This window comes from Nyctibius grandis, chromosome 6 (assembly GCF_013368605.1).
Source record: "Nyctibius grandis isolate bNycGra1 chromosome 6, bNycGra1.pri, whole genome shotgun sequence".
Lineage (NCBI taxonomy): Eukaryota > Metazoa > Chordata > Aves > Nyctibiiformes > Nyctibiidae > Nyctibius > Nyctibius grandis.
The window spans coordinates 4,081,938-4,154,026 of NC_090663.1; the positions used below are offsets into that span (position 1 = coordinate 4,081,938).

Below are 72,089 nucleotides of genomic sequence, written 5' to 3' on the forward strand. Positions count from 1 at the left end.
ATGATGTCTCCATGTAGTGTTTGTGGAACACCTGCCACAAAAAAAGTCTGGACCTTAGTATGGACTTTTTATTTATAGTCCAAACCAAATTTCAGTAAGGGACGGAAATCACTTACCTTTCCTGTCCTTTCCAGAATTATACTTAGATCAGGTATCTCACAGCAAAGGTATTGAACAGAAATATTCACATTAATAAAATAATCGTATTTATATAGCCAAGTGGAAGCACTTAAGGCTTGTGTAATGTATAAGTACATAACTATTAACAAGAACATAAATTTTGCCAAGAATGTTGGCAAGAGATTACATATTCCTTAAAGGATTTATCTATACCCATTAGTTTAAACCTTTAGCAAGACAATATCAGAACATTTAGTTAAGGTGTCAGCTTCAAGGTATGAAAAATGCTAGAGAAGCTTTGGACAGGAAAATTCACCTTTTGGTACGCTTTAAATGGGTATCAAAAGCAAACTCTCTTCAGCACAAGTGCGCAGTTACTTGAGGACTATTGAGTTGATTGCCCATGGCTGATGTTGGGAGATGTGCACAGAAGAGAAAACAAGACAGCCAACCAAGGAGCAACCCACTATCTATCTAGGTATCCAGTGCAGCCAGATAAAAAATGGGTAGAATACATTTATTTATTTATTTATTTATTTATTTATTTAACATTTGGAAAAACAATCTTCCCATTGGGTCAAGATTTGCTCTCACAGGTCACATCTATCCAAAGCTATTCATGCTCTGCACCCACTCCTGGGCCGTATGAGGGAACAGGACACTGCAAAGTTGTTGTAGGCTTCTGGAATGGTTAGCTTCTTCATGCCATCACAGCCAAACTGACTATTTCAGAAGCAAAAGATAATGACACAACATTAGATTTGTCTCCTATGCTCCTCAGCTGAAGTGTACGATGTGTTCTGCAGACTCAGGACTTTCTAGCTCTATGGGAATGTGCCATTCAGTGCCAGAAATGCTGGTGGGGAGCAATGATCTCAAATTTCTGGCCTATTTTCATTTAGGATTTGCAGTGTCCTTTCCTGATACCACACAAAGGACACAGACATTCAGTATATCCTTAGGATATCATGTAAAATAACTGCACCAATTATTACTAGCTGAATTATAGAATGAAGTGATTCTGCTAATTTTTTTTTTCCCCCTCCCCCTCTGATCCTCCTCTGATCCTGCAGCACTTTGCAGGTTTGGGACTATAATCAGCAATTCTGTGTGAAAACTTATCATCTGATTAAGCACTGTTAGTTCAAGCTGATAGGAAGAATTGCCCAAAAATAAGGAATCAATTTTGAGCCAAGTGTTGTAATTTTAAAACCAGTACTTAAAAGGTATACGGTAATGTAGTCAGGGATGTGATTAGAAATATTTCGATGATGGCTTGAGTGAATGACATTTCTTGCTTAGCCATGCATTTTGGAAATGTTACAACCTGATTCAAGTTCCCTAACTTTTGTCTTGAACTTCGTACATTGCAGAAGAGGAAAAAATAATTGGCAGTTCCTTTGAGGTGATGCTCTTCTGATGTTCCCCTAAAATGCCTTTGCTACAACATTGCTCTCGTATCATAGCCTTTATTCAGATTAAAAAGCAATTTCAATCAACCCAGCTTCATGTCAGATTGAGCAAAGACTAATCAGACTTTCAATCTTGAAGATACTCTTTAGGGAAGCATGTTATACAGACACATTTAGTAGATGTTCTGCTGGTTAACTTTCAATTTCTTAGATATCTAGCAAAGCTTCATGGTGAAGTTACCAAGTTCGTAGCATGTAACCACGTATGACAGAATTGTGGTTTACTGTCCCTGTGTGTGCATCCATAACAAATGCACGTTAATTTGACATAAGCTGTCCTAGACTGAAAGAGAATCAAACTTATCTCTGTTGCCTCACTTCTTTCACAGAACAAGGGCACATACTTGAAGAAATATCATGCTGTAGTTGTAAGGCTCAGTACTTTCCTCTTGGATCAGAACACTACATTACAGCTTGGACCAAGGAAAAAAACGCTTGGGTTAGGACTAACTTTTGGCTAAGGTTCAAAGGTCTGCCTGTGGGATAACTTAAAATTCAAGATCATTGCTATTTTGTGAATGAGACTGAAAACTGACAAAATTAGGTGGTACTTTGTAGTTGCCTGTTCTAGTGAGGGTTCTGTTGCCAGATGTCATAATCTAAATGCTTTGGTGGAAAACTAGTAAAGAAAGATGATTTTGAAAAGGACTTACATAAAAAAGAGTTAATAAACATGAACAGAGAAATACGAAATGGACAAGGGTAGAAAAGACTTCACTGAGGGTCAGTGTTATGGATGGAAAAAGAGATAGTTTGAGATAGAAGTTTGGACTACAACTGTAAGAACAGGTTCAAGTTGTGGGGAGCACAAGTCTGATGAGGAGCGGCTGAGGGAACTGGGGGTGTTTAGTCTGGAGAAAAAGGAGGCTCAGGGGAGACCTTCTCGCTCTCTACAACTGCCTGAAAGGAGGGTGTAGTGAGGTGGGGGTCGGTCTCTTCTCCCAGGTAACAAATGATAGGACGAGAGGAAACGGACTCAAGTTGTGCCAGGATAGGTTTAGGTTGGAGATCAGGAACAATTTCTTCACTGAAAGGGTTGTCAAGCACTGGAACAGGCTGCCCAGGGCAGTGGTGGAGTCCCCATCCCTGGAGGGATTTAAAAGCCGTGTAGGTGTGGTGCTGAGGGACATGGGTTAGTGGTGGGTTTGGCAGTGCTGGGTTAACGGTTGGACTTGATGGTCTTAAAGGTCCTTTTCAACCAAAACGATTCTATGATTCTAAGTTTGGCAGCGTAGGTCTGAAGCCACTTGCACGTAGGGATCTGAATCTGCAGTTTTATCTTTAAATAGATACATTTTTAAATAAAACACATTTTCTTGGTATATTTGGAAACTGTTCATTCCAGGAGAAAACAACTGATATTTTTAATGACTAGCTGTTCAGAAACACCCTTGTATTCAAAAAAAGCCACACATCATTTTGCTTCTGTGTACACAAAAGAAAAATTGGAAATTTTCAAGGTTGTATAACCTGTTCTTTTTTTTTTCTCTGTAAAAGCTGGAGGGTTAGGCCTCTCTATAATTTGCCGAATCAAATGTTCTTTCACATAGTCAGTGATGGATGGAATGTACAGATATTTCATCATCATTTAATTCTGAGTAAACCTCTCTCCAGTTTCTCTGGATCTCCTTATCTGTTATGTACTACCCTGTTTAAGAGTATGACAGATTTTTGCTATACTAAATCCTTTCCACAGAGTGACTTTCTTTAACAGTATGTCATTGATTATTTTCCCTATGGCATTCTGTTTTCAATTTTTTATGTCTGGTCTTCTGTTTTGATTTTTTCATATTTGGAGAGGATGTTGAGTATGGCGAGTTATTTCAGGATGAACTTACCTTTCATTGGAAGGTACTATAAGCTAAAAAACCTTCTATCACCTAATCTACTCCAGATTTAGTACTTATCATGGCCCAGCTGAGCACAGGAAAGTGTTAAACAGCTGTATTATGGCAACTGTTTGGCACAATGCAGCAAGTCCACAACTCAGATGACACTGCAGTCATTGTGAGAGAGGGACAGGAACAGCAGGCTGATTTAACATCAGTGCCTTGGAGGAAAGCTTTGCCTTGCACCCTGTGACTTGTTTTTCTTGCTTGTGACATCTTGCAGATTTTTGTTTAAAATGTGCATAATAAGTCGATACGTTAGTTACAGACTTTAATCAGCAGTAAAGATAAAACAGTATCGCTTTTGTTCCCCTGCTAAAGCTCTTTTCATGTAGTGTCACTAGCTGCTCAACAGCCACGTTTATTCTGAATGTCTTGTACAGCCCATCCAGTCCACAGGAGCAAGAACGCTCCTCGCTCTTTTCCTACAAGCAACATTTTCAACACATTTTCTATCTCGGGTTTATGAACCACAATTAATCCTGCAGTAACATGTCTTTGCTCACCCTGCAGCTGCCTACGACCCCCCAAAATGTCAGAGCACAACTCCCCCACTATGCCATAATCCTCTCACTTTGCTGATAGCCCTAATTCGGCTAAAAACTCCAAAATGGGACTGGTGGAGGAGGAGGTCAAATTGATCCTTTGACTAAATCACATAGGAGGATTTCTTTCCTTTCAAACCTGGGGGCATATAAGCAGATCAGAACTAACAAGTGTCAGATATAAATCTGGTACAAATTGGTCTCTTTACAGCTTTCTCCCATCTGATGATCTGGCCCTTTGTTTTTCATTAGTAAGAAATCAATACATTTTTAAAGACAGAGGAAAAAAACCATTAGCTCTGAAGACTGTTCATCAGTTCTTGTGTAACATCACTTGGATTAAGTTGGGAAAACACAATTAAAACAAAAAACAAAAAATTTCTCACGAGAAATTAAGTGCAGTGTGCTTCCTTCTTTCTGTGTATGTTTCTGACCCTCTTATTGCTGATTACTTTCTGCAATATTGTAAACCATCTAACCAAAACCGAATCAGTGACTATAGTTATACTGTGCCATTTATAGAGAAATAGTTTTGTGCTGCCCTCATAGTAGAGGGACAGGCAAGAACTTGACATTTACCTCTGCTGTTTGCCAACAGCCAGCTGGTCTGACAGCATATGTGTCTTAGCAGGACAATTGGCATAGGCAAAGCTTTATGTAGCATGTGCCATTTCTTGTAATGAGGGAGTCAAAAACCTGGGCACAATAAAAGCTGAGGATACATTAAGATTTTGAGGAGCATGTATAGAAAATATAGCACAGAAATCCACAGAAAGATAAGTCTTTTAATACTATTCATGGAAGAGGTTATTGCACTTTATGCATAAACAACTGAATATTTTGATCCTTTTAACATGAGCTTTCCTAGAAAAGCTGCAATAATTTGCCTACCTTAGGGTCTTTCATAATTAAATAATTTTGAGTTGATTTTTACAAATACAGAAAAGTCTATGGCTCAAAACTTTTTCTTTCCTCTATTTAAATTTGCAGTGCAAAAAATGATGTCCCCCATTCACATTAGTACAGGTTTTTGTCTGGGAAAGGGTCTTTGCCCCTACAGAACCATGAAGAATTTGGCAAGGAAAGAGGTGATAAAGAATTTTGGTGCTTTAGGTGTTTGATTGTAAGACTCAGTTCCTAAAGAAGGATATTGCTATAGCCTTACTACTTTGGTTCCTAAGAGCTGTAAGTACATACATCCTCCCCCGAGAGAACTTACTAAACCACCTAAATTTCTCCCACACTGCACAAAACATGATCACCTTGATTGCATCAGTGGCTATTTGCAGCCCATGGCTACGTGCAAATGAGAAATGCACCTTCGGACCACCCGAGGAATCTGACCTGACGGGTGTGTCCCAGCACAGGATGGGTAGGACAAAAAGCAGCAGTCACAGCTCTTTTCCTTGGTAAGCCCAGGCAAGGGGCAGAGCCAAGCTAACCTGGTTTTTAAGAGCTTGGGAAGAAGATCTGGATTGGAGGCCAGTCTGTCTGAGGGATTTCAAACCCACAGTTCCCACTTCAAGGAGTGGGCACAAAGCTGGAAGTGCTGTTGGAACTGTTGGAACTGCCTGTCCTGCTGTAGCTGAACCTGTGCATATGCATACAGAAATGCATAATTTTGGGACTTATGCAGACCAAAATTAAAAAAAAAAAAAGCAGGAACCTAATTTTATAGCATTTGGTAGAGCCTCCTCGTTCACTGAGCTGACTGCAGGAGGTGAGGGGAAGGGGAGCAGTCCCCAGTCCTGCTGTTCGGCATGAGAAGTAAAGAACTTGGAATCCATTTATCGCCTGAAACTGTAGTCTACTGGTCTGCAGCCCACTTTTCCTTCAGCATTGGAAAGACGGTATTTCTAATTTCCATTTCACTGACACTAAAATGGTTCTGGGATGAAATGTAAAGACACAGGAGGCTCAGAAGGCACATACGAGCCAACACGCGGGAGGTCTGCATAACAGCCAGAAACAGCACCTCCTCTCCTGCGCTGCAGTCCCACGTCTGAGCACTCCATTACTATCGCACTGCTTCAGAATAAAGGCATCAGTTTTACTTCACCTTACACTTTGGTGCCAGATAGCTATCACCTTATTTTTAATTTCCTCTGTCCTATCGTGACATAATTTTCCAAGTGTACATCATTATGGTCATTTACTTCAGTAATTTGGATCGACTCATTAAATTGCTTCCTTTTCGTCTTTACAGATGAACCATATTTAATGGCTGTATTACACAACATACACCTACCAGGACTACTCTGAACCTTCTTGAAGGGCAGTTTAGTTCTGTTCCACCACATTTATCTAAGTCTCATTTTGAAGATGCCAAATGTTCTTTCAATTACTATTCTGGTCACTTTTTGAGTTTCATTATAATTTATAATGATACAGTTTTCAGGCAGAATCTGGAGATAAAACAGAGAGAGATCAGGCAATTTTTCCCGAGATACCCACTGCCACCTTATAAAGAAAAAGAAAGATTGTTATAAAATAAAAGTCCTCAGTGTATTAGAATGTATTGGAATACCTAAATGTTTGCTTACTAAGAAAACATTCTTCCTGAAACATACTGTTTGGAAATCACATTACAAAAAACTCTGGGAGGGAGAGGCGAGATGCATAATACGATAGTATTAAAGCTTATTTGCTCAATATCTTAATTTACAGTTTCAGCTTAAATCGGATGTCCACACAGCTATAACTCATCAAACTGTCTTGTAATTTACACCTTTATGATTCCCTGCATCTAACAAAAGGTACAACAATTAAGGTCTTAACTGAACGAATAGAAGATCTTGTGATAACAACCTTTGCTCACTCTTTCCCTTTTCACCACTGTTATTAGCATTAGGTCCTTCGTTATGTCAAATTCAAATCATGCTGCTCCTTCTCACACAATCTTGTGTTGTGGGCAGTAACCTGGCAGCCTCCCTCCTGTCACCAGAGGCTCCCTGTTGTTCTTGTCATGTGAAAGAGGGAATTTAATCTGGAGGCAGACCAAGGAGCCAGTATATGTCATCATGGTGCTTTTACAGCACTGAAGACAAAAAGAGCTCAGGATAATTTGTCATTAATATATACTAGACCACATCCTGTGGCTGTTGCTCCAGGTTTAGGCATATCAAGGTCAAAGGAGATACTTAAGACATACAGGATTTGGACCCTTTGTTGTCTTAGCTCCTTCTGTACGGTTAGGAATTTTTTTAAGAGGGACTTATGTTGTAAATGCAGGCTACATAAGCCTTGACTCACTTTTGGGAAAGAGGTGTTATTACACACTACCTAAAAGGCACTTAAGTTATCTTTGGCCACTCAGTAAATAATGAAAATATTTACTCAATACTTTAATGCAGTATGCTGCTTAATATTCTAAATGGGCCAAGGCACAACACCCGCATTTACTTTTAAATAATGCTCATCTTTTATGATTGTTTGCATATCTTTTTCTTAAATCATTAGTAAGATTTCAAAAACATTTCCAGAGTAAAAGAAATCACAGATTTGAGCTACTCTGACAGCTTTTTACTGTTAGGTAAGTTGAGAACGTATCGGTGATGTACAGCTTGAGCACCCTTCATGGGACGGCCTGGACTGGCCATTGACTTTCAGAAAATCAGATGCTGAACAGTAAGGTTGCTTTTTTTTCCCTTTCTGCATCGTCTTGAACATCTTTATTTTGTCGTTTGCTCTTATGATGAGTATATCTCTATGATTGCTCCCTCAAACACGTTCATAGCTAGTGTAGCAATTACAGATATTCTTAGTTCTCGTGTCCTTTTTACTGCTACGTAACTTTACACCTGTTGAGCCTTTAAACAAGTCGAGTTATACATGCTGGCTCCCAGTTTTACACGGTTTCTCTGTGCCTAGAACCTGCCTGAATGCATGACGGCTCTGAGTGACAGCAGAAGGCTTCTTTGGACATAAGCATTCACAGAATCAATTTGTCTGTATAATCCCAATACATGCTGACATGAATAGCAAAGACATAATAAAAGCATCTGATAGACACTGTTTTTTTGTGCACAGTACAAAGTAGTGTAATAACAGACACACCTAAATGTGTGTGCCAACAAGTATTCTGTCCTCGAGCAAAATGTCCTTTAACAGAGTCAGAGCCCTCACATAAAGCACTTGTTTTCTCATCAGCTTTATACAAATAACCAATTTCCCAGGAGCACTTTCCATTTTATTCCCTATTACTCCAAGCTCTCCCACATCATATGCATTTATAACCTGCTAACAGGACAAAAACATTGAAACATTAAAATAAGAGCATAAAATAAATGTGTCCTGCTCCTTGCAAGTCAACTGTAAAAGTCCTATTAATGTCAGCACTTGTGGAGGGGAGGAAAGAGTGAAGCTAGCTAGAGTTTGAATATTAAAAAAAAACAAATCAGGAGTTTCTCTAACATTTAATGATAAGAAACATTTTTCATAGGACTACATAACATGTCATATACAGTTACAGGGACCAACTTTCTCTTCCATCCCCAACTGCTTAACATCTCTGAGACTACTCTGCAGTTTGGGGGAGAAAAGAACAAGTGAAAAGTCTGTGTTCCACCCCTTCAAGCACAATACCTTTCAACATGCACTGAAAAATACAGGTGACACTGGCTCCTGCAGTTGCTCAGCTCATCATTCTTAAATCAACTCTTTTCTACCTGCTTTTTCAGAATATTATACCCTCTGCCTGTCTCCCCCTTCTTTTTCAATACACTTTCTGGTTATCTGGTTCCTTGCTTTGGGATATTCCCTTTTCCTTCTTTCTTAGCAACCTCAGAGTACAAGAAATAAGCTGCCATTAATCAAATTATTTCTAATTTCTTGACAGAACTCAAGCATATATTGCTGCCATGTTGTAGTTCTTGGATCACATTTTGAGAGACTGTGGCATAAACCAACATAGATGTCAGCCAGTCTTAGGAGATACAATCAATTGATAATACAAAAATATCCCATGGCATTAAAACCCATGATTAACCCACGTGTAGAGAACACATCTGGGTTAATTTTAGGGAGGCGTATCTATGAATTTTAATTAAACAAATATCTTTAACAGTAATTTATCAACTTTATTGCCCCACACAATTGAACTCTATCTTTGGCAACTCCTTCTCCAACCTACAGTTCTTATGTTCTGATGTCAAAAAGTCTAAAACCTGAAAATACTCAGTCCTTTCTATACATCTGAACATGAGGACTCAACTCCCAATGTGGTAAACACTATCGCTCATAAAAACTCAGACAACTTTATCCTGTTGTAAATGCACTGACACAGAAAGACACTTTTTTTTTTTTTTTTTTTTTTAATGTAACCTTACTTGCAATATCAGCTAACACTTACAGTGGTCCACCCGCACCAATATTAAAAGTGTTCCTCATGTTCCTTATTTACAAAGGACTAGATGCAATTCCCTGCATCCACTTAGATTTCACTCTGCATTGTACTACTGGAACAAAACCCAGAACTGTTAACCTTTTCTGGCAATGGGTTGTACCTATACCATTGACGTCCATTTCAGAAACCACTAGAAACTATTTAGCCAATGTTAAGTGTCATTTATTTTTCAGTCACTTGTTATACAGAGCAGTAAACAAAGTCAATTAAACTAACAACACTGTTAGTAATGACGTTACTCATTTATAAGACTAAAGCTATGTTCTCGTGGGTTTACGATTATGCAGATGTAAGTTGGAGCATTTGAAATTAGCCTTGATCTTGACTTTGACAAATACTGAAAATTAGGGCATTGAAAAAATGCCTGGAAAATTTTCCCAAGAGGAAAAACTTCTGTTTTGACAGAAATGGCTTCATCTTGACATATTTATAACACAAAACAAAGCTAAAATAGAAATATTTGTGGGAACTGTCATAGCAACCTGTTTTGATTTAATTTGCCAAAATTCTGTTATGGGAATTACTCAGTGTTTACAAAGTATTTTATGTAGTTCACATGAAGAAATCATGAAATGCAATGGATCTTAGTACCCTGTCAGAGAAATTTCCAAAATAGGATAGTGGTAGTATTTTCCCCCCACAACACATTATTGCAAGCCCTATGATCATTATAGGTTGCTAGATGTTTCTTCAATATTTCTGAGCAGCTTCATTAATTTAATGAAAAAGCATTCTCTGTTTTCTTTCTTTTTTTTTTTTTAAGGGATGGTTCATTCAACTGTCATTCAAATATGAAGAATGCTTTGAAAATATAAATCCTCTGGCAGAGTCATTCCCATTTGAGATGTGCTTTATGTAAGGCATGTAAGGCCTTACGTAACTCTTGACCTGATCGATCCAGAGGTGCAACCATTTCCAGAAGTAATAAGCTGCATAATTCAATTTGAATGTGCACAGAATTTTTCATAGTGAAATCAAGGTTTTTATCTAAATGTGGCATGCTCATTTTACATGGAGCCTTCTTCTCACATTTCTCATACCTCTCTCACAATTAACAGGTCCATGTGGATTTTTGGAATGTCATTTTCTTTCTGTTTGAAAATACATCCCTTTCCAAACTGGAAGTGGATGAGCCTGTGGCTAGATAACTGCCTGCCTTCATATTCACACTGGTCATGACAAACAGACAAACACAAAAAGGCATTCTTTATATCATCCTGTAACTATCAATGAAAACTGAGGACAGGGGTGTGAAATACTCCAGGCTTATTGTTCATGATTTATTAATTTGTTCATAATCAAAAAACCTTAATTTTATGTTGCTGTATTGCTACTCTAGATGATAAAAGATTTCGTAGTTGAAGTACGTGATTTTTAGAAGAAAAAAGGTTTGACCTTTCTAAAAAAGTTAATTAACAAGAAAGACTCCATAAATTAGGTCAAAAGGTCCATTACGACGCAAGAAAATTTCAGTTTGCAACAACTTGGTCACAACCAGTAGTAGCTCGTGTCATCGGCTTTCCTTTATTTTGTTTTTTTCATTATTTTTCTGCTCTGTTTTACTTACAGCTGCTGCTCCTTTAGAAAAACCAACTTTCTGTCATTTTCATGATTCATGAAGGCCTGAAGGAAAAGACCAGAATAATCCATACTCTTTTCATTTGTGACGCAGACTACTAACAACCTCATTAACTTTCCTCAGGCCGTGTTTTAGTTAAGTCTTTTGTGCATTTTTACAGATGTTAATGGAAAGATGCATCATCTTGGGCTTCTGTCAATAGAAAAGAAAGAGAAATTAGAAATTTTACATAGTTTATGATGTGGGAGGTAATTTCTGTAAACATTATTGTGTCTAAAACAAATCTTGATTCTATCTCACCGCTGCTTTGTGCCCATTGGATAGAAAATATATTTAAGTGATTGCATTTCTTCTGACAAAAAATGTTTAGCAAGTAAAATACATCACAAGTATCTGTTTTAAACCTTAACTAAGTACGGAGAATCTTTAATGTAGTGCAAACCAGAAATTATAAACAAAACCAAAGGTTAATAAAAACAGTTTTGTTTTTCTTGTAGACCAAACATTCTACAGCTAGTTACCTCTAGATTACCAAGATGCAATGTCAGATATGGATATTCCCGTCATGTTTTGTCTACTAAAAGTCTCATAAAGACAACAGGAGTTTGTATAATAAGGCCTGAGAAAAGATCAAAATTTAGCCTAATGCTCTTAAATGACATTGCAGAGAAGTACTATGATTCAGTGGAGGAATCCAGCAATTTTCACATGGATGATCAAGCACCAGACAGCTTTCCATCCCACCTCGTATGTATAGAAAGCACAACAGGGTGTAATAATCAAAAAAGCAGAAGGTTGAGGACAGTAATTTCCCTGAAGTGAAGCAAATCCATTGGCTGTTTTCTTCAGCAGAGGAACACTTAATGAACTGCATTTGGAGCCATGGCAGCACAGAAAACTCTTCTGTCCCTCAGACTGAAAAGTTTGAAGAGAGTCATTCTTACTCTGTGACAGTGTCCTGGTTTGGCCCAAACCAGGCCAATTAGTCTTAAAGAAACCAAAGTCACTGCTAAATTCCTCACTGCTTACGAGTGAAGAGCCGAAGGGGGGTCGCACCTGCAGGGAGAAGCAGGGAGAAGCAGACAGGGCAGGTGACACAAGATTAACCAATGAGGTATTCCATCCCATACACATCATTCTCACTTTCCTATTTATCACTAACCCACTGCCTCCTGGAGGTGGGACCCAGGAGGGAGGGGCCCTCCTGTCTTCCATTGATTGGTACCAGCTTTGCCAATTCTCCAGTTAAAAGCCTGCAGGTGTGATGGCAGGGGGAGCTACTGCATTTTCCCCTCTGCCTGAGGAGGATTTCCAAGCTCTCGATCTTGGTTTTGTATATATTTGATTATTTCTATTATTCTATTATTATTATTGTACTCTTTTTCATTATTATAGTTTATTAAAACTGTTTTAACTTTCTAACCCGTAAGTCTTTCTCCCTTTTCCCTTTCCCTTAGGGTGGGGGGGGAGAGGGTTAACAGAGAGCGTCTGCCACAGGTTTAATAGCTGGCCCAGCTTTAAACCGTGACAGACAGTTATTAGGATCTGGATATTAATCCTTCTCTGTAAGCCCTCCTTTGGTTAGGAAGAGAAAAGTATTCTAGGGACAGAGCAGTTCCAGAAGACAACTTCAACTAGTTTTGCAAAGGCATGAGCCAAAAATACACACTGCAGTTTGTAACCTGTGCACCTTCTGACTAGCTCCTCTACCCCCTCCTGTCCCCTCTCTCACACACTCAGCCCAGCTCCCTCCTTTGCTCTCTCTCTCATCTTCTTCTCCCCCATAGACAAGACTACCTGAACACACACTCTGTGTGCATATGAACTACACTGTCCTACACTTCGCAACATAATTGTTTACCGCTGATAAGTTTCACTAATTGAGATCTCTAGCAAGGAAAAACTATGTTCTGGCATTGCGTAGGATTCACAGTCATGGACAGATTTCCTGTTGTTTTGATGCAGTGTGCAAACATAAGAAAATAGAGCTTGTTTTCCAAGGAGCTAACAACAGCAGCAGCACAAGACATGAAGTGTTTACAAACACCAGATGGGAAACAGCTAGAAGGTGCGGTCAACATGAAAAGCAGCACTCTCTGCTTAAGAGCTGCTTGTCTGATCAAGGTTTCTGTAGGACAGAAGAGCTTTAAGGAAAGATAAAAGAAATAATTTTTCTGATATATGTATAATTAAGACAACTTAAGATGCAGAGAAACTGAGGTAGCTTTAATGAAGTCAACTCAATTATTCAAGGCTTGAGGAAGAGCTGAGAAGTTTCATTTTTCTGAGTCTCAATCTTTTCCCTAGCTGCTACCCCTGTCTAGATGGAACACAATTCATTTTATAAATGTGAGAGAGATTTTACGGCATTTGACTCAAATATTCCAAAGTTTATAGCGCATTCTCTGAATATATGCAAGATTTCTAAACCCTTCTTTGTCCACCCCCACTTCAAAATATGGATGTGCAATAAATCTTCTGCACATTGCCCTTCGTGCAACTAAAGGATGAAGGATGACCTCCACACACACCCCTGCCCTGCTAATAAGTGACATCAACTGAAGTTCAAAATAAAATTCTAACAAAATTTAAAATCTATTCCTGTGGTTTTGAGAAGTAGCCATTTAAGTAAAAGGCCTTATAACAGTCTGCTATGGTGGTTATTAATCTAGTCAACATTAGGTCCAACAGCAAAAAGCAGGTGTCTTTTCTGCCTTTCTTTTGAATTTTTGAAGTCAGCTTTCTGAAAGAAGTGAAGGTAGTTGCCCCATCTTCTCCAGCATAAAAAAGCAGATAGACATACCCCCTGTGTTTTTTCAAAACAAACTGCAGCTGCTACTTGCCTTCTAGTTACTTCAGAGGTACAAGTCAGGGTAAGTCCCTGGATGCTGTGACTGGCAGATTCTTTTGAGCCAGAGAAAACAGTCAAAAGGGGTGGCAGAGGGCATGGCAGGCAGGAGTCTCTTGGTGTCAGAACCCACCTTGCATATGACTCTTTATACAACATCCAATTTAAATGACCTGCAGGGTGTGAAGGCTTTACTGTTGCTTACTGCGCTGCTCAGGCTAATATCTAGCACAGAAGTGTCTCACTGCAGGGGAGAAGCAAGAAACATTTGCAACCCAGTGCTCAAGCAAACGTGCCAAAAATGACAGACTTAAACCAAAACACAGGTTTCCAAAATACCTACCAAAAATGTAGCCAAATGTCCTCAGGGACGGTGAATGATTTTAGTCAATCCCTGTATATTTATGTGCACTCAATCAAGTCCGAACGGTAATGTCTTATCAATACAAGGCACTGAAATACCTTTCAGAGCTGCTGACAACCTCCCTTCAGCATAGGCAGGCAACTATCTGCTTTAAAGAAACAACCTATTAGTTGGTTTGCTTTAAAGATAACTGAGCTTAAAAGAAGCTTAAAGCATTCTAAGTTCCACTTGCAGCTTTCAAAGTCTGCTCGAGTTGCCTGAGAGGTACAGATCCTCCTCACTTTCTCTCACTTAGATATTAGTTAACTGATTCTTTCCATTAAAACCCCCACTACTCTTAGCTTTCTCTTCTTAGAAATTCTCCTTTTCTATTGTCACAAAAGCACAAATGTTATCCATATAGGAACAGGGGTTCAGGATTAGGTGGTGGAAGAAACGAAATCCATCTAGACACAAAGAAGTATTGAGATAGTAACAGAGGAAATAAGAACTCCAAAAAGTTCATGTTCTTGAAGTAAACAATTGAGACTGTTTTTAGCAATAATCTCTCTTCGTGTAGAAGAAAGTTCTATAAGAGAAAAGATGAGCAAAAGGTGTGGAGGGTGGTTTTTTTCTGTATGCAGACACAACACTCAAGACTTTATACTGGGATAATTCCCACTGTGGTATTTTAACGAGAGCTAGATGTAAAGATAGATAAAAACATACTTTGTAACACTTCAAGAAGGGGATTAACCTATTTTGAGACTGAAAACATGTCAAATATTAGGTCTTACTGAAGAAGTTGATATTGTACGGTATTTGGATGCTAGGAAAATAGAAGAGAGAAAAAGAGCTAAATGACATGACAGATATACTATAGCAAAAACTAAATGCCCAATAGTTAAGATAAATAGGGGGAAAAAATAAGATAAATTGATTGCTACATTAAAAAAAAGTAAAAAAAGAAAGAAGCTGGAATTAGCATTAAGATATAATATTGTGATTATATTTATAAATATGCTCAGATTAATTTTAGATCTACCCTCAGTGTAAATTCTTTTTGTATGCTGGAGAATATAAATATTCTAGATTATTAACCTCACTATCCAAAAATAACTTTGTCAGAGAACACATGTAACATGTAATTTTATGGAGAAAACCTGTATTTGCTGGATATCATGTCACAGCTATCATCATAATAGGTAACAGACTATGGCTTGATTGCTACAGATTTAAATGGTATGCAGAAGAAAATTATTTCCAGTACATTACATCATGTCAAGGTACCTGCTATTTAAAGTTGTCATTAAAAAAAAAAAAAAAAAAAGATAGAAAAATAGTCCATAGGTGATTTAGAAAGTCAAGTTCAGATCTGTCTGGGCATCAGTAAACTATAGGTCAGTATTTGAACACCAGGACTGCTATGTGCTGAAATTTGCCATGTGATACGCTTGGAACCAACAGTCTCCCTATATAACCACAAATACTAACATAGATTTCCTTAAGCAGAGAAACTTAAAACCCCCTTGATTTCCTTCACTTTTTATCCCAGGGATTATGCAGCTTTGAGTGCTTCAAAAGCACCAAAGAGCACCGCGCTTACAGAACCTAAATGCTCTTTCTGCCACAATCTCCTCAACGTAAATACTGCAAATTGTCTACCGAGCTCGTAAGGCACCACAGTTTCTGCTGTACATGTGCCTTGTGGTTGATCCCACCACCGCTACACATCTGGGTCCTGCATCAATGTCTTTCCACAATGATCTCACTCATTTCCTGATGGCCTTTTATACAGATAAGGACTCCTACATCTATGTGAGGTAAGTGACCGGGCACAATCAGAGGGTCCATCTAGCAGATGGTGGGCTGAGGCCGAGTGATGCTGCTTCAAGAACCCCAACGCTCCCAGGAACTTTTGCCCATGTGGATCTATGTGTCTCCGAGTGCGTGTTCTCCCCTGAATTCTGTGCATCTCCTTTCTATTTCAACCAGCTGCTCCCAGCAAAACCTACCCTGAATGCAACTTGTATCTGACTACTTACTCCTTTGAGTAACCATGTATTGCAGAACTCAACATGAAAATCCCAAGTAAAGGAAAGGTAAAGAGTAAATGGCCAACAGGGACCAGGCTCACTGACAAATGTGAAGTGTACCCTGTTTGTATTTTTCTGTAGTTCTTATTCTCATCATTCTTATTTTCCATGTACATGCTTAATATTTTGGTTCTGTGTTGTGACAGACAGTTCCACAGTTGGCACAGAACTAAAAAAAACCAACAACACGTATTTACAAAAAGCATCCATGCGTGTTTCACTTAAGCCGCATAGTCTTTTTGTCTGTCTTGCTAATCAAAGCGCCCAATATTTCTGATGCTGTGGTGAGGTCTCTTTTCTATACGTACCTGAATGTTGGCAGTGGGAGATCCCATGGCAGTTGCAAGCATTTGTTAGGTGCTGTCAGTTGGCCTCCCTTGGCTGGTGAGAGCTACGTTCATTTACAGAGCAGCTTATCTCAGTTTCTAGTAAGCAGCGGTAACAAATTCCGTTTTCTTCCTTTGAGACAGTTAAGAGTGATTAAAAATAACGGTAGTTTCAAAAATCGGTTAATAACCTAAAGGAAAGAAAGAAATGACTAAACAGTGGACAGAGCCCTCTTTCAGGACCATGAAAAGAATAAGTTCATAGAGCTCTTCCAGATTTTCATATTTCTTTACCGCATTCTGGCAGACCTCTTAGCAACAGTCCAGCAATCCGTGTCTTCTGTCTTAGATAAAAGTAATCTGGACCAGGTAAGTAATCTGATTTGTTTCTTAAATTGACACACTTTAAACAGAAACATGCATGGATAGTTGAATGAGTCCTTTGGCTTGAATTTACAAGACATGTATTTGCAGCTTAATGGTGAAGGGAAGAAATTATATCATTTTTCATAATCATGCTTATTTACTATTTGTGGTTCTTATATGTATGCTATAGCTCATGCTTATTTTAGTCAAATGCCTGGAGAAACATTTAGCTGACATTCAATTAGTGATGTAATGCACTGTGATAATGGACTAGGTAATTTACTATGTTCTGTTTGGGAACCTTGCTTGTTTCTGTTAATATTCACAATAGACTAGTCAGTAAGGCTCTGCCCCTACCCAGAAGAATTAGCAATCCAAAAGATATGGAGTACAGAAATGAAAGCAAGAAACAGAAGGTCTGTAAGTAAAGGTTTCCTAACATCGCATGGCTCCATTCAGTAGGATGAGAAAGAGAATACCAGTACCTAGAAAAGTAATTTGATGCAACCTGAAAGCCTATTAAAGACACAAACTAAATGCCTACTTTGTCTTACAGCAATAATTTACACATCATCATAATGGGAAGAGCAGCCTGGCATGATCTCTGTTTACACATGCAGAACAGGTTATGTTTCAGTCCTAAATGATACTGTGAGGGTAAAATGATTCAAAGTATTTCTGTATACTACTGACTGTGACTACTTACATCAGTTACACGGCTGTACCAAGTATGTGCCGTGATGAATCTGATCACATTTAAATTCATATTTAAATGAATTCTTGCCTAAGAAATTGTTTTCCCTGCTTCAAACTCTGTTGTTGTGCCTTGATAAAGGGAATTGAGGTTCCAATTCAGCTCCCTTCCTTATTTATTCATTGTAGATCCTGACAATATTTATTCATTGTAGATCTTGATAATATTTTTCTCAGGCTGAGGAAGAGAGAAGACTGGCAATTACTGTCTCTACGTGGGGCCTGGTAGATACCTGTACTACTAACATCATTCCCTGACAGTCTGAGGCAAGGAAAGTGTTTCGGCAAGTCCCCTCCAAGCCTAAAACAGGCAAGAAAAGGTAAAAGCGTGGTAGGACTCATCCCCCTCCCCTCCTTGTTGCCTGTGAGTTTACATAGAAGCTGGGTAAGCAGATGGATGCCACAAGAAGCGCAAAGGATGTGTGGAACAGCAGCAGGTCAGTGGGATTCACACTGCCTCAAAACGGCAAAGTCCCTTCAACGACACCCACTCCACAGGGATCCTCCGCCACTGGGGCTTACGGGGCTTTTGGAGCAGGATGGTGGCAGCGTGCTCCATCCGAAAGAAACAGCAGAAGAAGGTGCTGCAGCGTAGCAAAATAAACTTAAGCTTGGTAACATGAGCAAGTGAAGTAACAGAAAAAAGAAAAGTGCAAGGCTTGGCAGAGAGGGACAAAACCTGACATTTGGTGCAGAGAACGTAGGGCTGTACAACCCCCAAGTAACAAGAAAGCCGTAAGCAAAGTTTTTGCAGCTTAAGAGAACAGGAGAACCGAAGTTCTTGCAATCGCTGCTGATGGTACAGTCATAACGCAATTATCTTCGCCCTGCGCAGTATCTGAAGCAGCTCAAGAGATCATTATGCGAATAAACCCCCAGAAACTCCCCGCCAGCTCTTTGTTCGCCGCCTCCCCCTGTCACAGCTTCCAGCGCTGTCCCTCGGCGACCGGGCTGCGCTTGCGAAGCCCCCATTGCCAGGGTCAGCCCTTCGCAGCTGCCCCCGGCCCGCTCCGCGTTACCCCCCGCACAAGATGGACACGCCACGGCCACTGAACCGCACCTCGCCCCGCCATCCCCTCCCGGCGCCGCTTTCCAGCCCGCCGGACCGCGGCCAGCGCAGCCCCGTTCCCCCCGCGCCGCCGCCGGGCCCTCAGCGCCCGGCCAGCCGGGGAGCCCCCACCTCAGCTGCCCACCGGCCGCGTCTGCCCCCCGCCACCCCGGGCCTCCCTCCGAGCCCTCTCCCGGCTCACGCAGCGGCCACCGCCCTCTCCCTCCCGGCCCCTCCCCTCACGCCCCCAGCCCCAAGCCTCCTCCGCCGCACCGCCCCCTCCCTCCTTCCCCCGCCCGGCCGCTCGGTAACGCCGTTTCCATACTCACAGCAACTGCGCACCGAGGCGGCCCATCGCCGGCCTGGGGACTCGCTTAGCCGGGCCCGGCAGCAGCGGCGAGGCCTCCCCCTTGCCCCGTCACCCCCTCGGCGGGCAGCTCCCCGCGCCCGGCGGCGGCGGCGGCGCAGGCGCGCTGCCTCCTCCCCTAGTGGCTGCCGCGGGGAGGCTGGCGGCCGCGGCGGCAGCTCGCGGGTCCCCTCAGAGCCGAGCGAGCGCTGCTCGGGCCGGCAGCGGGAGGCGGACGGCGAGGGCGGGAGGCGGGGGCCGGGGCCGGGCGCTGGGCGAGGAGCCGCGCCGCACACCCAGCCCGTCAGTTACCGTCGCTGCTGGGGAGGAGGAGGCGGAGGAGGCGGCGGCAGCGACGAGAGATTCTCCCACCCCCACCCACCGAGCTGAGGTGAGGCCAGGGCAAAGCATCCTCCTTTCTTCCCCTCATCCCTTCCTCCCTTTCATCCTCCCCTCCCTTCCCGACCTCCTTCCTTTCATCCTTCTTTCCTTATCCTCCTTCCCCCTTATCTCGCCTTCCCCTCATCCTTCCTGCGCTTCCTGGTCCTCCTTTCCTTTCTTCTCTCCTTAGCCACCTTTCTCCACTCCTCCCCATCCCCCAGACTCCTTCTCCCTGTACCCACATTTCGCACCCACCAGAAATAATAATCATGCCTTCTTATTTTTTTTTCCTTTTCCTTTTTAAAATGCAATTTTAATTCTCGCCCAGTTGAAAAAGGGAGGGAGAAAGAAACAGAGTCGGTCACAGACAGAGATAATCCCCCCTCCTTTAAAGGATGGATTTGAATTAATGGTCATTTTGTGGTGTGTGTATTATGGGAAGAGCGGGATTATATTTAGGGAAGAAAAGAAAGGGTCAAAGGTGTGTTGTTTCATGTATTCATCTATTTACCTAGCATCACTTTGAGGTGAAACCTAGCTCTTTTTTTAATTTTTTTTAAATTATTCTCCTTTCTTCAGGCATCAGAGGTTCCTTCCTCCCTTTTATCCATCCACTGTGCGTCTCTGTAATTCACGGTCGCTGCTGCTGCTGCTCTGATTGTCTCAGCCGGAGCCGGCGGGGAAGGGGCGCGGGGAGCGGTGCTGTGCCGTGGGGAGGGGACAACAGCAGAAAGCAGCTCCCTCCATCCCTTCCCTCTAGGCCTCTTCCAGGGTCTGAGACCTTTCGAACCATTTGCTTCATATCCCATCTGAAATCCAGCCCGAAAGGTGCCAGTTCCCGTCAAAGGGTTTGCTCCGGTGACAAAGAGTGAAAGTTTAAAACGCAGCTCCACGTAAAGACGTGGAGCGCGCTGGGGATGGCGAAAAGCTGCGTGGATGTTGGCTGAAAGGCGACAGCCAAAGCGTCTCGTTGCGTGGCTTCTGGAGTGGAAGAAGTTTTGCTTAGCCGTGGTGGTGGGGAGCCCGTGTGGGAGTTGGCGTTGTGGATGCGTGTGCTCTGGGGAGCGTCCATACGCCAAGGGTTTGGGAAAGTAACTTTTACATGTTTACGGGGGATGTAGCGTGAGGAGTAGGTATCACGCACCTGCTTCTCTGTAGATTGGAGGGGTGAACGCACTCCCTCGTGTCTCGCCGGTTGTCTGCGATGCTGCTTTTCTTTTTGAGGTGACGCTCCGTCAGTTGAAATGATCAGTTGGTGGTTGTATTTCTCTCTTCATCGGTTGTGTACTGTCAGAACATTGATTGTTAGCACGCTTCAGATGATTTCAGCCTTTTTAAGCTTCTGTTTGCTGAATTAGAAGTTTGTTTATACTTCATCAGGAGAGAAACGTTTCAAAACCCCTGTTGTTTTAGAAATCTATGGATACCAGAGCAGCCGATGCTATAGCAAAACTCTGTCAGCCTGAATAATATAAACGCAAGCATGTTATACACTATCTTGGCGTGTATTCCCTAGGAAATGTTGGTTCTGTTAACTTGTCGAGATTGTGGCGAATGCTGTGTGTTTTGGAGTGCAAGGTAGATAAGCAGCATAAATAGGAGTAGTCTTAAATGATGTTGCTGATGGGAGCAACAGATCTTACTGGCTTTGTGTCTGTTACAATGCTGCTGGTTTTCCTTTTCACCTATAGTCTCTATGATTGATATTATGTATTGTATCAGGCTTTTTATACTCCAGGTCAAACAGAATTCTTTCTAGAGGAGAAAAAGTACTGACCTGAAGGATGAACTTATGCACTCAATTGTGTAAATCATTGTTTACAGAAATACCACCTCAGCTGGGTACAAGATAGCTGTAATTCCATTAACGGGCTCTGTTGATGACAAAAGCCTCAACAGGAAAGCTCCAGTGTCACTTGAGCCGTTTATGTGGAAATGCAACCCTAATTTATGCAGATTTCTGAAAGCTCATTTTTTAATATTAATGTTGAGCATGTATGGTGCTACTGAAAGCCTTTGAACCGCTGAAAACCAAGAGTATTAGTAGACTGAGACTTTAAAGCCAAAGGAAGCAATTAGATCTTCTGCTCTGACCCCTTGTCTATTATAATCAGTTGGATTTTATCCAGTTACTTTTGAGCGCAATAACTTGCATTTGGCTGAAACATATTTTCCAGAAAAATTGGCATTTTGTTCGGAAGACAGTAAGAGGTGGAGAATCTGCTGTTTGTTAAGTTATTTGGCTTTGGCTTTCGATCACTGGTTACTGATGTGCCTTTCTCCACTATGCTAAAGAACTCAAAGTATTTTTCTTTCCATGGAGGTATTTATCTGCTGTAACCTAGTAATCCCTCTCTTTTCTGTTTGAAAAAAACAAGTGGACTAAAATACTTTAAATTTGTCACTGCGTGCATTTTCCTCACAACTCAGTTTCTGTGGCTTTATTTTTCCAAATCCACTTCTTCAGCATTTTTGTGAAAACGTGAGCTGGATACAGCATGCCAATGCCTTGTCTCAGGAGTGTTTTGTGAGTTTAAATATTACCTCTCTAGTGTAACTCTTCTGTTTATACGTGGCATTTACATATTAACCCCTCATCTGCAGCACTGCATTTTGATCTCCTTTTCACTGGGTACGCACACTGTGGCAAACCCTTTGCAGGACTGTTTCTTTCCACAAGAGTTCATCATTCTGTAGACTAGTATGTGGTTCTTGATCGTACCTTTGTAACTTTGTACAGGGCTTTTTTAAAGAATGTTTTGTTTCAAGTGTGGGTTGAATATACCAAACAGTCCTGATTGCTTTTTGTAACTGATTTATCTCAGTTATGCAGCATTCCATCAACTTGTGCAAATTTTGTCACGATTGATTGTGTAGACTTACAAATAATTGAAAAAGTGTTTCATGGTAGTGGCTACACCCTTGGGGAGCTCCATGTTAATCTGCGTTATGTTGTGATGCGTTCTTCTCGAAAGCTGTTTTTTTCTTTTTGAGACGTCACTTAACCAGTCCTTGACTTGTTTAATTGGTGCTATTTTGTCATCAGGCTGTCATAGAATACTACACCAAGTGCCATAGAAGTTTATACATGTATACGTATATTTTTACCCCTTGGAAGTATCAATTGTATCAAAAAATAAAACCAGATTCATTTAAGAAGATCTATTTTCATTAGTTTTGCTTCCTATTATTTGTAATATAGCTCTGATATATCAGTTGAATCTCATATTATTTTTTTAATTATTGTTTTTCTCAGGACTGCCATCGTTCTGACCTTCATGTAGCTATAAACACTGTCTCACTAGCTCTTTTACAGAACAATTGTAACATTAGCATTCATTCAGATTTCTGGAATTTTCCCAGTATTTTCAGAATTGCTAAAAATTCACGTTGGTGGGGTAGACATCTCCTTGGATGCTTCTGTGAGAACCCTCTTCTATGGTGATCTTTGGTCCTACTGACCTAAAATGTTTATTGCAGTGTAGTAGTGTTTTACCATTGTACTTGTAAGGGACTGACGAAGTAATTCATCATTCTCATGAGGTACCAGCAGATCATCTCACTTCCTTACAAATGCAGAATTACTTATTGAATGTATCTGCCCTTTAGCACTATTAGTGTAGATCAGAGTCCCTGTTTAGTACCACACCTGTGTGAGGGCTGAGATCTCTTTTGTTCTTACAAATCCCCCCCCCATTTTTTTTTCCTGTTGGCAAGAAATGTCTTCATCCTCACCTATCAATTTTTTACACTTACTGATTCAAAAAGTGTGTAATTTATTATCCCTTAATGCTTTTTTTTTCTCATTATGTGTGGCTTCTTACTTCTAATAGCAGTATTTATTGAAATCTGTTTTCTTGCCAAATTGTAGTAGTTATGACAATGCCTTCTAGGTATTACACGCTGTCTGAACATGCGAGTATGAGGTGTTATTTTTCTCCGTGTACAATGACACAGCCATACAATTTGTTACATTTCAGAGCAGAGTAGGCTTTTGCTTTCAATATAGCATGTTTCAAGGCTTGGCTAAAGAAAGCTAAGCTCTTGATTTATTTTCTACATACTTTATTCATAGGCAGTACAAAGCATAGGACATACTTTGGTTTTAGATATAATACCGAATAGTAGTGGAAATATGAAGGGCAAGTATACAGAAATGAATAATACAATATGTAGTTGGAAATAGGAAGGGCAGGCATACAGAAATAAAGAATAACAGCATTAACCTCATAGTGATTACAGTAGCATACTTAGGTCATAACTTGGAGGTTTTTTGGCTCAGGTCTGTAGAAATTGTTCCCCTAAAGCTAATTTGAGGTAAGCTGCACGAAGATATAAAAAGAATAGAATTGGAGAGGAAGATGAAAGTGACAGAAAGAAAGTTGTATTTTAGAGGCTAGCTGAGAGCTGCTTCTTGATCAAAATAAACTTGTTTATTTTGTTTACACATAACATTTGTTAGGATAAACTTTCTTGAGGTATTATATAAACAATGAAGTGTATCAGTTGACCAGCGAGAACTTTCCCAAGGCACGGCTTCCAACACAGCAGGCTTCTGCAGGAAGCAGAAGTGGCTGAGACTAGCTCCTCTGTGGAGCTCCATCATCGATGGGTAAGGTCCTCCAACTGTATCAACAGCACCGTGAACCTGACTGTGATCAAGCTGCTTCTAAGTCTAGCATGCCTTGAGCATTGTTGGAAACTAAAGAGACAAAACTATTCAAGTCTGCTGTAACAAAGAAGTGGAAGATATGACAAAGAACAGAAAGCAGGTTTTGGCCTATTAAAAGGTGTGGTTAATAACTAAGTTGTACTTGTAGTCCAGCTTCTTACTGTCTTATGGGTGTTCATAATACATCTAAATATATCTCAAAGAGTGATAGCACTGTTGTATTGAGTCTTCAGTTGGGCAGGCTCAGCACTCTACAGATGTAAATGAATTTTGTCTCAGGTTTCTGGATAAAAGCTCTACATCTCAGTTTTCTAAATGATTTCCTCAACATCATACGTGAGCCATTGAGACAGTACTGAGATATCTGGTTCCAAACAATGGTTGTATACAAGAAGGCTTTCTTGAAAGTTTTCAAACAGTAAGATGGGTTGGAGTCGTATTTACATAACAAAACAGCAGCTGCTCTATGAAATGAACTTCTTGTGAGCATTGCTTACCTGTACAGTTGGCTGAAAATCAGGAATTTTGTGTTATGGAAAATCCTCATCTTTGGGAATAGTGTTTTATTGTGGGTTGTAACAAGGTGGTGAAATTTAAAATTTCCAGCAAAATGAAAATTATTTCTCTGAGTAACAATATCACCACCCCTCACCAACCCCCAATATATTTTGTTTCAAATTTCATATCCTATCATCAGACAAAGCATTTTGTCTTTATGGGGAGCAGGAGGAAAGCTTTTCAATAAACATGAGCCAGCAGTGTGCCCAGGTGGCCAAGAAGGCCAATGGCATCCTGGCCTCTATTAGGAACAGTGTAGCCAGCCGCTCTAGGGAAGTGATCGTCCCTCTGTACTCGGCACTGGTGAGGCCGCACCTTGAGTACTGTGTCCAGTTCTGGGCCCCGCACTGCAAGAAAGATGTTGAGGTGTTGGAGCGAGTCCAGAGGAGGGCGACCAAGATGGTGAAGGGTCTGGAGGGTCTGACCTACGAGGAACGGCTGAGAGAGCTGGGGGTGTTTAGCCTGGAGAAGAGGAGGCTCCGAGGTGACCTTATTGCAGTCTACAACTACCTGAAGGGAGGTTGTAGTGAAGTGGGAGTCGGCCTCTTCTCCCAGGCAACTAGTGATAGGACAAGAGGACACAGCCTCAAGCTTCTCCAGGGGAGGTTCAGGTTGGACATTAGGAAGAATTTCTTCTCAGAAAGGGTCATTAGCCATTGGAAGGGGCTGCCCAGGGAGGTGGTGGAGTCACCATCCCTGGATGTGTTTAAGAAAAGACTGGCCATGGCACTTAGTGCCATGGTCTAGTTGACAGGGTGGTGTCAGGGCAACGGTTGGATTCGATGATCCCTGAGGTCTCTTCCAACCTGATTGATTCTGTGATTCTTTGAAGTACTTTTACTCTGCTGAATCAGCATTTCTGACAGCAAGTTGTGGGTTTTTTTCCTTTGGAATTTTTTTTTTTTTTTTGGCTAGCTACCCTTTTCAGTCACATCACCCCTGCATTAGTATTCTAGTATTGAGAACAGTAGAGAAACGTTTTCAACAGTGCTGCAGAGACTGCCCAAGTTTTCAGGCTTCTTAAGTAATGAGAATTATTCAGTTAAGTAAAGCTGAATCCTGTAAAAGTAAGAACATCTCACAGGGTTTTAATTTGAGAGGTAAGAAAAGTGGTAGATTTTGCAGTTATATAAAAGAAGCTCTGTATTTAGAGTATTTTAAAGCTATTTTTATAGATATTCCAATCTGTTGTTATCACTGGTGTTATAATAATTATTATGTGACATTTCTCTATCCTGTGTACTTGTTCTTTTCTTTGAAGCTATGTATTTTAAAAACAAGTATATCACAGAATCACAGAATCAATCAGGTTGGAAGAGGCCTCTGGGATCATCGAGTCCAACCATTGCCCTGACACCACCATGTCAACTAGACCATGGCACTAAATGCCATGTCCAGTCTTTTCTTAAACACCTCCAGAGGTGGTGACTCCACCACCTCCCTGGGCAGCCCATTCCAATGTTAGACAAGAATGTTAGAACAGAAGACAATTTGAATCTAAAAGTGGAACTTAAATTCTGGATACAGTTTTATAAGGAGAAAGTAGAAGTGGTTTCAGTCAGGCTGGGCTTCCAGTTGCCCAGGTGACTTCTGCAGATGGGACTTAAGCTTTTAAGTTACTTAAGGCTTCTTGTAAATGGATTAATCAGTTTGCCCTTTTCTACAACTAATCAACTGTAATTTTTAATACTGTATTATTTACTAACAAAAGCCACCCCTCTACATTCCATTGAGTCTGTCTTTATGGAAATTCTTCATTAAAGCCCATTCGGCACAGCAGGGGCAGCTAAATCTCTCAGTTCTCTAAGTTTTACTTATAAGAAATGGATCAATTGGAAGTGTTTTATTCCTTATATTTTAAATGCAGAAACTGTGCCCATCATGTGCAGAGCTGAGAAAACTCAGTTCTCTAAATCTTTTCAAGCATCAGAAGAAACTCCAAAAGACCTCTTCCTAAAGATTTATCTTTCAAGTTTGATTATGGGGTAGAAATACTACTACAAAATTTTAGTAAGCACTGGTTTTATTTCTGTTGTAGTTTCATAATCTTAGTAGCAATAGTTCTGTCCTTTCCAAAGGAACCATGTTAACAAACATGAATAAAACCTCTTGAAAAGTGATGTAAAAATATTTGCCCAAATGATCTGAGGCAGGCATATTTATCTGATAAGATATTTTTTGCTCGTTCGCTGCCTCTGGAAAAACATTTTGGTTTTTGCTGCTTTGTCTAGTAAGATGTCCTCTTTACAGTTGTTCTGTAACTTTTGAGTCAATTTAGAGATTTCTGTAAATGAATAATAGTATTAAGTAAATGAATGAATAGAAATAAATAGAGAATAGGTGTGATGTTCTCTGTCATTAAATATTATCTTCCTTAATTGTTTATTAAATGGTCTCTCTGATATAAAATATGATCAGCTGTGATAAGTTACCCATGGTTAATTCTTCATGTGAGTTCATATCTGAACCGTTACATATCCCCCACTGGATGCAATGTTGCATCTGCAAGCAAGATGGGGCTAATGCACGGAGGTGAAATTTGTTTATGGCCAGTGTTGTATAATACAACATCTGCTTATTTTGTTAGATAAAAGAACCATGATATGTATTTCCTATTAAGATGACTAGATCTCATGCTTAAGCTCCTGGAAGCAAAAGCTGCTGTTGCTTTAATATATGCCACTATATTTATTGAGAAACTTTGAATATAGAACCCAATTACTATTTTTTTTTCCCTGCATCTCTGTAAAAACATCATATGATGAAAATAGTTATTTCAGTTTTTACCAAAATAGAAAAGGATTGATTTATAACTTTTTTTTTAATTGTGCCAGAATATTTAAGTAAAATATATTGTCATCTGTGCTTGATTTTGATAGATAATTTTATCAAAATGATTCATAAATGGTTATCCAATGGTTACAGATGCTGACTGTTTAGATAACAAAAGACTGTTCAGCATTTCATGGAAAGGTATAAAATAGATAACAACTAAAATTTGAAGTGAGAAAAATCCAGAGTAAGTAGGAGAATAGTTCTTCCATTTGTAAAATATAGGAAAGCTGAATAATTTAATTCTTGCAATTAAAATCCACAGGTGACCCTTTAAAATGAAGTTACAGAATTGCAAAGCAACTAACATTTGTTACCACTGAGAAAGAAACAACTGCCACTTGTTACCTTGTGTTGTTTTTTTTTTATTGGGGTCAAAGTGAGAGAGATTCATGTATTTTTGTTGCAGCATATGAGCTCATTTCTAGTTCTTATACAAATAGTCTTGAGTGCTTACTATAATCAAGTCAGAAATGGAAATTCAGAATTACAGCTGCTTAGTCTAATTTTAAACATATCTATTATCTCTCTAATCTACATTCACAGTGCTTAGATGCTACGCAGAAATACTTCTAAGAAAAATAAATTGTCAGGAAGTCCATGAATGAAGGAGGATGAGGCTGTGTAGGGGTAGAATAGGAATAAATAGATTCAAACACATACTCTAGTCTACTGGGAGCACCAGTGAGAGGCTTCAGCAGTAAGGAAAACTGTCATTGGTGCTTGGGTGGGCTGCCCATGCTTTCCGTACAATTCAAGCCTATTTCACTCAGCTGACAAAATGTTTTGGACTTTTGGACTTGCTCAATATTGTTTCTGGGTCACATCTGATATCTAGCAAGAATAGTAACATTAAAAAAAAGAGAGAAAAACTTGCTATTTTATGATTGAATTTCACTTTCATGGCTTAGGGAGAATTCAGTGCATGGCTAAGACAGCCAGCCTTCTGAATCCCAGGATGCTTTAATCTTCTCTTGCACACTAAAAAGTTTTTCGGTGACTTGCATCCTTGAATAAGTTTTTTTTTCTTTTATCCTCGAATTCCAACCCTTGCATTCAGGCCTGAGCCCAGGGAATATTGGGTCAGCGCAGGTCAGAGTAACGGAACTGTAGAGATGCTTTCTAGGCGCTACAGAGCAGTCGGGACACGAGTCCTGAGCAGGATTGCCTTCTACTCATGCTCTGTTTGTGTGAAAACACAGCATCAAACCGTATATAAATTTTATCATTCCCTTGTTCACTTTCCTTATCTTCTGAATATCCTAAGTGCATTTCCAGAGCATTTTCTACAGCCTTACAAATACTTTTTGGCTTGCCTTGTTCTAACTGGACTACTGCGTCCAGTTCTGGGCCCCCCAGTTCAAGAAAGACAAGGAACTACTGGAGAGAGTCCAGCGGAGGGGTACAGAGATGCTCAGAGGACTGGAGCATCTCTCTTATGAGGAGAGGCTGAGGGAGCTGGGTCTGTTCAGCCTGGAGAAGAGAAGACTGAGGGGGATCTTATCAATACTTACAAATACCTTAGGGGTGGGTGTCAAGAGGATGGGGCCAGACTCTTCTCAGTGGTGCCCAGTGACAAGACAAGGGGCAATGGGCACAAGCTGAAACATGGGAAGTTCCATCTGAATATGAGGAAAAACTTCTTTACTTTGCAGGTGCCAGAGCCCTGGCACAGGCTGCCCAGGGAGGGTGGGGAGTCTCCTTCTCTGGAGATATTCAAAACCCACCTGGATGCGACCCCGTGCAACGTGCTCTAGGTGACCCTGCTTTGGCAGGGGGTTGGACTAGATGATCTCCAGAGGTCCCTTCCAACCCCAACCATTCTGTGATTCTGTGATTCTGTATTTACTACCAACAGTATTTTTGTTTACAAATTCAGCCTAAGAACCGGAAAATATATGGAGTATTTATGTTCAATATTTACCTTCAATGGGCAGGGTAAGATATAGCATTTTATTAATAACTTTTATTATGTTTAATTGTAATTTCTTTAATGTGATCAGAGAAACTATCACATTGCTTCTTGTGGAGTCTTCTTGGAATGCCAGCCAGAGGTGTTGTATGGTCCCAGGTGATCTCAAACGCTGTAGCATAACCTAATTTACGTGACAGAGTAATATGGTAGCATACATTTTGGGCAAACATAGCCAAAAAGCCTTCAGAATTAATGTCTTGAAGTAGTTGAGAAAGCCGAGTGACTGTAGTAGCCACGGTAACTTTTTTTTTGCTTTTAAGTAGAAACATCACTGATTACTAGCCTTCACGTGAGCCTTAAGCTGGGTAACCGTTCAGAAGCTACAAATTTGGTGGCAGCAGAAGAAATATCATAGATGGGTGGACAGATTCAACATATGAAAAGCAAAGTGGTTTGGATACAAAAATAGCAGGCTTGCAAACAAAATTAGGTTGAGAGCTGTGATGATGACACAAATGCTTTTCTGAGGCTCCACGCTCCATGTTCTCCTTGTTTGCTACTAGTTTTAGAACTGTTTTGGCTTGACAGATGATGAAGTTGTACCCTTTAGCTCAGATGCTGCAAGAGATTGACTTCGGACTGGCAGATCCTTCCAAACTTGATTACATCCTAAGGGTGGAGTCAGCTTAACTTTATTTTAATTGTTTTATGGCTTTGGGGTTCACGAGAATGATGCTGAGATACACTGACAACATGAGTGTGTTCAGGTCTCCTGTCAGCTTAATAAGTTTATTTTTGCTGGGTGGTTGACAGTCAGCCAAAAGAAACAACAAAAAAAAATTACATAGCCCAAGAACAGTTTCTTGGCCGGTTTTCCATAAAAAGATTAGTCAGGAGGAAGGGGAAACACTAGAGATAATTATTTGTGTTTTTTTTTTTTTTATCAGTTTTCCATAATGTTGTAAAAATTGGGATCTCTTACTTTTGCTCTCTTTGCACCATAAAAGTGTTGGAGATGGTGTGAGATCCATTCTGTTGCCATGATATCCAGAAGAAAGATTTGTTGTGCCCTAAGGGTGTTGCAGGACTTGTGATGGTGAAAGCCTTTCCTGGTCAACCCTTGGGAGATAATCCACAATAATTATGTCTTGAAACAGAGCGTGAGCGAGACGCACTCTGGAATGATTAGGACATGGGTGGATCAGAACAATTAATATTTGGTTACACGAAAGGAACAGCTTCTAAGGAAGGACTGAAAGCCACAATCCCCAAAGAGATAAGATGTTGGTAGTTTAAAACCTTCTTCAGGTGTGTTTGAAATTAGTGGCTCAAATTGGGCAGTTTCAACCTTAGTCTCTCAGATTTTGAGTGACCTTGTCCACTCAGCTCTTGGCTACGCTGGTTTGGATGTTTCTCTTTTATTACTGTTCTTCATTAAAAGTTTTTTTCGTTGGGATGAAACCAAGATCATGTAAGTGAGGAAATAATTTCAAAATCACTCTTTTAAAAAATTCTTTTTAATCATTTCCACCTGGCTTTAATTAGAAAAAACTAAAAAATGCTTAGAATTGAAGTAATTTCTTGGCCATTACAGCTAGGGCATAGGAAATACAGGCTAAGCATAGCTGCCATGGGAAAGGTTTGTTGCAGGAAGACTTTCAAAAACTTCAAGTACTTAGAGCACCCATATTGAATCTTGGCTCTGGTGTTCACATAATACTCCTTTTGCAGTAAATTAAGTGCCTCGAATCTGAAATGTGTTTCTCCAATCTCAAGAAATGTGCAAAACATGAGAAAGACTTCACAATGACCAGGTAGAAAGATCTATTTTACCAGGAGCCTCTTCCAGCGTTGCAGATGGGTTTCTGGGTATTTTAGCTAAGGGACTAGTTTGGGTATTCAGGTTATGCAAGATTAAATCCTTGATCCTTTAAAAGTAATTACAGAATTTCCATTAATGTTGCAAAGCTCTTACCCAACACTTCTGGAGCTGACTCTGCCTTTGGCTGTGGACTGTGTCTATATCTTCTAAGTGTAGCAGGAGCCAGTCCTGTAGTATTACAACGATACATAATAAGTTGCATAAATCTCTGGAAAATTTAAATGCTTATCTGTGTTACCTTATAGAGCTGTTGTGAGTACTAATTGTATCTGTTACGTGCTCTAGAAGGTAAATGATTTATGCAAGCACCATTTTTTTTAACATTTCAACAGTTCATTAAAGAAAAAAAAAGTGACAATAACTGTCCAGTACATCAGCTCTTCTTTGCATCTGATTTCTCATCTGCTGCAAATACACAATGCACACTGCTCAAAATTTTATTTTAATGAGCTATTTTTTGGTCCTGTTTTGATCTAAAGATAGCTTTTCCTCTGAAGCGAGAAACTTGTGTTGGGCCAGCTGAACAAAACATGACAGATGGACTCAGTTACCTAAACATGAGCTCGTAGCACACCGTTGTAGATGCCTTACAGCATTCAGCTTGCTCTTCAGTTAGGTCATGGGCCTTATGCAGGTCCTCTGTTTTATCTGTCACTGCTGTCTTGCTTCTGTACAGTGTTCTGGGTTATAGCTCGTCTCAGTGATGGAAAAAACCCCAAACGTATCAGAGCATTGAGTTACTTGATGAGTTTCATCATATTTCTCTCAAACAGTGCTAATGTTGGGGGAAGAGTGTCATGGGAGGAACCACAATTCTTGGTTAGTCTTTAGTGTGGCAAGGTACATTAACTACAAAATTTGGTGAGGGTACTGATGTTTCAAAGATCCCTCGGATAAGCGGAAATAGGGAGAATTATAAATGTTGTCTTAAAATTATGTGTATTATAGGTGTATGTATCTGCTATGCAGAATATCCTGTATGAAGAATATAAATTAATTGCGATTTAGCTAAATTCATTTAGCCTGTGTTCCTAAATACAGAGAGTACAATGGAAAATATTACAAGGTGAGATGCAAGGTATGTCAAGCATGGTAATCATAGTCAGTATGTTAGAAAGGTTTCATTATTTGTTTCTCCAAGGAGATTTTGGTGTCCAAAGAACAACTGTTGCGTTTTCATTTTTGGATCCCACTAAGGATGATGAATTTGGTGAAGATTTGTAATCAATTAGATTTCTTCTGTCACAATAATGATACTACCATGTGCAGTCTTTGCACATGTTTAATGACCATTACATAAAGTGTTGGGTTTTTAGTCATATTTATCAAGGTCCTCTCATTTGAAAGTGCAAAACAAAACAAAAAACCCCATAACGTTTTACTTTGTTGCAGAAAGTATTTGTCTATTGTCATTCCTAAACTTCAGTCCAAACTTCAGTCCGAAAAGTGTGTGTTTATGCAGTTCTAAATAATTTAATGAAAAGTATGTGTTGGTGGTATTTTTAAAGTTAAAGACATTCGAATGTGTTAAAATTGAGTTTTGCAGAATACTGTGAAAAAGACGAAAAATAGACAACCTTATTTTTTCTTACAATAAATTATGTATGCTTTGCGTGATTTCTGAGTAACTTATGTGTTAGCATAATGAACAGTTCCACTGCTGAACTATTTTATGCTAAGTTATGTTCTTAAGCCAAAGGAAAAAAATAGTTTTTAAGAGCTCTATTTCTGTGAAACCTGTTAGCAAATGCTTATCATTGTACTGAGGTCTCAGTAAAATGTAATCTATTATTTCTTGTGCTTTATTTCAAGGCAACTGAATGTAAGGAGATGCCTTTTTGCTACACACTTGCTCAGAGGTGCTACAGTATTTGCTGTCCTATTGCTATTTTTGTTACTGCTTTTTGTGGTGAAGGCTTGTGATTTCATTAACAGTTATTTTAAAACCTGAAAAACTTGGCAGAGGGCTAAATAGAAAATAATTCTGTTTTCCATGTAGATAAGCACAGAAATACATGAATAAAAATCAGGTTGGCCTCTCCTCCATGCTTCAGAAGTCTCCCGTGTGGCTTTATGAACCTTTGGGAAATGGGCCATGTTATCTTCAATTCTGTAAATAATTAGCATTCTCTATGTGATTATTTTTATCAAAAGTATATTTCTAGATTAATTTGCAGTTAATAATAGTTGTAGTTCTTAAGACGCTTTCTTTTTTTTGTTGTTTTTGTCTGTATTTCTGGCATAGGAGAGTAGGATCTTACCCATTAGCCACCTTCCTTCAGTGGGAAGCCATGCATTGAGTAAGGGAGTTAAACAATTTTCACAGGCTTTGAACTTGTGTTAGGTTGTGATAACCCTTGAAACCCAAACACGTATCTTCTATGTTAACTCCACGTATGGTTTCCACAAGTCATCAGAAGAGAACTGCTTTGTCACTGACAGCATCAGAACACAGGGTCGTGTTTGTCCTTTGAATTAAGCAACAGTGATTAAATTACACATGCTTTCGTGAGCCTTATTTTTCCTGCCTAAAGAATGGTATGGTGACCTTATGTTGACACCATAGAGAATGTGTGCTTTGTTAACTGTGTTCGAGATGTGCCCCTGAAGTTTAAACCAGAGGCACTTGTTCTAAAACACCAACTTTGTTTTTTAGGGTTATCACTATCACATCTGGTCCTTCGCTACCTTATGTGCCATGTGGTGCAACTTACTCTCTTTGTACTAATTTGATGTGGTTTGCTTAATATCAGAAAACAAGCCCGTACTACATTTATTTTTAAGTGAAGAGAAAAAATGACTTTCTCTGGAGTGATGACAATGAGCTGTTTATTACCACAAGCTGTGCATTTTATTTTCCTTTAGTTAGAAAGCGGTGATTTGTCTGAATTTTTGGAGTGGTTTTTAAGTGAATAATGATATAAGAGCCTTCTAACTTGAGGCTTCTTATAAATGTAGTTATTTATATGAGGAAAAAACTGTTCAAGCATGGATTATTTATGCAGGGGAGAAAAGCGGCTCTGGATGGATATAATTTTTCTTTCCCATCTTCTCTGAACTAATTTGTTTTCTCTGTGCGGTGAGTGAGTGCTCGATATGCTTGCAACTTTGCTTTAGACACTTAGGAGCTCCTTATACCATTTCCTTGATAGAATGATCTGATTCAAACCTCACCTTCTGTTCTTCAAGGCAAACTTTGTTCCCTCATGGCTTCAAAGAAGAGTCTTGTGGCCTTTCCCCTTTCATTTTTAGCAGACTTGGTTTCATTGTCCATTTAAAAAGTAGAACTGAGATTTTTCCTGGTGCAGTGGTACTGGCATGTTCTTCTCTTAATTTCTGTGGGTTTTTTCCCTCACAACAGTTGAGAGATGGATGAGAAGATTAACTGCACTTTTATCCCCCCTCCCCTTTGATTTCTCTTTTGATGCCAGTCCTCTCCTAAGACAGTCCCTAAGCCTGGAGCCTGGGTTCAGCCCCCCAAGTGAACTGTGATGTGAATCCACTCTGTGTATCCACCAGATTGTTTCAAAATTGGTAATTCTGCCATTGGGAATGTGCAGTCACTGGTAAAGAGAGCATCGAAGGAGCGGTCCTAGAGCTTTGTTAATTATTGACAGTGAAAATAAAGAGAAGACGTAGAGGATTTTATATCAATAAAGATCTCTTCTACCTAAAGCCAAGAATGTCCTAATTTTTTTTAGATAAACCAGCAGGATTTGTCTGTAAACAGTTTCTAAGCAACAGCTGCCTGTCCTTTAGAAAGAATGTCACTTTTTCTCTGTGACTCCTGGGTTTTATAGCCAAATCGGCGCCCTAGATTAGGGGGAGGTTGGAGCAGTCTTGTCAGCAATGACGGTTCTCCTTTTTTCTAGTAGCAACCACCTACGGTTCGCTGAGGTGTGTTTGAAATTAAATCACTGTCTCCTTTATTGTTGGTTTCCCAGCAGCTTTGCTGTTGCAGTCCAACACTGTGAATTATTTCTGTGCAGTTTCACAAACATTCTGTAGTGATCAAAAACCCTGTATTTCTATTTCCATTTAAATCCAAGAGCTGACAAACCAGAAACGGCTAAATATTTTTTTTATTATTATTATTGATTACATGGTTCGAACTGGTTTTAAGGCAAAAATGTAGTTTTCCCCACAGCACAGCAAGGCTCTTTCTTCGTCAAGAGTTGTGTGGCATCTGTCTCAAAGACTGGGGTAATTCAGAGGCAAAGAAAACGAGCGCCTTTTGTAATGAGATTCTTATTACCTGGGAGCCTGCAGCTCAAGTGACCAGTTTTCTGAGACTTACCTGCATTAAATACTGTTGGATAATTTGCATCTAGAGGTCAAGCAGTAACAACTACCCAAGAAAGAGTGCTAACCTTTTCCATGGTAATATAGTGGTAAATGGAAAAAAAAAGAGGAGAGAGAGTAATCTCACTGGACTTTGTAAGCTCGTGTGATGAATTTTAAACAGATGTTATTTGAAAATAGCAATAGTTTTCTTTTAGCCGAAGATCCGTATAAGATGAAGTATAGAAAAACAATTTTTAGAGGAATTTTTGTTTGTTTTGGTTTACTACCAGAATCTTTTAAAAGAATGTTAATCTGGGGGCTGTGGAGATCAAGTAATTGGTTCAGGCTATTAGAACTTAAAATAGTCATAAATGCCAAGTTCTCTATCTCGCAGCTGAGCTACCATGTCTTGCCTTATCTGAGACTGCTTTTGAGGTGGGAAAACACAGATCTTGTAGGAAACAGATTTTGCACCAAAGGACATTGGAATGGAAAATGTTCATAAATCCATTTCAGAAGATGTGGGGAAGAGTCAGCTGGAATCTGTCTCCCATTGTATTCCAAGTAGCTCTAGAAAACCAGCCTTCAAGAAAATATGGTGGAGGTTACTTACAGAAAAAACTTGAATTTTAACATACTAATTTCCTGCTCCCATTTATGAGTTGTTTTACCAACTCTGTGAACCAGCAGATCAAAAGGACACTTAAACTAAGATGTTGAGAAGTCATTCTTTGCAGAGCGTGGAAGCAGAAGTAAACTTTTAGTTCGCTGAAGATTTGGGAGGAACAAGAGTAGCCTCATCAGTTACCACAGGATGGTAGAACCTACACAAGTGTATTGTTCATTTTAATTATTTTTAATTTGCTCCCTGTTATCTGCTGCTGTTAGAGTTAAGTAGTAGTTCAGTTTGAAAAAATGGTCTTACTACTTTTACTTACAGTGCCTGAAGAGAAGGCCTATGGATGTTGGAATCAGTTAGATTTGAGTAATAGTTATGGTGGATAATATAGGCTGTAGCCTAGGGCCTGATTTAAGGGAATTGTAGAGTTTATTTCTTCCCCAGAAGAGGTAAAATCATAGGTCTTTGTCTGAGTGCTTCTGAGAAAATCAGAGATCTCTGTATATGTTTCCTCTGTTAATGCAAGAAGCTGTCTCGTTTCTTACAACTGTCTTTATTTCCTCTGTTTGGTTTGAAATTCAGAGACTTCTGCTATGTACAGAATGGGGAGTTAAAAAGTAATTGAGGTATTTTTCTGGCTCGCATTAAGGAATAAAAACGAGTAGAAGGAATTCTGACTTCTGAAAGAGAGGTTGGATGCTATTAATGTGCAACTGGGAAACACAACAAGAAAGGCAGTTTAAAATACTTGTATGTTTAAAAAGCTAACACTAAAGTTAAGGAGATGTTCAGTAAGCAGACATATGAAACACGAGCTTTTGAAGAACTGTCTATGAAAATGACAATAAAACAAGATTTGTGATGTTCTTTTTAGGGGCTGCTAGGGTGGCTTCCTGTCAAATAACATAAAAATAGACTGTGATGAAAGACTGAGAGTAAATTCTGGGTTTTACTGTTTTCAGCATTCTTGCCTTCTCCGTTACATTTTGGCCAAGAGTAGTGTATTGTTATAAAATTCAGACTAAAAGTAAGTTTTTGTGGCTTTGTTTATTTCTGTTCATTTCTTACGTAAATGAAATGGTAATCTCCGTCAATCACTATCAACAGTTGGTTGGTATTTCCCTCTAGATTTGGGCCAAATTTACTCGGTAATTTCTCTTTCATGTAGTAATAATTCCTCATTAATATTATTTCTCTGTTATTCTACGAGACATGGATAAATCCCAATGAAAGTATGCCTTTGTTACTAAATATACTACTGTATACTAAATATTCTTTTCTGTACAAGTAGAATTCTTCCATCTTTGCAAGCTCTTAGTTTATAAAAACCCTCCCTTTTCATAAGCAAACTATTGTAGCTGTTTCCTGCACATGTTAACAAAATGTTTGAAGACTGGAGGGAATGAACATGCAGTGAGTCATCTTCTGTTGGGAATAAAACCTGATACATTTGTGAATGAAATCCGGCTTTGTGAAGTAGAGCATGTAATTTGTTATTATTGTGTTTTGGGGGATTTTTTTTTTTGGTATATTTTTGCTTTTAACAGATGAGCAAGTTAGGAAAGTTTTAATTAGATTTGGGAAGTGCTGTCTTATACATTTGTAAATCCGCAAATATTGGGATGAATTGAATTTAGTAGAACTTTGCTGTGACCAGGAATATCTGCTGAGATATTTTGAATAACTTTTGGAGGTGCCTCCATTGATACTATTTAAGGAACTTCGATTCCTAAACCTAAACACAAACACTGGGATGCCTAAAAAGTTTGAAAGTGAACTGAAAACCAAAAGCTTGATGAAGCTCTTTGACTATTAAGTAGCTTGCATTAGAACAAGTATAGGATTGTAGCAGAAATGTGAGTTGATCTGATGACATATGTGAAATGCCAAAGTCTGCAGAAATCCAAGTGTATGTTGTACAAAGATTTCTACAACTCAGAAAATATTAAATATGGTGATTATAGGTAAAGTTAATAACAAAATCTGGTATTCTTTCTGTAACGGTCGTTGAAAACAAAGAGGACATGTACGGGTTGATTCATCCCTGGTTATTCCATCCTAGCACGTTAGAGTGAGGTGTTGATAGAGTTACTGAGTCTCAGGGCAGCAACTGGACAATAGTTTTTAATTGAGGACAGATGTGTTATTGTTTCAGAACTTGTCTCGTTAATATTCCCTTCATCTCTGAAACATCCTGCTATAACTGGTTCCACAAATCTGAGGGCAGAAGTGCTGCCTATTTGATACTTTGAAACCTGATGGCTGAAGAATTTGAGGTGCATTTAAGTTCTTGCATCACAGGAAGTATTGTGAGTTCTGTTCATCTCCGTTCTGTCTGTCTTCACGTGATTTGTATTCGTATTTCTTCTCTGGGATTTATATTGAAAACTGAAGACTGAAGTAGTTTAGACTCTCTTCGTATGGAAAGCATTCAATGCCTCTAATCATGGAGAATTTATAACTACATCTTCTAGTTCTACCAGACCTTTTTGGAGGTGGAAGTGCACATGGCATGAAAGATATAGACGTGTAATAGATTTATACAGTGACATACAAATGCTGCCCCACACTCCCTCTTTTCTTTTCCTGAACAAAGCTGTGCAGAACTGCTGTTTTTTAGAGGGCTGCCAACTGTGACTCCAGGATCAGTTGCTAACTTCAAGCCAATCATTTTACCTGTAAAGTGAGGTTGCCTTTCCCCATGTTTTCCCCATGTTGTTCCCCATATTTTGCAGTGGTGGAAAATGCGTTTTCATTTGCCATCTTTACCCCTGGTCACTGAGTTTGATAAGACCTGCAATTCTGTGTAGTGAGGTTTATACTGGAGTAGTCTGCCTTATTTATTTATTTATTTACTTTTATCATTAGCAAATAGTCACTTCACTCTTCACCTTCCTTTTTTCCAAGTAGTGGCAGGAATTCAGTCTGGGGACTAGTGATAGTATACAAGTTATATAGGGAAGATGTGAGGTTGTGCTTTGCCTTCCAGAAAGCTTAGAATCCAGTTAGAGAAACAAGTTAACTTTTTTAATAGGCAATATATTTATATTGCTATGGAGTAGAAGTTCTGTGATGAAGTAGGAAAAGCTCTCCGACGATGACGCAGAAGTTGTCAGTCTGAAGACAGCTTTACTGAGCTGTAGTCAGGCACACAGAATCACAGAATCAATCAGGTTGGAAGAGGCCTCTGGGATCATCGAGTCCAACCATTGCCCTGACACCACCATGGCAACTAGACCATGGCACTAAGTGCCATGTCCAGGCTTTTCTTAAACACGTCCAGAGATGGTGACTCCACCACCTCCCTGGGCAGCCCCTTCCAATGTCTACTGACCCTTTCTGAGAAGAAATTCTTCCTAATGTCCAACCTGAACCTCCCCTGGCGAAGCTTGAGGCTGTGTCCTCTTGTCCTATTGCTAGTTGCCTGGGAGAAGAGGCCGACTCCCACTTCACTACAACCTCCCTTCAGGTAGTTGTAGACGGCAATAAGGTCACCTCTGAGCCTCCTCTTCTCCAGGCTAAACACCCCCAGCTCCCTCAGCCGTTCCTCGTAGGTCAGACCCTCCAGACCCTTCACCATCTTGGTCGCCCTCCTCTGGACTCGCTCCAACACCTCAACATCTTTCTTGAAGTGCGGGGCCCAGAACTGGACACAGGATTCAAGGTGCGGCCTCACCAGTGCCGAGTACAGAGGGACAATCCCTTCCCCAGACCGGCTGGCTACACTATTCCTAATAGAGGCCAGGATGCCATTGGCCTTCTTGGCCACCTGGGCACACTGCTGGCTCATGTTTAGCCGGCTGTCGATCAGCACCCCCAGGCATCACAGAAGAGGAAGGCTGTTGGTTTTCAATTAACATAGGACTCAAACCATTACTATTGAAAACGTCTGAAACAATGATCATACCCATTTTGGTTCAAAGCCTTGTAGGAGGTGGCAAAAAAAGCCAAATTCACTGTAGTAGTGTTTAATCTCTCAAAGAAACTACCCACACAGGGACACATGCTTAAAAGGCAATTAAAAACGCTAAACCATATTAATTTCTTTTGGGTTTTTGTTCTTAAGAAATTTCAAGGCAGTTAGGAAAATAAAAAATATTCATTAAAATAGAAAATAAAGAAAAGACAATGAGGAATCAGGACAGTGGAGAAAGCTATTTTTAGGTAAGTAAATGTGTTTTAAAAGCTATCATAATGTGCAAGTATTGAATGCCCAAAATATTGTAAGGGAGGCCAAAAATAATTCTGCAAAAATGTTCAAGAGATGAAAACCAATCCTTTGGAAGCAAGAAGTGGTCCAGCGAGTTGGCAGCCAGTAGACGAGTGAGGTAGAAAAAGTAGAGTCAAAGAGCACAAGGCCCAGCAGAAAAGCCAGGGAGATTCCGTGCGTCCTTGTTAACTGTGAAACATCTTATGAAGGATTTTCACAGAGGAGCTTACAGGAAAGGTGTCTGAGACTGAAGTGTTAATTAAAGCTGTTTTAGAGGAAATAGATACAATAAATAGTATTAGGTCACTAAAATTGAAATTTTTTTTTAGATCACCATGTATTCATTTTTTTAAATGATGGGTCTCACACTTGCTGCTCTCTGTGTCTTAGATACAACGACTAGTTTAAGTGCTAGGTTTCATACGACAGTGAGCATTGATTAGTTTCATCTTTGATAATTCCCAGATTGACATTGATTTTTGCAAATTTTTGTTAATGCTTAATGTATTATTTTGTTTGAAAAGGTATATAAGGTGACAGTTTCACCTTGTGGTTTTGGTTTTTTTACAACATGTCCCTTTCCTTTATAATCCTGTATGAAAACTATTTGTATTCCATTGAGGTGCCTGTAGTAGTTCATTTACCTGATGACCTGAAAAGTTTCATTGCCATTTTCGACTTTATCTGGGTTCCTTTGTTCTTTTAATCTTCACAGAGATTATTTTTTGAGACACACTGATCAAAGATTCACTATCGAGATGGAAACTGTGTATAAAAGAAAAGTTCTTCTGTGGAAAAACTAATCTGATGTTATATAAATTTCTTTTTTGGAAGCACTAGCACTTCATTGTCACATGTTTACTTCTTGTATTTCCTTTAGCCTGCAAATACTAGTTATTTGTTAATTAATCCCATCATAATTGCAGGTTTTTATGTATTTATGCAAGAAGTTACTTTATGTTTTAATGTTGGTGAAGAAGAAAATGCATTTCTTTCTTTCTCCTCAACTTAGGGGATTTTCAGCTACAGTAAGAGTCATCTTGTAGTCAGACTGGAAAGGTCTTTTGAAGACTGAAAAAGAAACAGGTTAGATATATTTGTTTCCTCTGTGGACAGGGCACACAGTGATGGTAATCGCTTGGGCAGGTTGCAAACAATTAAAAATACAACCCTGCAATTACTATACCTTTTTGTACTGTATTTGAAGGCACGGAAAATATTTATTGCTGTTAAATATCTACATATCTATATATATATATATATATTTTTTTTTTTTTTTTTTCTGAGCTGATATTATTCTTTTCTGTATTACTTCTCCAGATTCTTCTCAGATCCATTAGTGGTAAAATCAGTTTCTGAGAATAGCACCATAACATCAGTGAAAAAATGCTTTTAATTCTTTAACATGTCCTTGCCCTGAACCTCATGTGATAAATTTAAATTTTTTATGTTTGAAATTCCTTTTTTTTTGAGATTTTTTTTTTTTTTAATTTTCATATTAATTTTGAAATGGCTACTTACAGAACTTGGTAGTGCAGCACCAAAAACATCTCAGATTTAAGTAATCTAACCATATGGATATGGCTTTTACTTTTCCAGATGAATGAATTTTGAGGATTGTCAGTTAAATATCTGACAATGTATATATCTCTCGGGAACTGTACAGTCTGTATCCATGTGTGTTTATATATGTCTGCTGGTTCAAAAAGTACAGTTGTAGAGTGATGGATATTTTAAGGATGAAATACTGTTCTTCAGACCTCTTTATGTAAGAGATATAGAAAGATCCCATATTTAAATGCTACTTGTCTTCTGGCATATGGATTTTTCTGTATTTTCAAGAAGGTCAGCCAGTTGTTTTTTCCTCTCTGGAGTTAAGAAGTTAAGACAAAACCAAGTAAGCTGAGTAACTTTTGTATATTTGCCTGATACCCCTTTGCTCCATCCTTCTCAAGAGCAGAGATTTGTGTCTGGAGAGCCAAGTATTTTCTCTCTACCATTTCATAGTGTGCTTTCACAAGACAAGTGCTGTCCTGCTTCTGGTACAAATGGATGCAATCAAGGCAGTTTCTAATCCGTGATGATTGCAGATTTCTTTGAAGTCCATGGGTGTTCTGAGCATCCTCTTATAGGCTCAGCAGAGGGGATGTTTGAACAGCTTTCTAAGTGTAGCAGGCTTCCCACCAACTCCTACGAAATTGCTGTACTTTTCTCATCTGTTTAAAATTCGGGTGCTCCTGGGTTCTTAAGACTGCTTTTTCTCTTCTGTGTTTGTGATTCTTTCACCTGCAGTCAATAATAGGAAATCCTGTGTGAATTGAAAAGCCTGTAGTACCCAGACATCAGTTGGCAGTCACTATGCTACAGTGTTCTTTGAATTCAGTTGTTTTCAAAGGAGAATAAAATTGTTCATTATAAATATATTTAATAAAATCACACCATTTTTGCTGGTTTGCCTGGGGGGGTGAATAAAAACATGATCAGCTTAAACATGGCATTACTTTTTTCAGCATTACTATAAAAAGCATATTAAGTTTTTCATTACAGTCTTTCCATTTTCAGACTTTTATGTCACCTACTAATTTACTCATTATAAGAACATTACATGGAAGGTCCATGTTTGAACCAATCAAATTTTATTTGCAGAAAAATGCTCTCCAAACAGCCTGCCCACCTGTTCAGGAAGACACACAGTTTGCAAAAATGGTACTAAAAAAATCCAGACTTTTGTTCAGAGAGAAGAAAATGCCAGATTAGGGTTCACTGGATGAAGAGAAAAAAATAGTTTAGCTTATGGACTCAAAAATATTTTTTCAGTAATTATTTTTCTTTTAATTCCATCCGTATGCTTAAAGAGGGCAACAATTGTAGAAGCAGTCTTGTCAAAGTTCAGTATATGGTGATATACATATATTTCTTGATTATTTTTTTTAAGTTCAATCTAATAGTATCTATTTAGTAATTCCTGAAAAGATTATTTTTCTCTATTTTTTGTTTTTGTCCATTTAATTATTTTGTTGCTTATATCTTCGTCCCCATAGCAAGAACTTGATCCATAATGCATAACATTGTGCCAGTGCATCCAGAATTAATTCCTGTTTTAAAAAATTGTGTGGGGGGGAAGCCAGAGAACTTCACCTTGTAGTTGTTGTACACGTGCGTGTAGAGATGTTTTTTCTGATTCTTTGAGAGGGGAGGGGAGGCTGGTTTTCATCTATTTTAGTGCCTTTGATTTTTGAGTCTTGGACAAAGCTCCCGTTCTGTTTGTGCTGAGCGCTATGTAACTACCAGCAAAACCAGACTCAGTCTCTCTGTTCAAAATGAAAGACAACAGCTGGGTTTAGACAGATGGAGCGCAAACACAGACTGAGTTAGAATTGATCAGCAAGGTAAGGCTTGGTGAAAACAACCCATCCCAACCCAACCACCATTGAGCTTTTTACATAGTGCGGCCAAGAAAAGTACTAGGAGGCTGAAAGCAAGCAATGAGGAGACAGATCTTTGGAAGAGTTTCCTTGCAGGTGTCAAGCTCAGCTTTTGAGAAGGTGCAAAGTTACCTGTTTAACAATTTGATCAGCTGCTTTATGGGATGTTTATAGCTGAAGTCAACTACCTGTTGCAGAAGGCTTATTTTCAGTAATTCTTTAGCTCCAGGGCTAACTTAAGCAGCTGCTGTTGATTATTCTTGTGCTGCACCACCTCCTGAGATATGCTGTAATATTTGTGCAGAGCTAATCCATGCTAAATTAACTTTCTACTTAAAAACCACTTATTTTAAACCTGTATTTTTTTCTTGGTTTCATGTAGTTCATTATGCACCTGAACAAGTACTTGTATGAGCAGAACTCAGGGCAGAGTATGGGGATAGGAAGTGGTGAGGAATCAGTGAATGCTGCTGAAACCATCACTGCTGCAGAAGGAAAGGCTCATTAAACCACAGCCCAGCAGGTGTCTGTAGTAAAGTTTTGAAAAGCTTTAAAAGTGAAGGTGAGCAATATGATGTAGAAAGGTGATTTAGTTAGTGGAAGAAGTTTGAGAAAGCAGTGACTTTACAAAAAAAAAAAGTATCTTTGTAATAGTTTTCTGAGTGCGTATGATGGACTGAGATTGCTAACAGAAAGTACAGAAAGTGAGATGCAGGTCCATAATATCAAGAAGAGGAGGGGAGGAAGCTCAGCTTCAGGTATATGGATGAATCAGAATGTCATGACAGTATATCTGAAAGACTTAGGTGTAGCTTGGATTGGATGACATAAAAGGAAATCCCAAAATAGTACCTGTATAGCAGGACAGAGTAATTTCATTTTTGACTGTCGATATGATTATCCAGACACAAGGTATAGAAGCCGCATGACTTCCTTCTATACCTCTCTAGTTCTTTGGTAACTGCTCTAAAATGTGAATATCAGGACTGAATGCAGTATGGCAGTTCTGTTGCTTTCCATATGACCTTAAAAACCTTTCAGTCGTTACTTTTCATACTATTCCCACTCTCTTCAGAAGTAGCCAGTTTTTTTCTTTCTTGCTTTATACTTTTGCATTTTTGTTATATTGCAACAGTTTTCTTGAATGATCCCAGTTTACCAAATAACTCAGATTTTGTGGCTGAACTATTTTCATTGTAGCCTGTTTCTCTTTGCAGTGTTTGGAGGTTTTGTCACTTTACCTGGTTTTTTTTTTTTCCCTTTTTTTTTAAATTATTTTTTTCTGTAGAAAATATAAGACGCTTGGGAAAATATTTTATTCCAAGTAATGGATGGCCAGCTTGAAGAGGCTGAAAAATTTTCTTCTACCTGAGAAATCATAGAATTTTAGAATGGTTTGGGTTGGAAGGTACCTTAAAGACCATCTAGTTCCACCCCCCTGCCACGGGCAGGGACACCTTCCACCAGACCAGGTTGCTCCAAGCCCCATCCAGCCTGGCCTTGAACACTGCCAGGGAGGGGGCAGCCACAGCTTCTCTGGGCAACCTGGGCCAGGGTCTCACCACGCTGACGGTAAAGAATTTCTTCCTGATATCTAATCTAAATCTGCCCTCTTTCGGTTTAAAACCTTTACCACTCGTCCTATCACTCCATGCCCTTGTAAAAAGTCCCTCTTATGCTTTCCTGTAGCCCCTTCAGGTACTAGAAGGCTGCTTGAAGGTCTCCCCAGAGCCTTCTCTTCTTCAGGCTGAACAACCCCAAGATGTTGTCATACCAACATCTAAACTGATTCTCTTGGGGCAGGTAGATATTATGGCAGGAAGATGTTTGTGCTGAAAAAGACCGTAGCAGGTAGTTAAAGCCTTTGTTTTGATCAATACACCTTAGGAAGGTAAAGCAGTAAAGCATCCTTTCGAGGGGTTACTTGTATTGGTCACCTGAATGTTGATGTAAGCCTTTGCCAGTTACTTCACATTCAGCTTTGAGGTGCAGATCTTCTTAACTGACTCTTCTGTTTTTTGTAACAGTGAGGATGTTTTTATTGATTTTTTTCTGGGGGGCGGACGGGGCAAATGTTGAATTAGGGTAGAGGATACATTGGAACAAGTGAAAATTTCATTACATTATTTAATAGTTTTCTTGAAGTTACCTGCAAGGCTAAGCATGCTTTCTACATAGATTAAGGCTAAAGTCAGAATTAAGTCAGAATTTGAATGGAGATATATGTACAAGTAACCAATACTTTCATTAATTCACGTCAGTTGTTTATTGTTGCATTCATAGTATTAGTAGAAAGCTGAGGAAAAGTATTAATACATATAAAAAAACCTCCAGTGACTTGGGTCTCATAAAGATCAAAATGGAAAGTAAAAGAACAGCTCGTGTGAATTGGTTTGGGTCTTTGTGCAGGTGAGGCAGCACCAGCAATGTTAAGATCATTTGTACAGTTATACCTTTTGAGGTCAGAGAAAAGCAGGGAAGAGCAGTGTTTAGGTTGTTATCCTCTTGCTGCACCATCCTCTCTGGGCATATCGGGCAGATTTTTCCATGGTTTACGTTACTGTTTGGTACGTGGTTGTTGCATGCTGGGTTTAGATGCTCTGGAGTGCAACCTGGCACTGCGGAAGAACGTGCTCCAGAAATACGTACTCTTTTCAGACATAGATGTGGATTTGTCATGATTTGATTTACATGGATTTGTCATTTCTGCTGTGTATAAACATAACTTTGAGACCTGTTTTATTAAATAGGGAGCTATGGAAAATGAGGGTGAGGATTTGGAGAAATCGTATCTCCCTTTTTGCTTAGTAGTAGATGCCAAGTTTGCCATCCTTATTCCAGTAAGTGAAAGAGCTTAAACAGATTCTCCTACCAACTCTCAGATTTTCTTTTAAGCAAAGTTAGAGGTTACATTTGTACCTCATGAGGAGCTCAGTTTTCAGATCCGAAAATATGACTTATACCCTAGCTGAATCTACTGGCTTGGGAAAAATCTGCCCAAAGGACACTTTCCCCACCCTTAGCATTTTTGGACATATGGATTTTTCTGCCTCAGCCTTTGGAGTTATTGAATCTCATATTAGTAGAAGTTAGATTGATAGGTCTCTTTCTCCTTCCACCAGGATCTGCTTTAGGAACTCACTGAATCATTCCTGTTAAAAATCTGTCTCCTCCTTATTCTCTGAAACAACGATACAAACCAACCACAACCAACACGAGGCAAAGAGCTAATGTCATTCCAAGTGGCCAGACTCAAACTTATAAGGACCTGAAATGAAAGGCCAGTAGTGAGATATTTTATTCCACCTCTACTTTGGAGGTACTATGAGAAAGATGTTTAACCGCTTAGTTTGAATTTATTGCTCATCTTTGTCTCAACTATGTTTTCCAAGAAGTGCTGTTATGTTTAAATTTATTTAAATCCAGAATGGCTTCAAATGACTGCTTGAAAACTACATTTACAATGTCGTAAAACATTATTTTTTCTTTTTATTTTTGGAAGATAAAGGTTGAAAATAGCCTAAAACACTAGTCTGGACTGTAGAATGATGTTTGGAAATAACATCATGAACACAATTCTTTTATTTGAAAATCTTAAAATTTCATTTAGTAGAGATATTCTTAGGTAGGAAGTAAGAAAACTAATAAAGAAGTTTTACCCTATCTGAAAATGGTTATAGCATCATTATTATTTCACTGTCTATATTTCTCTCTCTACATATATTTCTATATAGAGTGTATACAGTGGATAAAGCTTTTTAATATAACTTTGTTTTGATTAGTAGTATTCTTACAACTATGGAAGAGTTGTTCTATGTTTGATATGGAACGTGATGGCACATTTGTGTGAAAAGGTAAGTATGTAATAGATAAATATCTATATGCTTTTTTTTTTAATTACTAGATAGTTTAAAAGGGCCCAAGACTGCTACAAGTGAATCTGTATAACATAAGCACACACTGCTGGCAGACACAATTTAAATTTGAAAGGAGATAATATCTTTTCTTGTATTTTTTAGGCAGTAGAGCTATGTCTTAAACACTTCTTACTCTGTTTTGCTCTGGGGTAATGTATGATCTGCAAGTCCTGAAACCCCAGCCATTAGAGTGGGAAAAGATCTGTCAAGTTTGTACAGATTATTTTCTTGACAATGCAGGATTTCTTTCCCTTAAACAACATTTTGAAATACATGTGCCTGTTCTAATCACAAATGCTCTTTCCAAAAGTCTTTTTCACAGTTTCTAAATACAGATCACCGTTGGAAAGACATCATATATCTCCAGTTCTGTGGTTTCCTTGTCTTACTTCTCATTCATGTCAAAGAATTGTGATTTGAAAAAATAAAATAATTTGATGTTTGTTTCATTTTTCTCCTCATCAGTTACTTTTCTGAGAGGCAAATCATTCTTCTTGATCAATGACCTTTAAAGCTAGTTGATTTACAGTTAAATACAATCCGTCATTTACATTCTTAATAAAAAGAAAGTCAGGAAGCTCCCAAATGTTCAGATTTAAACGTTAGTTTTTTTCTGCCACTGTAAAAACAATTTATTCTAAACATTATAGCTGTGGAAAATACCACCATTAAAATTGAAATCAGAAGTCAAAGCTTGACAAACTGACCCAATGTATTTATCTTCTAAATTTCCTATGTGGTCTTTCACTTTGGATGTCTGCTTATGAGATTTTTAAATTTCTTTGCTTAATTGTTTAATAATTTGCATTTAAATAGTGCTGGATAATATTATTTGATAGATGATATTTTTGTTGAACTTCTGAATGGAAATTTTAATTAAAGTGCAGAAAATTGGCATTTAAATGATTCTTATTTTAATATATATGCAGGATGAATGCATTATTTTCCTTATAATTTAAATCAGTATAACAAATGTTATCTGTACTTATGAATGATTTTTTTTTTGTGTGTGTGTGTATGTTCATCATATCCTTTCAATTTTAGAAATGGTAGATTTCTGGTAGATTTCAGGTTATTATACTGATTTTTTTTTTTTTTTCTATAAATACTCAAATGAATAGAAGTAACAAAGCTTTCCAGCATTTTCAAATACCTGTTAGCTTCTGAACTTCGAATGAAAAAGATGTGGAATTAGACTAAAGAGAGAGACTGAAACAAAAACAGTTTTCTCATGCACCTCCTGAAAAGGTTGGCCTCACAAGCAGAATTTTCTTCCAGCTACTCATGCAGTTAATTCCTCCACTTGAACAGTTTGGCTTTCATTAGGGTGCTGGTAGTGAATGTGTCATATTTAGATATTAATTTATTTACATTCCATCATTCTTTTATGACTTTTTTTTCCTTGATAGTTTTCTTTAAATACTTTACCAATTTTATAATGCTGGTTTGTGTAGTGTGTGTATATTATATATGAGACGTCTTCTAAAGTAGGAACATAAAACCAGCTGTGATTTAGAGTACACGCATTGCACTAAAAATTGCAGCTGGAACTTCTGTTCTGACCCTGGTAACTCCTGCAGAGAGTGTAGGGCAGTTTTACACTCTGCCTATCTCTCTGTTTATTTTGCATGGGGGTAATAAGTATACTGAGAATTGGCTTAACATTTAATATTGTATTTATGGCAAAAAAACACAATAAAATATGATTTTGAAAAGTATTCCTGGATAAAATAAGGAAATATAGAAAAGTCTTTTTCAGTAAATTCTTCTGAATCTGCCTTTTTTCCTCCCACTCTTTCATTTCACTAATCTGACAGGTTTCTGTTCCTTTACCAAACTATTGATTGAATTTTTGAATGAAATATTCTCTTACTTCCTCTAGCTAAGGTGTACAAGATAGTCATTATAAATTGTCTGAAAGCAAAATTTTAGTTTTGAAAGACATGTGATTAAAAAAAAGTTTCTATCTTCAGTTTCATTATAAATTGATGAACTTCCAAATGTAAATTAGTTTTGCTCATTAGTTTTCATCTTAGTGAGCTAGAAGTGCATTGTATTGATCAGAACTTCTAAAACCTGTGTGATTAAAAACCATAAGTACTATGTGACAACAGAAACTGGTGTTGATCTCTGATGTGATTTCTGTTTCAAAATCTAATAGAATCTTGTTAATTTGCTCAGATGGATGAGATCTATGCAGATTTCATAATTCATGTTATAGAATAGGTATCAAGGACATTGAGTGACACATCATATCTTACCAATTTTAATTGTTGAGGCTCAATTTAATATAATATTGATAGCTTGCTAACAAATATTCCCTTCTGAATTATTTTAAAATCGTCTCTCAGGAACATGAAGTCAGGTTTTTCTCCAGAACTGTGTTATGCAAAAATGAGGAAGATGGAGCAAACGCAGTTGCAGCTCTGCTGCCTATAGGCAGACATACTTTTTTTGGTATATGTATCTCACTTTAACTAAAAAAGGCAAAACCACTCATTTCAATTGCCTTTGGAGAAGGTTTTTTTTCCCCTTATTGTGGCTGCCCCTATGATCATAAACAGCTTCTCCTATGCAGAATATAGAAAAAAAAAAAGACTATTTCCTCCTAAAACATGATAAATGTAAAATCTATACGTTGAAAAGCTTGATCACTTTGTGATTACTGTGTCCAATTATGGGCCCCACACATCAAGAAAGATGTTGAGGTGTTGGAGCGAGTCCAGAGGAGGGTGACCACGCTGGTGAAGGGTCTGGAGGGTCTGACCTATGAGGAACGGCTGAGGGAGCTGGGGGTGTTTAGCCTGGAGAAGAGGAGGCTCAGAGGTGACCTTATTGCAGTCTACAACTACCTGAAGGGAGGTTGTAGAAGAGTGGGAGTTGGCCTCTTCTCCCAGGCAACTAGCGACAGGACAAGAGGACACAGCCTCAAGCTTCGCGAGGGGAGGTTCAGGTTGGACATTAGGAAGAATTTCTTCTCAGAAGGGGTTATTAGACATTGGAAGGGGCTGCCCAGGGAGGTGGTGGAGTCACCATCTCTGGATGTGTTTAAGAAAAGCCTGGACATGGCACTTAGTGCCATTGTCTAGTTGCCATGGTGGTGTCAGGGCAATGGTTGGACTCGATGATCCCTGAGGTCTCTTCCAACCTGATTGATTCTGTGATTCTGTGATCACACTGGAACAGGCTGCCCAGAGAGGTTGTGGAGTCTCCTTCTCTGGAGACATTCAAAACCCGCCTGGACGCGTTCCTGTGTGATATGATCTAGGGAATCCTGCCCCGGCAGGGGGATTGGACTAGACGATCTTTCGAGGTCCCTTCCAATCCCTAACATTCTGTGATTCTGTGAAGTGCTGATACTGTACATTTGGGACAGGGGTATCTATCAGTGGAAAACTATTTTTCTGCTCTTACGTGCAAATCCTCTGTCCTGAACTGCCTGCTGACAAGAAACCGTCTGTTCGGTTTCTTCCATTGGAGCTCACTGTGGCGGGTTCTGGGGAAAAGCTTTTCCAAACCTGCTCTTCCTTGAGACAAGAGCATGGCAGAATAAGATGTAGAAACACATTTGCAAGGCAGTAATTCAGACCATCTGCCATGTGTATATACACGGGTTCAGAAGCATATAGATGTCCCCATTAGGTTAAAGTGTGTGTTCCTGTATTGGAAATATACCGGGAAGCTGGAGAGCAGCAAGGCTTAAAAGCATTTTTGGGGTAAGGATGAAAAAGTTTTCATTTGGTCCTTCCTCTTCTCCCCACTCCTTTAATGAGTTGATGTTTATTTCTGTTTTGTTTTATTTTTAAGTGATCTCTCACTCTAATAATCTGATTGCTTGATTAAAATGAGATCTTTTACATAATCAAAGAAGCTTTTTTCGCCTTTGTTGGTTTAATTTTTGCCTTTTGTGGAGACCTCAGTGTTGCTGCTGACGGTCCAGGTATTCTCAATTTATGGAAGTTACAGCTAGTAGGATTTTGTTTAATTTTGACATGCATTGATGCATTCTCGTAACTGACTCTTTTTGTGAGGTTGATGTGATTAAATAGAATAAGTTGTGCTGTCTATACTTAGCCTTTTCACGTTCTAACTTTTCCCTTTTTTTTTCTTAATTTCCTTTGTCACAGCTATTTATAGACTTTTTGGTGCGAATAATTTACAGTTCAAAGCCTTTGGACTTTAATACCTTGGGATATATTTGGATTTCCTGGTTCTGTGATTTGTTTGAAAATCAGTGGTTAAAGCGGCAGATGGACACCTTGGAGCATCCTCTTCTTAAGTTCCCTGATTTTCTCTCCACTTTTTGTAGAGCCACTGTACTTCCTTCAATCAGTAATTTTGCTTTTCTTTTTTTCTATGACTTTGTGATCCTTCTCAGATAGACAGGTTTCAACCTCTCCTTTTCTCCTTTCTACCATGACTTCTTTATTTGATCTTCCTTTTGAAGTTTACATGAATTTCTGTCATGTTTAACACACTGCATTCAAATGTGGTAAAACTATTTCATAATAATGAGGCAGCCTAAAACAAAGGTTGCGATACCTCTAGTCACTTGATTAAGCTTTTAATCAAACAATTAACAGTTTCTGTGGTCATTTAGTTGTAAGTGTACTCTTTGTCTTGGTTTTGAATGAAGATTTTATTTTCAGCATTAACTAATTGTTTCTTCAGATGGTGCTGGAACATTAGATACTTCGATATCTTTGCATTTAAGTGTTGTTATCTATTAATGAATGTAATAAAAAAACCCACCACTACTCTTTAGTGTCTTACCACCAGAAATTTATTGGACTGTCTATTACGAGTTTTGAGGTAGCTTTGATCACATTGTTTACATATCCTTAATAGTAATTGTTTTTTTCAGATTAGGGTTTTTTAATAATTTTTTTCATGGTGTTTTGTTCTAAGTAGAACACCTGTAAAAGGAGAATCGGGGAGTGCTGCCGCTGTGAGGACGAGAAGACTGGTGGGGTGTAGAGGAAAGGAGGCTGTGGTCGGTTGCTTAGGATGCTTTCCTAGGAGACTCTGGGCTGAGGAAAGTATCAAAGGCAGCTTTCTCCCAGTCTGTATGATGACTTGTGAGCTGGGTGATGAGACACCGTGACTACTTTTATGTCTCTAAATTCAGAGTGATCGTTGCTCCTGTTTGGATGGGATGGGTTACTGTAGGAGGGGGCTACCTGTTCTGAATCATGTGGGGCTAAGTCCTAAAGCCTTGAAGAGAAAGTGTGCTTAAGATAAACTCTTTTCTCTTTCCAAACAGCTATTTCAGATGTCATTCTGCTCTGAGTGTGGCTAATTTGAGGCTCTTTAAGGCTCTGTTTATCACAGAGGCAGTTTGAATAGTGGATTCCACTGGTAGCTTCCTTCAGAAAAGTTCAGTATTGTGACAAAGAATGACATGAGACTTTGCTCAGTAATAAGAAAGGTTTTGACAGGTTCTCATGTGAATCTGATGGCTTCAACAGAGGGACAAGAAGGTCATGTAAAAACAAACCAACAAAAAATTGCATGTGAAGTGTCTACAATCCTCTGTTTCTGATCTCCAGTTGGGTTTACCAAGTTAGCATGAATTTTCTTGTGAAAGAGAAGGTAAAATTGTTGCTGGAATGTGCCTTCATCCCTAAATTAGGGGAATCCCCTAGTAGGAAAAGGCAGTGATATTTTGCACTGTTGGATAGGAATTTTCTCCTGATAAGAACTATCCCTATCTTTTGTCAAGAAAACTAATATAAATATGTCTTGTAATAGGGAAGAGTACAGTGAGGTGTATCTTAAATAAATTATCTCACTTAAATTAGTTTATTTTGGAATATCATGCTTGTTGTCAGTTCTGCTGTTATGAGCCTAAAAATCCCCTACTTTGAGACTAAGATTATGCTAAAGACTTTTCTGATCACAGTACAATCAGAATCTGTTCTGAGGTATATGAGGCTGATAGTTTAATAATTCTTTATATTTGTGTTCTGGTTTTGTGAGGATAAAGTTATAGAATCAATTTTCTGTCATATTTTGTTTCAGTTTGTGGCCAGCTGTGGCATGGGGATCAAGGCTGTGAGCAGTGAAAGCCAGGGCAGCTGCCCCAGGCTGGCCCACAGGTGTAGTAACGTCACGTTCACTATAAATAGGAAAGCTTGTGGGGATGTCTGGGGCTCTTTGCTCTGCTCTTCCTCCTTCTCCTCTCAAGGGTTACTATCCCTGAGGGACTTGCCACCACTCTGTTTGCTAAGTATAACTTCTTGTCTTTTGGTTTAGTATTGATATTAGTTTTCTCATTTTATTAAATCTGTTTAAATTTCAACCTATGAGTCTGCCTCGTTTTCCCAATTCCCTTTCTTGGCTGGGGAAGGGGGATTGAGTTATAGAACGACTGGTTATTGTTTAGCCCTGGGTGAGGGCTAAATGGAGACAGTTTGTTTATCTAAGAGAATGATTATACACTAGATAGTACACTGGCATTAGTATGTTGCCATGAGGGAGCAAAAGGATAGTATATAAATCCCAAAAGGATTTGCAAAACTGATCTGCTTCAAACTTAAAAAAAAAAATAATTCTAAGTGGAAAAAAAATTCAAAAACTTTGCACTCAGTCTAAATATAAATTCTGGCTTCTTAATCAGAAGCTTTGCTTCTGTATCTTTTTGCTGTGGAAATTCTTTTTTAACATAAAAATCTCTGTAAATTCTCTTTGTAATTCTATTTGATGTCACTGTAGACATTTCAAATATTAAAGCAAATTCTTGCTTGAAATGTCTTTAGAATCACCTTAGAGTTTTGGAAATGCTAAATTTTGGAAGGTTAACATCACGGTTTGTCTAGGGATCATAGAACATTCTTCTGGGTAAAGTTTAGCTTTTAATAATGTATTACTATGAAACTCTACATGACCAACATTAATATTTCCACTTGAACATAGATAAAGAAATCCATCTAGATAAAGAAAAGCATTGGTCAAAGTACATAAAATTTTACGGTATGAATTGCTGAACTGTGTTCCTTTGAATAGTTGCTATGGAAATTCTTTTTTTGCTGGATCTTTGTTATGTATGCAATGAGGCATTTAATAACAGAAGAAATTGCAGAGGAAGTTTGAAAAATAGAAGTAAACCTTTTAGTGGGAATATTCAGAATAATCATTGAACTCCAGGTTGCCTAGCACTGTCCTGTTCCTTTTTGCTTTATCTATTCTGTTCACAAATTGACTATACACTTCAGTGGTAGTATTATAATAGATTATTTTTCCAGGAAAATTTGGCTAAATAGAATAAACAGGCCATATTAGATCTTAGCTTTATAGCTAGAGTTTTTATATCTGCCTCTCCAAAGCTAGGAAGAATAAAGTTATTGGCCCAACGCAAGGAGTAGGCTTTGAGGTCCAGGTCTCTGCTCAAGCTCAGTAGTTCAGCAGTTGCTTCCTGGCCTTTAAAACGAATGGATCTAGGTCGAATGTCCTCAGTAATGCATAATTCTTTGTAAATAGATTGTTTTCTTTCCCTGAATCAGATCTTAAAACATTATGAGCTTTCGAGACCAAACTTAGCAAACAAAGATGTGACACTGTAATTTAACAGTGATTATTGTTCATATCGTTGGTTCTAAAATGTGTGATGTAACTAGGAAGAAATTTCTTGTGATTAATGTGAAGAGTTATGTGAAATCCATAATTCAGTTCTGCTAAGTGTATCACACCCCATCAACTTAATATTATAAAAGGGGACAAGACTGAATCAAAATCTGCCCTCCCATTTCTTTGATTTTGATATGTACAGAATTAACTTTATTTTCAAACACTTAAATGTACCATGTTCAGTGTATACTTGACTTTAAAATAAACAAAAATACAGTGATGATAATCAGAAACCGTCAACAGAAAGTGACTTATGTCTTTTAAATATTGTGTTGATGGGAAAAGGTGGTTTTAGAAAAGTTTGTGAGAGGTACTAAGAGAAGAAAGAATTGGGACAAGTCATCAGAAAAAATAAATTTAGAAATATTCTCCAAAGGCTATTAATAAAGCAATGAGATGTGCATACAAGGGAAAGGTAATGGGAAACAGGAAAAAGAGGGGGAAAAAAAAAGAAAAAAAAAAGAAAAAACTGATTGCTTTAAAAGAGACTAAGGAGCAAATCACACTTGAGAATTTTTATTACTCTAGTCACCATGTAGTCATCATCAATCCTACCTAATAGGAACTTGAATCTTTTTCCCATTGAACGCAATAGAGAAAATTGCTTATGGTTTCAATAAAACAGGATTGGAGCCCATATCGTGCTGTGTAAGGGGAGAAAAAAATCCCCACTCTTCTAAGATCCCTTTTTGTCTGACACGCTCTTTTGTATTGGCCAGCCACTGATGAATGCTATCTTAAACTGCAGCATTCAGGGTCGTAATTATAACTTAAATGTGGTGGATTGACTGCAGTACCAGCAAGTATAGCCTCAAAAGAAAACTAAAGTTATTTCAAATAATCTGAAGAACAATAAGATATCATTTGAGACTTGAGGCTCAGGTTTGTCATTAGGCTCATGATAAAAAGTCTGAAAAAAATCCCATTAAAGTCTGGTTAGTCTTCGAAATCTGAATACTATGTAAGTGGTTAGATTCTCTTAGCTTTCTTTTACCAAGGTTTTTAATGGATCTACTGAGATAGCATGGCTCAATAGATTAATAAATTGTATTATTATATTATTATATGTCCTAGTGGACAGCAGGATGACCATGAGCCAGCAGTGTGCCCTTGTGGCTAAGAAGGCCAATGGCATCCTGGGGTGTATTAGAAGGGGTGTGGTTAGCAGGTTGAGAGAGGTTCTCCTCCCCCTCTACTCTGCAGAATGACAGAATGGTATCAGAAAAGTAATTGGTGCTAGATTTTGTAATGAAAAAAATACAGATTATTGGAGAAGTTGAGTTATACAAAGGTTTAGATGTTTAGAAAGTCTGAAATAAAATGAGAAGTAACCCTAACAGAGCCCTCTTTTTAGCTTCTGGATGGATGAGATGCTGGTCACGTCAATTGATGAAGTCCACTTTACTTTGGGTACACCAAAGTTTCGTTCTAAATTGTATATGTTCTATTTTCTTGCATAACACAATACCCGCATAGCTAGTATGGTTGTGATGTCATAACACTGAACATCTCAAAATTACTTTTTCAGTACTTTGGTGAACTGGAGGAAACATTGTATTTGTTTATTGCAAGGAAAGAGAATGGTGCAAATGAGGTGACATCTTGAAGTTACTGAAGAAATCTAAAGCTGAGGAAGATTTTGAAACAAAATTTTGTGGCTTGTAATCCAGTTCTATGTCAGTTACACCTCAAAGTATCTAACATATGCCCAGAAGGAAAATTATTTGTTCTAGAGCTCACTCTCAAAAAGTCTCTGAGGAAATGAGAAGGCAAATGTGAGGCATATGTGGTGTTCTGCTAGTACCAGCTCACTGCAAGCTTCTGGCTTTGGTCAGAAGAAGGGATCCCGGTCTGGGATGCATCTTTGTGTGAGAGCGCTGTAGAGTGTGTGCTGTACGGATGGTCATTGCGAACTGTTTGACTTCTATCTATGATGACTTCTATCTACGGTTGGCTTGATCTTGCTGTAGTTGCAGCCTCTTGCTGTCAATAGGGTGAGCTAATATTCTTCTTGGCTGAAAAGTTTGGGCACCATTGAACTGAACAGTGATAGAAAAGTGGAGTTATTTTCTTGGATGCAGTCACTATCATTATTGCAAGATTCTGTGTTAATCAACACAATTTAGTGAATTGTGTGGCTAGCATCCAAAACTGTCACTTTCTTTAGACAACCAGGCTCATTGGTGTAATCTGTAGGACGGATACATTATGAGTGATGGTCCCAGAAGGATTTTGTAATTAACTGCTACTTCACTGGGAGGTGATATCCATGACTGGCATTAGTGGTATAATTCAAAGTTGCGTGTTAGTGTGGAGGTTCTGCAGTGAAATAAATGTTCCTGAAAGGTCAAATTGAATGTATGCAGTCAGGTCTGGCCCTGTTCCCAGATTTTATGAATGAAAACATAATATTGGGCTTGTAAAATCATATCCTTTCTTATTTTTAGTGGAAAGTAGCCCTTTTAGCATACTTCCTTTAGAATTTGTAACTGCTTGTGTAATGTGGTGTGAAAAATTAGATACTTTGCTGTTCTGTTTCCTTGGGTACGAGATTGTCTTCTGTGTGGTCCCTGTTTCAGATGATTGCTTCTTTTGTGTTACGTAGTGAATGCCGTTATAACATTTTGGCATGACTAAGCATGTGTGTATCCATGGCTGAGACTGACATTCTTTCCATCCAAAACTTTGCTCAGATGTCGACTTGATACCTAAGTCTTGGGCTTCCATAGTTAGAAGAAGGAATAACAGAATGTTAGGGCAAAAAAAAATCCCAGCAAGTGTGTTGGGAAATATTAATGCATTTTGCTGCAGTACAAGAAAATGACTCAGTAGTTTCTGTGGGAGTTACACAGCACAAGGCAAAGCTGAAGTGGTTTATAATACTAGAGTCCTAAGTGAAATAAAGATATATTTTACCTTGGTTTGTTCTGCTTATTATTTTATGAAGCTTAGGGTTTTTTTCTCCCCTAAGACCTTTCATGAAAAATCTCAAAATTCATAATATGATGGTCAATGGGAACTTAGCTTTTCATTTATCTTTTCTAGAGTTGCTGACATATTTTAACTACTCTTTCCTTCCCATTATACCTTCTAAAGTTAATAGTCATTAGGGAACTTGACTCTATATTTTACTTACAATCGGATTTTGAGCATTTTATCACGTACGAACTACCTGAATTACCCATGGAGTCAATACCCAGCTTATAAAAATGTAGCTACCTACAAAGTCAAGCCATGGCACCAGTATGAAGGCAAGTGTGTGTTCTGTGCCCGGAGGATTCCACAATGGCTGGTGGAGTCATTAATCAAATATAATTTCTTATTTTCTTGATGAAGATGAAACTGTTAAGGTAATATGTCTGTCTGAATTACGACGTTTTCGAATACTCTTTGTACTCTTCCTCTTTCACACCGATAATGCTGAACTGTGACAGTAAGCCAGAAGACATTTCAAGATGAGATTCAAGGGACAAGATGTAATCACCCAGCTTGCAGATAGCACTGGTCGTTTTCTAGATGGGAAGTGGTGGTACACTTTTGGTCTGAAAATGGTAGAAATTGTTATAACTTGGGACTGCGCTTCGGCAAACATTAATCCAACAAGCTGAACTTAATATGTGATATGACCATGCAGTCAGGTGCTAGTGTTTCTAAACCGTGTTGGGACCAGGCATAGAACCTATTCTGCTGGTCTGGAATGTAAACCATGCCATAACTGGTCAATATTTAGTGCTTGCTACCATTTGTACAAAGGAACAAAAGGCTGGTTTCCTCCTTCTCTGTTTCTCCTTCGACCAGGTTCTTTCTGGAAGTATGGTTTTTGCTTTTCTGTTCTACACCACAAGGGAAGAGTTCAATAAATGGAGATTTCAGTGTTTTGAGGTGGACAAATGCTGTGCCTTTTAATTTGTTTTAGTGAAATTGGAAGTGCCATTCAGCCTTACATGGAAATTCCATCCAGCACTCTCGGGTTCATGAGTTTTAGTGTTGCATTGATCAGAAATAATGTTATACGTGAAACAGCATTTTTGTGCCCTTCAATTAACACGTGGGAGCCTAGGACAAATTATGTGTTTTTTTCAGCTGAGGTAGTCTACAACTACCTGAAGGGAGGTTGTAGCGGAGTGGGAGTCAGCCTCTTCTCCCAGGCAGCTAGTGATAGGACAGAATCACAGAATCAATCAGGTTGGAAGAGACCTCTGGGATCATCGAGTCCAACCATTGCCCTAACACCACCATGTCAACTAGATGATGGACAAGAGGACATAGCCTCAAGCTTCGCCAGGGAGGTTCAGGTTGGACATTAGGAAGAATTTCTTCTCAGAAAGGGTCATTAGACATTGGAAGGGGCTGCCCAGGGAGGTGGTGGAGTCACCATCTCTGTATGTGTTTAAGAAAAGACTGTACATGGCACTTGGTGTCATGGTCTAGTTGCCATGGTGGTGTCAGGGCAATGGTTGGACTTGATGATCCCAGAGGTCTCTTCCAACCTGATTGATTCTGTGATTCTGTAATGAAGACCTTGGTGATGCAAGTGATGACAATTGACTTCGTTAAATATCAGGAAGCATATATCTCTTCAAAGAACTAACAAAGTCCTCCAAAACATATATGCTGTTGTCTGGAGGAGGATATGCAGACCAGAAGATATGCAAATATTGGATTTAAAGGTAATTTGTGTAAACTGATGATCTAACACTGCTAGTAATTGGAATTTATGTATGTGCTGGCATATGGGAAAAACTAATTAACTACTCGTGCCTAATGGTGCATAATAGGAAATGGTAACTTGTAGGCAAATGCATGAAGAACTCATCAGATGCTTGTAAACAGGAGCTATGATTCAGATTTTTTTGGATTCAGGCTTCTGTGTAGTTAGATGCTACAATGTTCTGTTGGATCAGCAATGTGCAGTGTTAAGCTTTCTGTGTACTACATGAAAAAATCCTGCGTGACAAATCGCATTTCAGCTTGAATTGTGTGGCTTGGCAAGTTTGAGTGAGTCAGGCCTTTGTAAGAGGTGAGATTAGAAATGGACTCTGGCGCTATCAGCTCTGGCTGGGAAACCAGTAGATGCTGGAAAGCTGAAAGTGGACAGTGGGAAAGGGAGGTAATGCTTGTAACCTCCAAAACAACATCACTTTGTTAGAATTGAAATTACTTTGAAATTTTGTTGACCGGCAGTCGTAGGGAATTTCTGATTTTTGAATGCAAAAGCAGAATTGGGAGTGAAAAGATTTATATATAATTTTAAAGCCGTTATGTGTAATTTTGTATTTAAACACTAGTAATTGCCACCTTTGAGGAGAAGGAGTTAGAGAGTGTATAAACGCTTGGTAAATAAGTTAGTGCTCCTTCTTGTTTAACAATGAAAGGCACAAAAATGTTGAATTGTCTCTTACAGTAGAAAATTGGCTTTATACAGTTTGTTATTCCTAATAACACTTATCCATATATTACGTTCTTCTGTGGTGAATGTGGAAATTAAGTTGTCAAATTGATCTTTTTAATTTCAGGAACAATAATACATGCTTTTCTTTTTCTTTTTCCTAGAAGGAATAACTTGGATTTCCTAGGTATCTTAAAGTACACCTACTTTTTTCTTTGTTGGTTTTATATTTGGGGGCGATGTGAGTATAAATAAAAAGAGAAAATAATTCCTAAAAGAACAACGATAGAAATATATTCATATTATCTCAGAAGAAGGGGAATTAAATATTTAGTACATAACTAGATTTCCATACATCTTTTTAGTTGTAATTTTAACCTGTCATTTACAACAACAGTAGGAAGTTATACTATGGTCCTTTGAGGCAGTATAACTTAAGAGATGTATTTGTAGTTAGGATATGGAAAGGAAGAATCATAGCCATAGGGAATTGAAGTGGCAGAGGAGACAATTTATGTGATTCAAGCAGGACGGTGTAAAAGGTTGTTTCAGAGAGCAAGGTCAACTGTGTACAAAGCTTATTCTGAAAATGTTACATTTAAATTATTAAGTTTATTTTAATGGAACTAGAAGTAGCTGGGTCCTTACAGGGTATGGCTTTTATCTGGCCAGGATAAGCTGAGCTGCTTTTCATTCCTCTGTTCCTTGCTGGTAAAATGAAACAGATTATCTTAAGGCATTCTAAAAGGATGGAACTATGGATAGATAAGTCTGAATGAAAGGAAGACAGAGCAGTGTTATTAGGACATTGACTGTATCAAGAACATTTAAGAAATTGTCCTTTTTTCCCTCATAGGCACTTGTCTCACTGATGACAGGATCAAAATTAATTCCACATAATAATTTCTCTTGACTTCACGCTTTCGTCTTAGGCATGAATACTGTGTTTCTAAACAAAATATGTAGCATCAAATATATTAATGAAAAGAGAGAAGTTTGTGGCTCGCAATCTGAAGAGAATTGTATAGAAATGGCAAAAGGTGACATTGTAATGATAAAAGTGAAGATGAATGCTGAAGGTCTGTTCCCTTTAGGTCATCAAATTCTTGGAGGCAATGTTCCTTTTGTCCTGAGATGAGGACAAATGAGAGGAAAGACTAGGACATATCATAAATTATGCCAGCCTTCCCAAATAAGTGCTATCAACATGTCTGATAATGTGAGATATTTACCATAATGGCATTATTTGATCTTCTTGAACTCAGGCTTTGAAGGTAGTATTTCAGTGGCAATAGAAATAAAACGTTAAGCTTTTCCTCTTTGTGATTTTTGCTTTTTATTATTATTTTGGTAGGAAAAAGAATAAGTAAGTCGAAACCTGCCTAACTCAATTTAAAATAATGCACACCTACGTATTTCTGCAGTAGTCCTGGCAAAAGCCTCTGGCCCATAAATCTTATTTCCAGTATTCTAATTTCTAGCAAACACTACCTTGAATTACCCCATGTAGTTATAGATTTCAAACATGTCTTTCCACAAAAAAATTTTGCTGCAGAGAGGTGGGCAAAATGATAGATTTCTGGGATTAGCATTTTGGATGATTCAGTCATATACTGTATAACAATGGTTTGAATTTTGCATATGTTAATAGGTTAGATTCATTTATGGATTTGATTAAATATGCTCTTTGTTGTGATGCATTATATTGTTGCAAGGCTTACATAGCTAAGATTTATCTTCAGTTGATATTTTAATTTACTTCGCTTACTTGCAATAAACTAGTGAAATTATGTAGAACTATTTTTTTCTCCCAAAATTGCATCAGTCGTTACCAATCCTTGCTCAAAAGTTTCCTTATGATGCCAACGGTGTGGTGATGTTCCCAAATTCATATCTAGCTCTTATACAACAAGGAATTTCAAAGTTATGGAAGGTTCAATATTTCAAATTCACCATGAACTTCTAGGGGAAGCTGAAGAAGTGGTTCTAATGGAACAATGTAAAGAACAAAATGGGTGAAGAACCAGTAAATTTCTGGTGCTACTCCTCTTGGAAAATGTTAATGTCATAGATGCTGTCACTAGACATAACTTAAGGGAGAGATAACAAAAGAGAGAAATAAAAAGAAATAGATGGAAGGATTTGTTTTGTTGTAATTTTTCTGGCACTTATCCTACAGTCATTTTTGTAACAAAGCTGGAGTTGGTAAGTTATCTGGGCATTACACGAGCTATTTTTTCTTAGTAGCAATTAAACATGTAAGCACTTTAACAGAATTAAAGAGAACAGAAACAGCAAAGCTGGGGATAATTTGATAGGGTTTCATAATATGACCTCATAGATTAATAATTTTTCCCCCACTGTGAGAGTTTAAGAATGTTGTTTTTTTTGTGCTGGAGAAGTTAGAACAGTAGTAGTTTATTGATAACTTTTCGATTTTAATGTACTTTATATGTTGGGAGATTTTTTAAGAGTTAAAGTGTAGGAAAGAATGGTGTATACTTTTGAAACAGTTTATTAAAAAGAAATTGGGGAGGTTAATTTAGTTTGGTAATAGCTTTGTATTTGGAGAAAAGCAACGTCTTTTACACTAACTTTATAACAGATGACAAATGAAAGACAATCGCAAGAGTCATCCAGAAATGAAGTGGAGTATTTATTGCTAAGGCATCTATTTGATTTGTCAGATTATATTATTTTCAAATACTCTAGTGGGATACTTCTCTATCCGTGACACACAGAAATGAAAAAAAAAAAAAGTTTCACAAAGAAAGTATTTCTTAATATCTGGTTTCAGAAGAATTTGCCCTTATTACGTTAAAAAAATGTAATTGCTGGTATGAATGTTTGAATTCATTGTGTGATCTAAGGAAGTAATTAAATGCTGTTAAATAGAATCCTATTTCTTGAAGTGAGTTCACTTGCTTTTGAATTTTCTCATTAGCTGCTATCTTACCATTAAGTAATTGTGCAAGATCATCATGGATTAAAAGTATTACAGAGGTTTTAAATCTATATTGCTTCTTTCTAGAATGCGTGAACTATTGAGGACCCTTTAAAAGCTGGGACTAGAGAAGGGAAGAAGTGCGGAAAATAATGTGAATATTTGATTGAATATGACATTTTACTGTCAAGCTAAAATGATAGTAAGGAACTGAAATGGGCTGACAAGGGGTCTTTATATTTTGTTGCTGAAATGTGGCACAGGGGACAGAAGGGCATGTGCGTTACCTCTATGGACAAGACAAAGAGAAGGGTCCTTGTCTTGACTGATAAATAGGTCGTGTATACATCTACATGGTCTACATATGTTGTCTCTGATGTGTTTTCTGTCTCTCTTGGCACCAACCTCCCACAGAGTGTTGTCTGAACCTCGCTCTTGACTTCTAGTGGTGTGAGAGGCATTGAAAGCAGGATCTCCGTATTGTGTGTAACTTACCGCTGTAAGTGTCACCACCAGTTCAACACTTGAGTTACTCTCGGTGCCTGTCGTTCTCAGTACTGATTCCTCACGTCCAGGAACATTGTAGATCTATGATATAAAGTAATTTTTTTGAGCGCCTGTGTACTAAGCTGAATGATTCCTCTGTGTGCCTCTTTTAGTAAATGAAGCTGCTCATGCTTGAAAGGCAAATTGGAGCTGTCATCTCTGTGTTTACCCTCACTGTCTACTGGCTTACTTGATGCCTGATCTGCCTTGTCAGGGCAGAGCTATTCCTGCTGTAATAGCTTGGCACCGCGTGCCCTGGTTATTTTGTCACACAAGAATAGGAAGGGGAGTAGATTTATCTCACTCCAAAAAGTTGGCCTAATCTTTTATTCCCTCGAGGTTTCCTTATCTTCCTGGAGATTGTCTCCAAGTGATTTGTCTTTCTCTTTTTACCAGGGTAGACAGTAGGCCATAGTGTCAACAGTTCTAGGCTCCATTTAATGAGGAGATGAAATGGTTGATTCCTCAGAGTGAAAGTGTAGAGAAAGCACTCAGTGATACTTTGCTGGACCCTCGAAGCCTCAGGCAGCCTGCGGCTCAGGGGCTTCACATCAATCTGTTAGATTTTCTTGTTCGTTTTGTGTTTTTTTTTTTTCCTTCCTTTCCCTGTCATGAATGTATTGAGGTAATTTATAAGCTGATGTAAACTTCTAGCATCTCCAATACCCTATGACTTGGAGTTCCAAAACATCTGCAGGTTTTTTTGACTCTTTCTTTCATTCTTTTTTTTTCATTGAAAAAGAAAAAAGGAAAAAATTGTTTCACTTTGTCTATGATACTTCAGGTTTTGTTGGCTATATTGTATTCCTCCTCAGTTTTTTCTTCTGCATAATGAAGATTTTTAATCTATTTAGCTATTTCTTGAGGTCCTTGATTGTCCTTGTTGCTGCTGTATTTCTCAGTTCTGCAATATTCTTTGTAGAAAAGTGATGGCCAAATAGTATTCATGATACGGATTTATAATGGCATAATAGTGTTTTCTGTTATGTTCTCTTTCCCTTTCAGAATAATTTCTCACTTTATTTTGGGTTGCTACTCTGTGTTAAGCTGGCATTTACATAAAGCTATTATAATCCACAGATTGCATTCCTGGGTATTAATAACCAATTCCAGAGTCCATCGTTATGTATGTAATGAGGATCCTGGTCCTTTTTTCTGTTTTTTATCACTTTACATTTATCAAAGTTAAAATTCGTCTATCTTCTTCATAGCCATTTTAAGAACTTCAAAGCAATTCTGCTGCATGGTTCTTGTTTGGTTGGAAGGAAGGAAAAAGGGAGAAACAGCTAAATGATCTGATTATGTAGGTTGGCATTTTGCACATCAGTAGATGTTGTATTCAGTCCTGAAATCAGTTTAATTTATTGTCAGTAACTAAGTTTCTGAGAAACATAAGAGGAGGGAGAAAGGAAATGAAAGTAAAAGAAAATAATAAAACTTGGGCCATCTGTAGTTTGTCGGAATTATACGAGTATAGTGGATCAGGGAAGCAGCGTGAGACATAGAAGCAAGTCTGGAACCTGTAGCATTACCAGAAACCTGATGCGTTCTTAAGAATAATGAATAGACACCCAAGAAGATGGGTTATAACAGTGTTAGAAATGGACTTTTTCAGGCTATCAAAGACATAGTAAAATGTGTTGCTACCCAACAAGCCTTCACAAAGTGCTAGACCTGAGAGCAAGACCAAAGGAAAAGATCTATCCTGGAAGGACAAAGCAGAAAGGAGATACAGTTGTTCATAAATCCCTCTCATTTTGATTCTGTCTCTCTGAATTTTCTTTAGTGTAATGGCCAAGCTGTGTTCTAATAAAATCTAGTTTTACTAATTCAAAGCCCTTGTAGTATTTTTGGTTCACTTAATTGAAAGAAAAGCTACAAGTAGATCCAGCTTGAAGTGGTGGTTGATGTAGGGCCCAATTACAGTCACAGTGATGAATCTGAGAAATTCTCTCAATTTGTCAGCAGTTGCAGATGTGGTCTAGACTGGCCACTGATTTTTTTGGAACTGTCTTGTGTTCACTTGTGGTGATATCATAGATATCAGCAGCTAATTTAAAAAAAAAGATTTTTCTAAGATTTCTAGAACAGTGACTGTAGAAGTTCTAGGTAGTAGAGATAATGTGCATATGTATGACAACCGACTGACAAAATCTAGAAAATTGCATATTTGGTTTGCCACTATGGGTTTTTTTTTCCCCATATTTCAGGCGTTGGTTAATAACACAAACCTAAAAATTATTGTTTTTAAAAATATGATTTTTGGGGCTTTGAAAAGCACAATATTATTGAAGGGCCATTTATGTTCTGCAGGTGTTACAGGTATTGTTGACTTGGACACCAAATTAATGCTGAGAGAACACCACAATTACGTCTCAGACAAAAAGGAATGAATAAGTCATGAAATGTATGAATAGGGAAATAATAAAAGTAGTAGACTCTCATTTGTCCTTGGGATGATTGTTTCCTTCCTTCTGCAGCTCATTCATGGATGAGGTGGGGAAAAAAAAAGTTTAGCTATAATTACTACACAGAAAGCAAAAAATATGGACTGATGATAATACAATAGATATGTTGCAAACTAGAGTATCAATAGAATTGCTGTGTAGACTAGAAGCAGGCACATCTGTTCTGCTCTCAGACATTAGAAAGCTGGAGCTGCAGTGATAAGAATTATTTAAAAAGAAAAGAAATAGTATGGCACAGTGGAATTATGTGAAGATAAAAAGGGAATTTAAAGAGTGGGGTGTAAACACGTAGAAAAAAACAACTGAACAACAGCAACAAAATAGCCACAAGGGACCAGCTTACAGTGCTTTGTACATGGCAGCAGAACAAGTGACAGGATGCTGTGGATTAGCGAGAGCAGGAGACTCACCTATTGACTAGATATTTGAATACAGTATAAAAACCCCAAAGCTACTCAGGCTTAAAGAGTGAACATACAGGGACAAATGGTAATACCGGATACTTTAGATCCTGTGCAATGAAGACAAATGATGATGACACTTCCTGCTATTGAATTGTCTTCTTCGTTTTCTTTACTAGGGTCCTCATAGTAGAATTAAAACCCGGGAACATTCATGCGTCATTGTGGTGGCTGGCAACATACACTGAAGTTATTAAAGACATGGATGTGAGCTGTCTTGAAAACTGACTTTTTTCATAGTAAGATATAAAGGAGGAAACTTAAAAATGGTGGTTTGGTTAGGAAATTAGCTACAATGATAGTAACTTCTTATGCCGCTGCTCTGTATGTATAATGTAAATATCAGCTGTCACGAGGAGGTTGTTTTTCTATCTCTCACTTCTGTAAGTAATCTCTTTAGCTAAAGCTGAAGAAACATTGCTGAAAAGAAACAAACCCCAACGTGTTCGTTCTTCACATCAAAGAATTTTCGGTGTTTCATGGGTTGTTTTAAAGAAACAGTGGCTTGTACCAGTCAATGCCAGTGGCTTCCCAGCAGTATGAATTATGTTGCCATGGAGCATAAATTTGTAGATGTCACTGGCCTGTCTGACCCCTACTGGCACATTGTAATTAGCGGGAACTCTTAAATCTATATGCTTCTTATCTTAATGGAAAGTAGTGTTGTAGATTGTGTATAGTGTTCACTGCTAGAGTTCAAGGGTTCTGGAATTCATTTTGATAAAAGCTGAATTTAGTTATTGCTGGAGCATGTGAATCAGCTTCTCTGGAAACCTGGTTATTTGCTGGGTACCATAAATGACCTTCAAAGTGTTCACATGGCTGCACAGAATTTTCTGAAATGAAGCCAGATCCCATCCTTTGCTTTTGTTTTATTGAGGTTTTTTTATAACTTGTGATGCATTTGAGGTTAAATAGCAAGATTCTCCAGGTGCAATGCAGTAATAGTTTTTTATTTTGATTGAACCAAGCATCCCCTCTGCAAAACTTTAAGCAGTGTATTTTCGTACACTGGCAGAAGGAAGGAAGGAATGAAGAGATGCGATTAGTGTAATCACCTGCATAACGTGCACTGTATCTTTTAATGAAGTCAGTCCTGTTTAAAGTAATCCTTACCTCTGAGGCAGTGAAGTTCTGAATTTAAAATAAGGAGAGATGGAAAACCCATCTCAGGTCCTTGTAAATTGTTCCCCATAAATATTTTCCCTATGTAAAAATATTTTAAAAGCTGTTTATTTCTATTAAGAACTTGTTTAATATCAGCTTTCACTCACTGGATTTTAGGATACCTTGGCCTGGATTGAGGAGTCTGTTACAATAATTATTTTTTTTTTATTTTTATGATCTCTAAAGTTCTCTTAATTAAAAATCTATAAATCTATGATACCAACAGTAAATTTGTAACTCCCGTGTAATACCTTTTTAACAGATTCAAGTGCCTACTTTTCCACTTGTTTTGTGACAAGTTAATGTTGAATTGACAGCCTTACTCTGAGATTGTTCTGTGTTCAAATTTTAAGTAAAGGCACAAGTTTTTTTCCTACTTTTCTGGAATGTCTCAGTACTCTACATATTAAGGAAAAATCAAAATTAGTCCAAACATATAATAGATTAAAGAGAGAGGACAGGTTTTAAGAGGTCTGGTCTCTCTCTTTACATTACATTTTTCTAAAGCTGTGTGTAGGTTTTGGGAGAAACAGCTACTTTTTTTTTTTTTTTTTTTTTTACAGTTATGTTCTTTAAGCGTGTTATCTGTACGGTTATGGCTTTGGATGTCATCTTTTACATTAGAAATTGTATGTTGTCTGCATTACTTCTTTCTGAATAAAGGACTGTTCTGGATAGGAAACACAGACAGAATCACAGAATCAATCCGGTTGGAAGAGATCTCTGGGATCATCAAGTCCAACCATTGCCCTGACACCACCCTGTCAACTAGACCATGGCACTAAGACCATGTCCAGTCTTTTCTTAAACACCTTCAGAGATGGTGACTCCACCACCTCCCTGGGCAGCCCCTTCCAATGTCTAATGACCTTTTCTGAGAAGAAATGCTTCCTAATGTCCAACCTGAACCTCCCCTGGCCAAGCTTGAGGCTATGTCCTCTTGTCCTATCACTAGTTGCCTGGGAGAAGGGGCCGACTCCCACTCCACTACAACCTCCCTTCAGGTAGTTGTAGACTGCAATAAGGTCACCTCTGAGCCTCCTCTTCTCCAGGCTAAACAGCCCCAGCTCCCTCAGCCGTTCCTCGTAGGTCAGACCCTCCAGACCCTTCACCAGCTTGGTCACCCTCCTCTGCACTCGCTCCAACACCTCAACACCTTTCTTGAAGTGCGGGACCCAGAACTGGACACAGGATTCAAGGTGCGGCCTCACCAGTGCTGAGTACAGAGGGACGATCAGTTCCCCAGACCAGCTGGCTACACTATTCCTAAGAGAGGCCAGGATGCCATTGGCCTTCTTGGCCACCTGGGCACACTGCTGGCTCATGTTTAGCCGGCTGTCGATCAGCACCCCCAGGGCCCTTTCCGCCGGGCCGCTTTCTAACCACTCTTTCCCCAGCCTGTAGCACTGCGTGGGGTTGTTGTGGCCCAAGTGTAAGACCCGGCACTTGTTCTTGTTGAACCTCATGCCTCAGACCTTTATAATCTTTAAATTAATTCATTTGAGAATATAATGATGATGTGATTCCTGTGCCACTTTATATTTCAGTATTTCCAGACTAACAAAACTGCAGCAAATCCTGTGAACACACAGCTGATGAAGATAAAAGTTTTTTGATATCATCATGGATGATTGTCTATGTATTGTGCTTTATTTAAAACATCCATCAACATAAGAACAACATCAGGAAAAGTTTCGGTAATAAGAGATCAAGCAGAATTAAGCAATTTAGTTCTTATTCTTAAAATTTATTTCTGTCATTACAGATTTTTACTTTGTCCTTTTTTTGGGTTCGTGGTAAATAATTATGGAATGGTACGTGTGGCTTCTGTCAGACTATGAGGCCTATTCTGAATGGTGTTACTAGGGATAGAGCAACTTTCTTTAACATGTTTAAAGAAAGAGCAGAGTTAATGAACACAAGGTTAGATGATAAATTTCTTTAAGATTTTTAGGAATTTCTCAGAGGCAACTGATGAACAGACTGACAAATGCAGATACCAGCAACATGTGTGCATCTAGAAGTTGGTGGAAATGTTCAGAGAGGTTATTAATGGCCCTTAATATTAATTGCTGAGGGAAATGTCAACTGTACTCCCACAGGGCTTCGTTTGAAAACAATCCTGTTTAATGTGTTAATTATGGAGTTGGAAAATGGAACAGCTCCTTCTCCATAGCTTGTAGGCTTCACAAGGGTAAGGGGAGGCTGTTGTCATGCAGTATGTCACAGGGAAATTGTACATGCTTTGGGCTGGTTTTATCGGGAGTTCAGATAACTAAAAGATTCTGTTCAGTGCAGGAAAATAGTGTTGCATCTGTGGTAACAAAAGCAAAAACCTCTTAATTAAAATAATTAATAGATAATTTAAAGCTTAATGAAGGAGAAAGACATGTAGAGATGATACTAGCAGTATTGCTATTGTAGTGAAACTAGCAGGGAAATGGTCTCCTTAAAAAGCCAACCAAGCCAAAAAAAGTGTAGAAAACCCTAAAGCTTTGGCTCTCCATAGGAAAAAAATGTAAATTGTTTCATTTGAAGGTAGCAGCAGTTGATCTTGTGGAATAAAGTGTTCTCTTTCAGAGAAATGAAGCAAAGCTGCAGGGAAAGACAGAGGTAAGGTTAATTGTAGTTTCCAAGTGTGAGGAACTGTGAATAGGATACTTTCAGTGAGAGGATGACCCCAACAAGCTTTCAAAGTCGTGGTTAGAGCCAAGTTTAAGAACTTTTTTTGAAGAACTGTTGGAATGTGAGATATAAATTCTGTGTTGCAAGGGAAGCAAACGTGTTCATTTAAAGCAAAGATGCTTAATACTTCTTTGCTCTTGTAAAACATAAACTGGTATTACCAATGCCCGTTTAATACAGTGAATAAAAATAACAAGAGGGTAAACAGATTTAGTGAATAAAAGTTGTTTTTTTCTCCAAGATGTGAGATTAATATTTATCTTAAGAAGGAAGAGAACTTGAAAACAGTTAAAAATTTATGGCTTTATTACTAAAAAGGATGGTCATTTATGTAAGTTGATCTTATCTACAGTAATCTAAATAGAATATAAAGGTATTATTTTGCTATAGGTAGAAATCTGCAGTCATTTTGGGGGAAGTACGATGGAGAGAGAATGCAGAGCATAGAATCTGCACCAAGGATCTGATTTAAAATAATTTGGTTTTCCTGGGCTTGCAATGTGACCCTCTGTGAACCAGCATCCCAGCAGCAGTGAGCTCAGAGGCTTTGATCACATCCAGAACTCTGTGAGAAGCCTTTTATGAGGAGGCACTGAAGAGCTGTGTGAATACAGAGTGATTTGTGGAAAAATCTTCAGTAGTACAGAAGTGACTTGATAACCTTTTGCTGGTGCTTGGGCTCCCTTTTGGTCTGGGCTCCCTTTTGGTCTGGGTTCCTTAAAATCTTCTACTTCATTGAGCATTTTAGGAAACTCCCCTACCTTGACTGTAAAAGTTATTCAGTGGAAAAAAGCATGTTCTCATGAATAATGCAAGATAAATTATTTGAGTATAGGAATTTTATGTATGGCTGTTTAAAACAGCTTGCAAGCACTTTCATTGCTTACTTATCTTGGAGTAAATTACTTTTCACATCAAATAATTCTACTCCTAATATACATGAGAGCAAACAAATGTGAATCCCCCTATTTTT

General features: G+C 38.5%; 1 long non-coding RNA gene across 3 annotated transcripts; it reads right to left on the reverse strand.

The window, feature by feature from the left end:
* Positions 1-713: 713 nt before the first annotated feature.
* LOC137665058 (uncharacterized) lies at positions 714-19,234 on the reverse strand. Of its 3 annotated transcripts, XR_011048436.1 has the most exons (5): positions 19,119-19,234; positions 16,605-16,813; positions 10,998-11,201; positions 6,275-6,431; positions 714-843 (listed from the first exon to the last, which is right to left on the reverse strand). It is a non-coding gene; the product is annotated as an uncharacterized lncRNA (long non-coding RNA). The 3 variants fall into 3 exon arrangements; XR_011048437.1 differs by lacking the exon at positions 6,275-6,431; XR_011048435.1 differs by lacking the exons at positions 714-843; positions 6,275-6,431 and having other exon boundaries at positions 9,577-11,201.
* Positions 19,235-72,089: the final 52,855 nt, after the last annotated feature.